A 72,089-nucleotide genomic window follows, 5' to 3' on the forward strand; every position below is an offset into this window, starting at 1 on the left:
AATGTGAAGATTTACTCTACAATAGGCTATGCATACAGGGCAACAAGTGAAATCATGAAATTACATAATTAATGCACACCTTAAGCAAGTGCACAAATACAAGGCGTTGGTATGAAGGTTTATAATGCCTTCAGTGTAAAGCTGTCATGGGAAAAAAATAGGGGATTCCACACTGATCTTTGAAAAATGCAACTTTCTTGGCATTAATTCTAACCATCTTACCAATCACATTGATTCACTGAGGAACAAGTGTGCAGGGGCTTCCATATGTCCTATGGCTTTTCTGATGAGGCTACTGGATGATTAAAACAGCCCGCCAAATAGCATTAAGGTTAACAATGGCAGCCACACAGTTCTCTCATGACTGCTTGTCAGTGTTCATTTCTTATTACTCTCTAAAGTACTGCTTGAAAAATTTATATAAATTATTTTTACAAGTGCTGATGCATGTTTTCAGTGTTCTTGTTTTCAGGAAAAAATACAACATTGCGTGACTCCCTGTTTTATACAAAATGCCCTAACGCAAAAATGCCTTTCAAAATATTTGTCAGCTTTCAGGTATGCCCATGGTAAAGAATGACTATGGTTAAAAATATGTATTCTGATAAGTGTATACAGGTAAAACATGTAACACTATTATGTACAGTAATTCTTTTTTTTTTCTTTTAACATTTTTAAAATATTTTATATCTGCATGTAGACAAAACCATCCCTCAAAAGTGACAGTGACAGGGTTTGTGACAAATTATAACACTGGCAGGGGTCACCATTCATTCAAATGGGTTAAAGTGACTCTGGTGTGAACCATTAACCATGAAAGGCTTCTGCAAATAAAGATTAACAATACTTGCCTGCACAGTTATTCCTATATCTCTTGAAGTGCTACGGTAGTCCAATATTCTTCAGCACATGTATGGGGGCCAGGTAAGAAAATTTCTTCTTCTTTTGCAGGGGACTTTTTGAAGTTTTCTTTGGTTGCTGACAGAACACTTAAAATTTTCTGTTAAAGAGAATAAATAAAATAATACGCTGTTGCTTAACCACTTGCCTACCGGGCACTTTTACCCTCTTCCTGCCCAGGCCAGTTTTCAGCTTTCAGTGACAATTGAGCAGTCATGCAACACTGTACCCAAACTAAGCTTTTATAATTTTTTTTAAACAAATTGAGCTTTCTTTTGGTGGTATTTAGTCACCACTGGGGTTTTTATTTTTTACTAAAAAGATAACGGAATAAATTTTGGCCAAGATTTATGATGAAATATTATTTATGTGCAAAATTTTGTAAGGAAAACAGTTTTTTTCAAAATTTTTGGACATTTTCATTTACATAGCAAAAAAAATAAAAATCCCAGTGGTGAATAAATACCACCAAAATAAATCTTTATATGTCTCAAAAAAATGCTAAAATATTCATATGTATACAGTGTTGCATATCCGCGCAATTGTCATTCAAAGTGTGATAGCACTGAAAGCTGAAAATTGGCCTGGACAGGAAGGGTGTAAAAGTGTCCATGCTTGAAGTGGCTAAACAAACAAGCATGTGTCAGGGACAGGCTTATTTAAATAAACGTGTGTGTTAGAGATAGGCTCATTTCAGTTAAAATTTTCCATCAAGCTTTCTATACCCCATGCTGGCTTCATGGTCTCAGTTTCGTGATCGTGATTTTTTCCACGTTTTATAATTTGTCACTACTGAAACTACATCATCAGTAACATTAATGTGGTCACCCAGATCTCTTTTACCTCCTTGCCTAAAATTTGCTTATTAGGTCTTGTCCAAGACCTAGTTCCTACTATAGCTGAAAGGACACTTTTCAGTCTAATGCTGTTTTATGCCAAGAAGGCCATAACTATGCATTTGAAAAAGTAATCTTCTCCATCTATTTAATTTTGGAGGCAACTAATGAACTTCAATTCACCTCTGTATCAAGACACCTACTTCAACAGGAGCTGCCCCAAGAAGTTCACTAAAGTCTGAATGAGATGGCAGTTGGGATAATCAAAGGAACATATGCCTTTTCCTCCTTTTTGCTCTTATTGGGGACTTGACCAGGAATGGGCTAGATGTCTTACCCCTGAATGAATCTGTCCTTTTAATTATGTGAACCACACACACTTTGTTGAAATTTGTTAGTTTTCTTTTCTATGGGGTTGATATACTAAAACTACATGCTGACAAAACTAAAACTGCAAAATCTAGTGCAGCTCTGCATAGAAACCAATAAGCTTCCAGGTTTTGTTGTCAAAGCTTATTTGAACAAGCTGAAGTTAGAAGCTAATTGGTTACCATGCACAGCTGCACTAGATTTTGTACTCTCCAGTTTTAGTAAATCAAACCCTGTGTCTTGTCAGGTAATTAGGTGACATGCTTCTACGTGGGTTAAGCCACTTGGTCTATGTATACCTTCTTCTTAAATTCTAATAAAAACGGATTTATTAAAAAAAACGAAAGACAGTAAACTTTAATTTGTGTCTACTAACAGCAGTCTTTGATCTTGCACTCACATAAGGCAGTATACTCCTCACTGCACTATTGAAGAGGAACTGCAGTCTGGCAGAAGAACAAGGTACACCCCGTTCATGGAGTCCAGATAGCAGTACCTGGTCGCCTTGAGCATACAGGGTAAGAAGTATACTACCTGCCCTGCATAATTTGTTCTCTGACCAAGAAGAAGGAAAAGGCATTGTTCCTAGATGAAAAGGACGCAAAAGTGTGTCCAAAATTATCAACTATGCACAAAGGGGAAATCATTAGGGAGCAGAGAAGTGATTTAAAAAAAAAAGCCAAAGGGTGAGATTTACTAAAACTGGAGCACTCAAAATCTGATGCAGTTGTGCATAGTAGCCAGTCAGCTTCTAACTTTAGCTTGTTCATTTAAGCTTTGACAATAAAACGTAGAAGCTGATTGGTTTCTATATAGAGTTGTACTAGATTTTGCACTCTTCAGATTTAGTAAATCTCTCCCAAGGTGTTCTAATCTAAAGCAACTAACAGCAGTCATCTTTAACCACTTTCCGACTGGGCTATAGCCAAAAGACAGCTACAGCATGGTTTGCTGGTTCTGGGAGGTGTCTATTCATGTCTTCTCAGAACCCCACCCCCTGTGCACCCCTGGGGATTGCTTTGTGATTGCTGTGTCCTTCAGACAGGTAAATGGCCAATGACAGTTGCCCTTTACCAAGTGATCAGCTGTGTCCAAGCATGAGGAGAGTGTAAATAGACTTGGCAGTTATCGGCAGTCTTCTTCTCACACGCTGTGACAGCGTGAGGAGAAGAGAAACAGTAACCAGCGATTCTCACTGGAACATCTACACTAATAATCAGTGATCTAGAAATCTGGGATATTGTAGTGTTCCCCTACAACAGATATGTACTGATTAGACAACAGTTTGACCCTCTAGTCATGGGACAATTAAGGACTTTTGATACATTAGCTATTGTGGGTGCTTGGCCCCCAGGGTGCACTCCTTGATTGTGGGGATGAACATGGAATCTCCTCATAATATACAATGGTGAATAGGCACCCCATGCTGCAGCCAGTTTACCAGCATATGGTCCATTAACAGAAAGCAGAGGTGTTGGGAAAATGATGGCAGCTGGAGAAGACAGAGAACGTTCTATGATTGGGAGAAGAAAGTTGACCTGGGACCATCCAATTCCTTATATTGCAATGGAAGCTGATATCTGAATGGTGAAAAGGACTCTAGGATTGAATTAGTCTCTGAAATAATACCAACCAGAACACTGCGGAAGTGGACCCTGACTTCCCTGTAAAGGTACTGGACTGAATATTACTTGGGCAAGTGAACCCAGCTACCCCCCCCCCCCTTCTCCCCCACCTTGTCACTATCTGTTTTAGGAAGGGGTAGCTGAATATGAGATTCCTGCAAAGGACTACTTAGGTGTTGTCAGAATTGAAGGACATACTCCAAGTCCACCTCCTGAGATGGCAAGAGTTTTGCAGCTTATAAATGATTTGACTTTCTTCCCTTTCACCTCAGGTGGAAGGAAATAAAATTGCTCAATTCCCCCATCAACACAGTCAGTGTTGATGGGGAAATATCTCCTGCAATGCTATTGTATTTGCATGGGGAGCCTTTCCAGCAGCCAGAACATAATGATTACTGCTAACAGCTATAGCCACCGGCAGTAATCATATGTAAAAAATCTGACAGGCTGGTTTACTTAAAGCCTGCCCATACATGGATTGAATCTTGGCTGGTTCCTGCTGAACTGGCTAAAATTCGATTCATGTATGGCTGGCTATTCTCCAAGAATGAGGTGAGTGTGGGGTGTGCAAAGAGTACCAATTCTCATATATGTAAGCAGGAAAAAAACAACAAACCATTCAATGAAATGTCTTGTTGAATTCCATTAGACAATCTGAGTGAGTGAGCAGCTAGCTGAACTAAAGAGAACAGGAGTCATCAGAGAGTCCATGCAATTCTCCTTTAGTGGTGGTCCAAAAGAAGAATTACTCCTTTCAAATGTGCATTAACTACTGCACACTTAATCAGAAGTCCATCCTAGACTAGTACACCACCCCAAGAACTATGCACTACAGTGTCTGTCTGAGGCTAAATGTTTCGGTATACTGGACTTGAGGAATGGGCTTTCTCTACCTCTTCACCTCATCCAATTGCATGGATTCCATAGGTTTGGCACATACATACTTACATTGGTCTAAGATGGACCACTGCAACTATAAAAAATGTAAAATTTGCCATACTAGGAATTCATATTTAATCCTGCATGCAATAACAAGCATCTTTGTTACACATTTACACTTATTATTGATTGCATGGTTCCCAACTCTGTAGAATAGTTATTACCAGAGATGCTTGAACATGTCTGGTGAAAACTGTGATGGGTATGGACAGTGTTTATGTCTTGCCTGCCAAGTCATAAAAATAATAATTTATCTAAAGTCTATAGATGTGAATGATGGAGATATGTTTTCTCTACATCTACCACATTGATTGACACTTCAGAAAGCAAAAAATGACTTTGTGCCTCAAAGAATTCTGGGACGTGGCTTTGGTAAATACTATTTATTTTGCACTATTTGTTCATACTCTAGGAGGACTCTCTGCAAAGTTCAGCATTTGTCAGAAGATCTAATGATTTCAGCATGTACAAAACAAAACCAATTTCAAAGCAGTGGAGAAATTTAACACTAATCATGCAGGAACCATCAATATGTTGCCTACAAAACACATTTGAAAACAGTGTGCAGTTTATTGACTTATCTGTGTGTGAGATTATAAACACCTACTCATCTCTAGAAATAAACATGCTAGGTTTTATGCACATTTTTAGTACACAGAAACTTTTAAACCTTAGCAATCATTGGATTAACTAAAATAGGACATTGTGACAATTGTATAACTATATTATTATTATTATTTTTATTATTATTATTATTATTATTATTATTATTCAGGATTTATATAATGACAACAGTTAGCATTGTGCTTTACAGAGCAAGGAAGACAGTACAGTTATAATAAAATCAATATAAGAGGGTTAGGAGAGCCCTGTTCATGAAAGCTCACAAACTTTATTTTATGTATGCAAAGAAAAAAAAATCTTTTTTAAAAGGCAATTTTTAATGCCTCTGAATACAGCTCTATTTTAGCCAATGTGTCCATGCACATTGTGGCATTTAGATTTAAAAAAGTGCCTCCACAGGAGGCTAGTGCCAGAAACCCTAGTCCTGATTCTCCTGAAAACCCGTCACACACCTGCACCATAAGTGTCCTGGTTGTCTAGAACACCTGGTCCTAGTATTGGAGATTTCCTCCCTCCTAAATCTCTATGAAATCTCCAGGTTCCAGGTCACAAACTGGGTTTTGCTAACCATTGAGGAAACTGAAAAAACTGTTTCTTCCAAATGGAAAAAGCACCCTGGAGCCCCTGAACCTGCCTAGTTGAGAATCCTGGGTCCTTTTCACAATGCTGTAGCGCCCACTAGGTGGGGCTAGGGTATGGTAAATTTATTTTCATCTTATGGTAGTGAATGAGCCTGAATTTATTGTGTTTTCAATGTGAGGTCAGGCTGGGTGATTCAGCAAGTTGAGACTTTATTCCCTCCACCTGGTTTAGGAGGCTAATGGAAGCGAAAGGGTAGAGAGTGACCTTAGTCTGCATATTCATGAGAGTCTGACTAATCCCAGGCTAAAAGGCCCTGGTAGTGTGGTAGACCAGCCCATAAATATGAGAAAGCCATGCTAGCAGGGAGTTCAGAGTCATGTGGAGGATGGATTGAGAAAGGTACTGGTGTGGAGCCTGGGAGGGGGGCCCTGGAGAAGGTGGGTCTACCTACAGGCTAGGAGCTTAAAAGAGGGACCTGCACTGTTCTACAGTCCAATAGGAAGGACAGCCTGTCAGCAGGGGAAGAAGCCAGCCCAGTGTAAGGTTTGAAAGCAGTTTCACCCTTAAAGCTACAGGAACAAAACAGTGTGAGTACCTCTACACCCCCTAGGCCTACATGGGAGAGGGAAGTTTGGTGTCATACCCAACTATTTCTCCTTGGGACAGAATACTTATGTGTCTCAGAATCCCTTGCCCTGGGATACTTTTCATGACAGCCAGGTGGATGAGCAGATTTTCATCTGGGATCTGAAGAGGTTCATCTAAGGGGACTGTGTGCTTATAGACAAAAGCCACTCCAGAGTACAAAAAGTACAAGATCTATTTTTGTTTCGCTTTTTGTACATAGGAAATTTTGTCCTCCAAGTTGTTTCAGTTCCACTGGGCATCCCATATACCCCTAGACCCTATCCAAGTTGTTTAACCCTTGATAAATCAAGCAAAACCATGGACTGATCACTGACTTTGGATGCAAGAGTGGGAAATGCATGTTGCCTGGCTATGTAGGAAAATAGGGGGACCCAAAACCAACAGCTCTCAAGAGGTAATGTAACTTGAGCTGTAGGTAGAGTCCTATTGAGCAAGGGTTGCCCAATAACTTGAAAATTATTTCAAGGGGATTTTAGGTGTTAAAAAGTTTGAGTTAGACAAGTCAATTTAATAGAGACAGCAGTGTAACCACTTCCTGACCGCACTGTAGTCAAAAGACAGCTATGGCACAGCTTTCCAGTTCTGGGAGGACGCCCATGGATGTCCCCCAACGTGCATGCCTCCCGAGGGTCCCCACTGGGGCTCGCACTGGGTGCATTCTGTGACTGCTGCATCCTTTGGACACAGCTGATCACAGATCATGGCAAAGGGCCAATCACAGCAGCCCTTCACAATGTGATCAGCTGTGTCCAATCACAGCTGGTTACATGTAAACAGACATGGTCGTTATCAGTCTTCTTTTCCTCACACTGTATCTGTTTAAGGAAAGGAGAGCCCATAACTGGCCAGTCTGACAGAGCAGACGGAGTACATTGTTTACATGATAATCAAGGCACTGAGTGCCCTGATTATCATTGCAGCCCCATCAGTGCAGATTATCAGTGCAGGTTACAGTGCTCATCAGTGCAGCTTCATCAGTGTCCATCAGTGAAGAAGATAAACTTTTTTGCAACATTTTATAATAGAAAGTAATAAAACATTTTTTTCAAACTTTTCAGTCTTTTTTTGTTTGTTTAGCAAATGATAAAAACCCAGTGGTGATTAAATACCACCAAAAGAAGGCTCTAGCTTTCAAAAAAAAATGCTACACATTTCATATGGGTACAGTGTTGCATGACAGCGCAACTGTTATTCAAAGTGTGACGGTGCTGAAATCTGAAAACTGGCCTAGGCAGGATGGGGGTGAATGTAACTACAGGTGAAAAAAAATCCAGACATCGAAGCTAACTGCACAGAATACAATTACACAAACCTGCACAGAATACAATTACACAACTTTAAGGTATTTCTAAATCCCCCCAAAAAAAGTTTAAATGTATTTAAGTAATTAAAAAGTCATCTTCCCTCCACACTTTAGTTTATCATGTAAAGCGTTATTAAACCCAAAACCAAATACTGTATGTGATTTATTGCAACTTATCAATCATTTAGATGGATGGCTGCATTAGTTTTCTTCTTTTAGGCTTTTATCCCTCTGTTTTCATCTGGTGATCTGGTAACATATATCTGTATTAGAGTGTTCCCACTCTGGATGAAGCAGCACAGAGGGCACATTTGGACAGAAGTAAGGGAGTGTTAGATATACTAACAGATTTAGGTACAGTAACAAATTGAAGCAATCATTCAGCTCACACAGCAGTTACACAAGCAGTAACAGCAGTACTTTTTCTTTTGAGATAAAGGTTTTACATACATAAATAAAAGCTGATCATTGTATGCACCCCTGTCAGTGGTAAATGGTTTGTCCTTAACTGTTACTTCTGCAAGACAGCTTATTCTACTGAGAAAAAACAGATGTAATATTTAAATCACCAGGTGAAAATAAAGGAGAGAAAGCTTAAAAAAGTAGATTAATGCAGTTACCACATCTAAGAATTGGTAAACTTCAATATATTAAATTATTATTTACGGTTTAATGCTGCTTTAACTGAATCACCGGACTTGGAAAATCAATATTTAAGTGACAATTATCTTAGTCGACTGATTTGGCTGATGACAAGGGTGGGGGGGGGGAATTTTAGGCATATGGACACAATACAGATAAAATATTGCAGTTAACCAGTCCTTAGATGTGATGGCTTTGTTAGTTTTAATTTTTTTAAGAACAATTTCAGCATATACAGAAAATAACTGTTGATCTTGTCAGGATTACAGTGTTCTTGTCACTTCTTGCAAACTGAAAGCAAAAATTATTTTATCTTTCTTTTCAACTACTAATCCCATCAATCCACCATGTAATAGAAAAGAACAAAGTAAGACATGTTTGAAGTGCAGCCTGTGTGACCATCCATAGATATAGATACAGTGGAGAATTGTGCGTAGTGAAGAGACAGTGGTTTGATTGCAAGATTGTGAAAGTGAACATAGAGGGGAAATAGCATGAAAGAAGAAAAGTAATGAAGCCACCAAGAACTGGTAAGCTGCAATATAAAACAAATGTTTTTTGGACTTTAGATACACTTTAAAGCTGAACTCCAGAAAAATATTTGCATTGAATACTTACATTCAGGGTTTTTTTCTGCCGGAAAGTCTTGAAAATCTGTTCCTCCTCCGCCGGGGAGCAGAACTTTTTATTTTTTTTCAGTCTGTTTAATGTTGCAGTCCCGCTGGCAGCATAAGCCGACACAGCTCCTATAGTTCCGGCTGCAGCTTTAAGAAAGCACAAGGCTGATATCTGCTGAACTCTTTCTCTCCCTGTAGCAAACCGGATGTTCCTTTCTTGGCGCCAGTGGCAGCTATGAGGATGAGCTGCCATGTGATATCCTATCCTGTTCTGAGACTCCTGACTGCACATTGCTTGATGAAACTATGTACATTGCTTTTAGTAATTGTTTATTTGTCAGTGTTGCTGCTGGATGCATATAGGGGCTGTCTGGCTGCCTGTTACTGCAGCTGCCAGGATATGGGGATGTCTAATAATGCTGCCTGGATATGGGGGATGTCTCTTGCTGGATATGGGGGATGTCTCTTGCTGGATATAGGGACTCTCTCTTGCTGGATATAGGGACTCTCTCTTGCTGGATATGGGGCTGTCTCTTGCTGGATATGGGGCTGTCTATTATTGCTGCATGGATATGGGGCTGTCTCTTGCTGGATATTAGGGACTCTCTCTTGCTTGATATGGGTCCAGGCGTCTGACTGGTCGAGCCGCGATGATGTCACTTCCGCACATGCACACAGGAGTGCCGGGCACATCACGGAGCTCTGAAGGAATGCTGTTCCTTCAGAGCTCATGCGCCGGTGATGTCACCGGCTGCTGCTATCTGAAATATCTCCTAACTGCTGCACATTTAGGTCATAATCATTTTACCTACTGGTAAGCTTTATTATAAGCTTACCTGTAGGTAAAGATAAACAGAGAGCATGTACTATCATTTTAAAGAATGCCTTGTATTCATTGAAAAAATACAAGGCATTTTATGAATCTCCTTGAATGAGTGATCCCCTGTGGTCAGTATGTAGTGAGTCAGGCACTCACGTAGAACCTTAACACAATTTTGAAGATTGTGGCTCTCACCGTAGTAGCGTTGACTACTACAGTAATTTCAAGATTCCTCAGCAGTCGTCAGGGATGAGTAATACAAACAGGGAAATGGTTCCAGGCTTACTCACTAGATGATTGTATGGTAGGTAGTTCAAGCACTGTACCCTAAGGAGTCGGGAACCACTCTACTGATTTCTCCACATGGGGTCCGATCAGGTCCACCTGTCAATTTTTCAGGAGGACCTGATCTGACCCTCCATTCACCCGCCTACCTCCAATCCAATCTGCTAAAAAGAAGGAAAGGGAATCTGGTTTCCTGTGTCTAAACGGATTGGATCAGTGGAGTCCATTTACTCCCGGCCACCCAAAGATCAGAGCGGGTTCTGTGTATGTCCGTTCTGCATAAACTGAGTGGGCACAGACCTGTCCACCTGCTCTGATCAGTGGACAGATGCCCTGCTGATCTTACAAAGTTTGCCCTTTGTGGAAAGGGATAATAAGTTATGATGAATACAGCACATCTTGGTTCTTTGGAGGCACTGTTCATGTTGCAGCCAAGCATATGTTGAAGCAATTCAGTGTGCATCAATGTCCTCCCTGCCTTGTACGAGTACTTCCCTCTAACTTGTGTAAAACCCATTTCCCATGCTACACCTTTAGGGCAGCAGGGACCTATCACAGTTCAGTGCCAGGTTTCTTCCTATGCATAACACTTCAAAAGAATACATTTAGAAATGAGTTCTTCTTACACACTACATACCATTCTTCTATTTCGAGGAAGAATATGGAAACTTTGTATGAGCACAGTGAAGATACTGCAGGCCTACTACCACATGATAATGATGTAATTGGCCAAATACTACATATGATGTCATTGGCCAGTGCTTAAAGCTCTTAAGATTTGATGCCCTATAAGCTTTTGATAGGTAATGCTGGCCTTCTTAACCCATAGTGGAACTGCTAAAACTATGGACAACTCATAAAATCTCTTTCTTTTGCCAAATTCTAAGTGTCACTATAGCCAGAGGCTAGGACAGGTGACATAAAAGCAGACAAACCTGTACAGTATGAACAGCTAAAGGAGGGGTGACCTCCAAACTCAATCATCATGGTCATGAATACAAACAGAAAAAAAACAAAAGACATTTAAGGGTGATTCTCTTAGTTTGTAAATGAAGTCAGGACATAGTAAATTCCTGGGCAACACAGCAAGCAGTCCTGGAACCATATACTGTAGATCATAATAGGGCAGGAAGTGAGCAAGATAGGAGGGAAAGGGAGGGTAGGGACTTGGAAACATTAGGGGCAGCCGTCAAAGCCGGCCCACACTAACCAGGGGAAGAGTAGGAAAGGCATCCACCAACCAGGGTTCCCAAATCTTTAGGAAATTGGTATGGGAATCGTGCGGTATAATGGTCATTTGTTTGTTGAGCATTAAGGCTGTCAACCAGTCTCTCACACTCTGGAAGGGAACTGTGGGTTTCTTCCAGGTTTGGGCAATTATCCTCTCAGCTGATATGAACAAGTAGGACACCAATTTCTGTTTGCGAGCAAATAAGCCCAGAATAGGGCAATGCCGTAGTATTATATTTACCGTCTTTCCATATATTCAAATGGAACAGAGTCTGAAAGAGGCCAAACACCCGAGACCAGAAAGCCACCAGGCATGTAAAACATCACTGCAATGGCCACATCCCTGAAAACAGCGGTCGGTGGGAGTTGGGTTAGCATGGGCAATACAGGCAGGAACCCAATACCACTGTAGAAGCATTTTATATCAGCGACTGCATGGAGTGAGAGGCACAATAGGTGAGCTCAAGGAACACCCATAGGGGAACGTCTGAGGAGACATGGAGTGAAAGTGTTACTAACCCACAACAGTAAAATCAGTCTGTATATGCAGTAAAGCATGCTTGTTATGCTCACTGTAGAACCTAAGGGGTTAATCCTCCACACTGTGTAAAAATGATGTTTAATCCTTTCTTCTCTGATCCTCCCCTTCTTCCAGTGTCTCCGAAATATCTCCTGATAGAACAGAGGCTCGGGGGCAAGCAGCACATGCTCAGTTTGGTGTGTATTGCACAGGGCCAATCAGCACTCTCTAGACAGAGCTCGGGGGTCTTGCATCTTCCTACAGGAGAATGAAAACTCCTCCTACAAGCTGTAACCAGCACTTTGCTGGACACTGATAGAAATCACAAGACTGCTCTAACTGCTGATGAGAAAAGGTATTTAGCCATTTACATTTATTAAAATAAATGCATTTCAATGTTCTGTGTACTGTGGGAGACCAGATATAGTGAATGCAGGGTCCTGGGTTTAGTAACACTTTAAGATAACTGGGAAATTTGAGCTGCTAAATTTTTTAAAATAGTGGGAAACCCCAACCCCCCCACAATCTATGTGTGAAAAGAGTGTCCCTGGGAAACCTGGGGTGCTTGCTGGCCCAGATAAAGCACAAGATCCTAGTCTGGATTAAAGTGTTACTAAACCCACAACAGTAAAATCAGTCTGTATATGCAGTAAAGCATGCTTGTTATACTTGCTGTGGAACCTAAGGGGTTAATCCTCTGCATTGTGTAAAAAGGCCATTTGATCCTGTTTTCTCTGCCCCTCCTCTTGTTCAGATGTCCACCTGATAAGAGAGACAGAACCTGTAGCCACATGCACTTGCTCAGTTTAGTGTGTGTTGCTAGAGAAGTTTTTTTTTCTTGGGAGAGTGCATGTGATCAGCACAGGGCCAATCAGCACTGTCCAGACAGAGGGTCAAGAGTTTTGCATCCTCCTAGAGCAGAAAGAAAACTCCTCCTACAAGCTTTAACCAGTGCTCTGCTGAAGTCACAAGGCTGCTCTAATTGCTGTTGAGAAAAGATACTTGGCAGTTTAAATTTACTAAACTAATTGCATCTCCATGTTCTGTGTTCTGTGGGAGACCTGATAGAGTGAATGCAGGGCCCTAGGTTTAGAAACACTTTAACTGGAGGAAATGGGGGGGGGGTACTCGGACAGGTAGAGTGTGAAAATAATACAAAAGCTTAAAGTGATTCTAAAAGGTCGATTTTTTTTTTTTTTTTTTTTTGTAAAATAACACACATATCTATCTTTACCTGCTGTGTGCAGTGGTTTTGCACAGAGAAGCCTGGATCCTCCACTTCTCAGGTCCCCCACAGGCTCTCCTGGCTCCTCCAGCCTTTCGGGTGCCCCCACAGCAAGCAGCTTGCTATGGAGGCACCTGCTGCTCCATGTGTCCATTCACACATGGAGCCGAGGCTCGGCCCCACCCCCTCTCTCTTCTCATTGGCTGACCAGCTATGATTGATGGCAGTGGGAGCCAATGGCTCCCACTTGCTGTCTCAGCCAATGAGGAGACAAAGACCCGGAACAGCCAAGGCTGTCATTTACATCGCTGGATCGTGAGGCACAGGTAAGTATTAGGGGGGCTGGGGACACTGCTGCACATAGGTTTTTTACCTTCATGCATAGAATGCATGAAGGTGAAAACCACTTTAAATAGGACTGTCATCTTTGTTGAGTTGATGAGGGCAGACAATAAACAAAGCAGTAGTAATAAGCAGCAAATAAAGAAAAATAGGCAGGGGTCAGGCAGATGTCAAGGTATTTGATAGAGGAAGAAGCCCATTGGAAGGGAAAGTGGGACTTCACATTAGCAAACAGAGAGGGGTCCAGGGTGACATTTAAAGCTATTGTCTTGTCCTAATTGACAGGGAAGCCTGATATGGATAAGAAGCACGTCAGTAGCCTTTACAGGTTGGGGAGAGTGGTAAGGGAGTTTGTCAAAGTCAGAAGGGTGTCATCCACGAACAAGCCCAGTTTAAAGTCATGGCCCACATAGGAAAGTTTGGTTACATTCTTGTCCAAAGTGCTATCGCTAGGGGTTCAAGCACTAAGATAAATAGGGATGGGGACAGGGGGCAACCCTGCCTCCTGCCCAGAGGCGGACTGACCATTTGGAAACTTGGGCACTGCCCGAGGGCCGGGGTCAGTAGGAGGCCCCATGAGATGCCCCTGGTACCTTTTTCATAGGCTTTTGTGAGTTTGGGCAAGGACACAGAAGCCCCATGATCCCCTATTGCCCAGGAGCCCCATGAGTTGTCAGTCCGCCCCTGCTCCTGCCCCTGTATGTGGAGAAAAGGCTTTGAGAAGAAGCCAGCATATTTAACTGAGGCTGTCGGCACTGAGTATAGAGCCTTGATCCTGGCCAAAAGGGCCTCTCCAAAGCCCCAGTGAGAGAGCACAAATTTTAGGTACTTCCAGGATAGGGAGTCAAACACTTTATTGATATTCAAAGAGAGAGAAAACCAGGAATTTTCTGGTGGTGTAGGAGATGGATCAAATGAACAACTTTACAAACATTATCACTGGCCTGCCTTCCCAGGAAAAAGCTCACCTACAAACCTGGTCCCTATGGATTAAGCATCACAAGTATTTGTTAATATGTTTGCTCAGGATTTTTCCCAAGAGCTTCAGGTCATCATTCAGGAGGGAGATAGGCCAGAAGGCATGAAGTTCAAATGCCTCCTTTGGCTGTTTAGGGATCATAGAAATGGGCATGCGGAGAAGGTAGTGACCCATGTTTCAAGGCATTGAAATAGTTGGCTAAGTGGAGAGCTAGAAGGGCAAAAACAAAAAAGTTCTTATAATGAAAACCAGAAAACCCATCAGGGCCCGGGGCCAAGAAGGGGTGCAGGGACTTCATCGCCTGAAGAACTTCAGTCTCTGAAATGTCGACATTGAGAGTTTCGTGAGTTGCGTTCGGGAGCATAGGGAAATTCAAGTCAAGAAAGAACTGATCGACCTGAGCCAGAGGGAACAGGCCTGGTTTGGCATAGAGTGAGGAGAGGAACTCCTCAAAGCCAGAAAAGATCTGCAGGGGATTGGACCTGAAACCTCCCATACGTATCCGTAGCCAAATAGGCTTATATGGCTTTCCCACTGAGTTGAGTTTCCTGGCCAACATGGGCACCGGTTTATTCGCAAATATATAGTACTTGCGTTTGGTCCACCATAAAACCTTCTCATCCTTGTAGGTGCAAAGGCAGTCCAGTTCAGTTCCAAGAGTGTCACGGGCTCTCCTGTGCACTGCAGTGGGACATGCTTTCCAAAGGGTATCTGTGTCCACCAGAGTGTAGTTTGATGATTCGGCATTCCCTTTCTCATTTTCGGGAAGAGGCAAGCTGAATAATCTGGTCACGAATCGCCTCCCAAAAGGACACGGCTGATGTGACTGAGCCCACATTATCATCAAACAACGTTTGTATGGAGGACTGAATGTGCTGACAGGTATCCTGGGTGGTCAAGAGAGATTTGTTAATCTACCAATGGAAAGGGCGTATAATGAGCCCTGAGAGGGTGACAAGAAATACCAGTGGGTTATGGTCAGACCAGGGCAAGGAAGGGATTGTGATCCTGTGGACTTGGGGAAGTTGGCGTACCAGCATGAATACATGGTCAATTCTACAAACACTATCATGGGGATCAGAGTAATAGGTGAAGTCACGGGTTGTGGGGTAGAGTTTCCTCTAAGTGTCAACCAGACCAAAGGTCTGTAGCAGGGAGAGCATGGTAGCCTCTTGTGCTGAGTCATGAGACAGGGTATATCGTCTATCCAGGGTGGAGTTAAGTGTGATGTTGGAATCACCTATAAGGAGGAGCAAACCCTTCTACTGTTGGGAATCCACCTTGCATAGGTGGGAAAAGAACTTATGCTGGAATCTGTTGGGGGCATAGTAGAAGACAATAGTGACTTCCTGGTCCCAAAGAGTGCCTTATAAAAGTGTACTTACCTGCTGGTAGGGTCAGTAATCTCACGACTCAAGTGAAGGGGAGACTGTGCCGGAATGCTCCCAGGACAGCTCTATGTTTTTCAGTGGCCGAGGCAGTGTAAAATGTGGGATAATGTGGGGAGAGAAACAGTGGTGCAGAGTATTGGGCAAACCTGGTCTCCTACAAACAATAGCAACTTGATATTTAAAGTGATAGAAAACCCTAGACTGCTTAATAGTTCCAGCCATAGTTAAAGCCATGAATATTTTGTGAGTGAATTTTCAGCAGGGAAGTAGCCATGGGTGAAAAAGAATTGAATTCTCAGCAGAAAAAAAAGGGGAGGGTGGTGCTGGAATGGAGGGATTGGAGAGGGAAGGGAATTGGAAGGAAGATGGAGACCGTCCCAAACACACACCCATATTGATACAAAAATAACAAAAAATGAGAATGCCTATTAAATATTGCATAGTACTGGGTCACAGGACCACACCCTATGTGGGACGGGGTGTCCAGAACCCCCAGGGAAAACAGAATCCATGCCTCTGCACTGAGAAGTTAGTAGATGATCCAGACAGCCTATAACAACAGCAGAACCAAATACATCAGAACATGCATGTAAAACATATATAACATATAAAGGGGGGCCTTTGTTTGTGGGACACAGCTCAACCGATACCGGCAAAAAATATATATTTAATTGATATCTTCCATATTCAGATTTCTTTCTCAGGCCATCAATTCCTACAGAAACACCCTTTGCACATACAGTACCTTCCCTTATAATAATTTTGCTCAATTTAGCCATAAATGTGATGAGGTGGCCAGAAGAAACAAACTGAGAATGAAGTTATCACAGCTTGTGAATGTTGAGGCTTGGTGCTGACCCCTTTATATTGCTGTCCCAGGCAAAGGGCCACTCATGCAGTTATGATAGATAGGAGCCTTGCATGTTTATAAAGCAACAAAGTCCACAACATCTGTGCTCACTAATTCTTCTTTTACTATCCAATTAGCACTAAGCAGTTGTGAAGGTAGCAAAAGAGCACGTGGAAATGAAGACAGTTGGGTCCCTTTTCTCTGTGAGATTTAATAGCTTCCCTTCATTCTTCGCCTCTCTCAAGTTACTGAAAGAAGGTAATTTTTTTCTTCCTGACCATTTAGTAATGCTCATTAAAGACTAGAAGGAACAAACAATGCTCGCCCTCTGAGACTACCATTCAAAGCCTCTCTGCATCTCTCTGTTCTAATACTTGAGACAAATTAATTATTCCTTAGTGAAAAGTATACAATACCTACTCTTCATTTTCACCGGTTGATGGGACTGATTGTGTACTGCTGAATGGCGATCAATGCTAAAGGGAAACACAACAAATATGTATTTTCAGTACAAGTAATTGCAACTGATACCATTTTATTTTGGATCACAAATACACTCTAATACAAGCTGCATACCAGCCTTTCTAGCATAAGGAGACAGCAGTGTTTTTTGTGCATGGACCTGAGTTATCTTAAACCCAGGCTACTGATGGTTAAAAAAGAGCCCATATCCCCATCTCCATTCTCCAAGAATTGGGAAGGAATTAATGTGTGTGCTCTAGAAAACAATACACTGCAGAGTGGATATTTCTGAAGATATTGTTAGCAGTATACATATTTCAACATCAGCATCATCACTTTTCGAGTTAAATTTCCCTTTTCCCTTTTTTGTTCTTTATTATTTGTTTTGTTTAAGAGGTCCTGACATTTCATAGATCCCTTGACACCCTTCAGCTGCCGGTAGAGATGCAGACTAATGGATGATATTTCAGGACAGCACCTGAAGAGGTAGTCTTTCAGCAAAGGGGTTAATGCTTCAGCTAGTCTTGTGGCTCTGGTCTAGAATCCCAGAACATTGAGAGGGTCCAGCTCACACTTTCATCTCTCTTAATGAATCCAAGCTCAGTTATTTACCAATGCTAGATTGCTCTTGACACCACCTTTCCCTTGCACTTTAAAGAGTCCCAGGGGAGATCCACTGCCAACTCCAACTGGACAGAGGATACATTTGTAAACCATTTTATCCCTCAATTACCAAGTAAGACGTATGGAAAAGATTTGCACTCCCTAAGATTTTGCTAAGCAATTAGGCCTTAGAAGCCGGGGATGCAGCGACAAGAGTCAAACATACATTGGTTAACGCAGCAATTAAATAGTTTGCTACATATATTCCTATATATTTTATGTTCTGGAAAATGCTAGAACCATATTAGATGATTTATTATCTGTGTGCAAATTAGCTGTGCTATTTTTTTTTTAAACACACAAAACAGACGAACAAGAAAAACCGAATGTACAATTGCTAGACAGAGTACTCAAAAGAGGGTGTTTCAGACAGATGTTCATTAACATGGAAAATAAAGAATGTGTAATTGCCATCCATTATTAAGGAATAATAATTAACATGGAGTAATAAATAGTACCAAAGTCAAAATATAATGCATTCTTTTTTATTTTTTAATGTATTTTTACATTATATGTTATATGAAACTGTGAGTTAACATTCTCAGACTGCATAGTTGAAGGTAGAAGATGATGTATTATAAAATTACGTTTTTACCAGGAGATAGAGTCATAACTTTTCTTGTGCCTGATACCAGATTGTCACTGTAGAATAATGAGTCACATCAGAAATAATTTCAGCATGGGATATTCTCAAGACATAAATTGCAAAATCAAAATGACATCTTAGGTGGAAATTGATCAATCAGTGTCTTTTGGTCCGTAAAAGAGTTCTTACTTTAAAGTAAACCTGTTATGCACTTATATCTTAAAGTATGTGTAAACCCTAGGGGGTGGATTTACTAAACGCAAATAGACTGTGGGGTTGATTAACTAAAGGCAGATAGACCTTGCACTTTGCAAAAGGCAGTTGCAGTCTGAAGTGCAGCAGCTCCAGAGCTTAGTAAATAAGGTACAGCTTCACTTTGCAAAGAATACCCAATCACATGCAAGGAAAATTTTTGCTTTCACGTGATTGGATGATGGAAGTCAGCAAAGCATCTACTCATATCCTAAGCTCTGAAGCAACTGCTCTTGCAGAGTGCAACTACACTTTGCAAAGTGCACAGTCTATTTGCCTTTAGTAAATCAACCCCTATATCTATGTAGCACCCCGAAGAAGTCACTAGTGAATTTTGGGTTCTCTGTTCTGTGCCTCAACTCAACAACAATCTCAGCCCCTCTTACAAATCTGTTGAATAAAGATCACTGCAAGCACGATTAACAACACAAGTGCAAAATACCTTTAACCTGGCTTTGGATTACACCCAGTAAATACTTTTTTTGTAGGTAAACACACTTAATCTATGGATACAGGTCAGAACAGATGACAATTTGAATGTAAATGAGCAGACAGCTGGTAAATTATGACACACTCTGCTATACACAGTAGTAACTATGCCAAAAAATGACTAAGAACATTCCATATATTACTAACAAATTTAGCAACAAAAGCAGCAATAGACAATGTCAATAACAATTAGTTCAAGGGGAGTGATACTGCCACCCCTATGGTTTAGAGTACACTCTAAGGGATTGCTGGTGTATAGTCCACTGTCTCCTAAGAGGTGCCTCTTTAACGTAGCATAGAAAGAAAGGGCAAAGGTCTTGGGCAGCAACTGTTAAGGGCGAACCTTAGTCAAAACGCTGTTGGCTGGCTCACCATTGGGGCCTTTTAAACATTGGCTCGCTTATGAAGTTTCCAAGGACTTCAGGCAGTATTAGAGCTATAGGCTATCTGGTTATGTAGTTCCTTAAGGCTTAGTCTGTATTGGTGTTAGCAAATAGTGACCACAAGGCCCTCTTACCAGACCGAGAGACACTATAGCAGTGATCCTCCTGATCAGATGTCGCTGACTACCGGTTACCCATGATGATGTGGATGAGTGGCCCAGCCAGTCTGTATCCTGGCGAGGATCCCTTCCTACACGAGTCACAGTACTGTACCGCTTGGCAAAGTAAAGGATGCTCCAGTGGCCTAGTCTCGCTCTTTCCTTGAGATGGTGGTCGACAGCGAGGCTCTCTCTCTGCTCTCCCAGGCTGTACTCCATTCTTCCAGAGAATTTGCCCGGCAAAGTTCTGCTCCTTAAACGCACCAGCATATACTTGACAAAAAATACCAACACCAAAAATAAATTAAATAAACTGAAATTCCAGTACTGAGTAGACTAACACTTACATTTGAACTTCAGGCAGAAAAAAATAAACACAAATGAATGCAGTTCTGTATAAATTAATAAAAATAATAAATGTTTATTTAAATGCTATCTACGTAAGTACTTTAATTTGAATTAATTTCAGCCTCTTGTAATCACATGTGCAGCAGCATTCTAGGACTAGGAAAGGGAGGGGCAGGATTTTGGGCCAATCAGGTGTTCTGCATTTACATGTACTGGCAAAAGATGTCCTCATCCTTCACTATCTAATCACAGCTGGGAGTGTGGAGGTGACCTAGTTGTATTAAAGTATATGTGAACCCAGGGGCGGACTGACAACTCATGGGGTCCCCGGGCAATAGGGGATCATGGGTGTCCTTGCCCAAACTCAAATAAGCCTATGAAAAAGGTACCAGGGGCATCTCATGGGGGCCCCTACTGACCCAGGCCCTTGGGTGGTGCCCGAGTTTTCAAATGGTCAGTCCGCCCCTGTGTGAACCTTTACCTTGTAAAAAAATCCATTCAGTTTAGGGTCAGTTCACACCAGAATGTGATGCGGGAAACCCGTGTTCCACGAGCCTTTCCCGCACCGCATTCAAAACACACTACATCAAACACAGGTCACAAACGCAGTGTGTTTGCCTGCACCAGATCGCATGGTACAGAAGTACCATGCAATCTGGTCACAGCGTGACCACACTGTACTCAAATCACAGAGGAATAGCACAGGAGCGCACGCACGTTCCTGTGAGATTCCTTTTGTAAACCGGCTATAAAATAGAGATGAAAGGCAAAACATGGCAACACAAGTCTGATCATTGGAGAACAGGCAGACTGTTCTCCCAGCACAGCCAAAAAAACTGATGATGATGGGATGGATGTGCTTTCATGCCTAGAGTGGTCCGTTTGAAATAGGAAAGCAGGGGGACTGGCAAGATCAACAAGTATTTCACACAAAGGAAGAAATGCAAAAGATAACACAAGTACATGGTACAACAGGCACATATCAAGAATATGAAATGTCGAGATAACATATTCTTAAAGCATAAATAAACACAAGAACAAATATTTTATATATATATTCATTTTACCAGTCCTAATTTATGATTACTGTGTTAGATTTTCCTTTTTCTCTGGCTTGTTTAATTTATTTTCCCCTGGTAATCCTGTCAATAACACATTACCTCTTCCAGAGTGACATTTTTCACTCAATGTCTAGTATCAATGGAGGAGCAGCGTTATTGCTTTCAAACAGGATGTTTAATAGGGCTACAGAACACCTCCCCCTCTCCACTTCTCTATAGCATATGGGAGAGGTGTTCTGTAGTCCTAACACACGTCCTAATAACATTGTTAAAGTCAAAGAACACAGGACAGCACTGGATTTCTTGCAGGATCAAAAGGTATTTTTATTTTTTTTCTAAACTTATTTGACCAATATATCTAAACACTTTTAATGGAATATTTTAGACAAAAAGAACAGAACAGAAAACTGTATGATTGTAGTGTTTACATACATTGACCTGCAACACAGAAAAGTCATGTTTCCTTAAAGTGTTATTAAACCCTTCAAGCAAAAAAAAAAATATTGCAGCAGACATCGGCTTTTACATTGTTTGCTGGGTGCATTTCATTTGAATCTCCTCACTCCATCTTTGATTTTTCGGGTGGTTACTTTGTCTTGCTGGGTCCAATGTAGCCCCATCATAGCCACCCTCATGTGTGCCCTCCTGGCCAGGATTAAAGTCTGACGGGGCACACATGTTTTGTGTACATGCTGCAAGATGATGGGACATGTATAGTCCACTACCTCCAACTCGAAGTATGAGGAAACCGCACTGAGCGATCTGGAATGAGTGGCTTTTCATACTACATGGTGTACATATTTGGCACATATATCCATGAAATACATTATTGGGGATTCTTGCATTGGTGAATCTGAAATGATACGTGGAAAAAAGGGAGGGGTTAATATTACTTGGTGTAGGTAAACGGCCACAGTATTGAAAAAATTGGGGGCATCAAGGAGGCTTTTGCCATAAAGTGTACATATGCACAGCCTGCATTTCTTTTGATTTATATTTATTACTGAGGTGATGAGGTATACCTTTTATGCTAGCAGCTTGGTAACATTATATCTGGGTTGTAATACTGTATAAGGTTGGACCTGTATCTTTTTGCGCTCGTTCATTCACATTTATCTTATATGCACAGCCTAGTTGCCCATTATGGTACACTTCCCCGCAAAGCAATCCCATTCAGCACTGCAATCTCCATGATTCTTTCATTCTGTGCATGATTTCCTGGTGCTTTCATCTTTACCCAGTCTTTTTCCAGGTTTAGAGTTCTCAGCCTTCTTGATTGCCCTTGGCAAGATGATGTAACTCTTGTGCATTCTGAGTTTTCTGTCATTAAAACCCTACCTGTCATTGTTTTTTTTAAATGAGTTTACTTCCATTTTAATTTATATGGAATGACTATATAATATTGTAGCCACCTGACATAAGCAGAGGTTATTGGCCATATGTAGTTCTGCCAGATGATAATTTGCTCAGGCTAATCTTTAGCATCTCCCCAAAAGTTGGTGTTGCTGCTGTTCCAGGCTTGCTATCAGTAGGTGTCACTGACACCTTAGTAGACAGGGTAGTTTCAGTAATGCTGGTTATGAATATTTTTGCCCTCCCCCCAGCCATCCACTAGAAGATTAATTGTGGTTCATGTTGGGGGAGGATATAAATGAGGCTAACCTGATGAGCTCTCTTCTCCATGGGTTTCAGCCAGTGAGGTGCTGGCTAGTATGGAAGACAGTATTGGCCCTAGTACTGAATCCTGAAGCTTTCTTGCCTGACCAAGGGGATACAGCACCCAAGGTGAAGAGCCAAGGAAAGATGTTTTTGCTTAAGGGGGATGAGTCAGAGGAACCTGGCACTCCCTTATAGAGGAAGCATGGAGGCATCCATTGCCTCTCTGTGGAGTTCCAGAGACAGTGCTGCTGGTTTTTGCTTGATGGTTTTTTTTTTGCAATACAACATGGTCCCTTTTTGTTTTTATGCACTGTGACAGCACAAGTGGGATTGAAGTCTAGAAAAATGCCGCTGGAGGTATCTGGAGCCTTCTCTCCCTGTGAGCCTGGAGCAATAAAAGTCAAGAAAGTGATTAGTCCCCAAGGCTTTTTCAATCCTCCAATTCAGCCATAGATTCAACCTGTAGTAATGTCAGCCCTCCTCAGTCTTGGGGGATCCTCAACAATCAATAGTCAGAAGGTTCTCAAGATTGTACTTCACCTATGTAGTGAGCCACATGTAATTACTTATCCATTTTGTAAATATACAAAAAAAAGGGCTACTCAGTATTCACTCCAAACAGAAGAGTAGATAGTAGATGTTAGCAGCAAGCTCTTTACTATTTTCTAAAAGTGAATATATCTTGATGCAAACCTTATGTTTCAATCTCCTTTCCCTCTATTGTAATGCTTTTTTTCCTGTCTAAGAGGATGGTAACAATGCATTTTTTTTCCTGCAATATACAAAAGCACTCTAGTCATTTGCTTTTAGTAATACAATAAATGCACTATGTGTTATCTTGGCACTGGAGTTAAACTAAAAAAATAAAAAAAAATCTTTCTCTGTTGAATCCTGCAACTGGTAATAAGCCACCGTTATTCTTCCATCTTGGGAAATAGTAGAACAATGACTTACTGTGCTCAAATAGACTGACAGCTATTTATCAAAGACAATTTAAGCAATATATGATTTATGTCTGAGATTATATGTAGGGACGCTAATGTGTTTAGGTATTGAACATATCCAATCTAAATTTCAACTATTATGTAGGCTGTCAGTGCCAACTATTCTTAGGGATTCTACATTCTGCAAATAGGAAAGAGCTAAACGCAACTTAAAGAAATTAATTTGCTGCATACAGGCGTTATGAGAGGTGACTGTCATATCGTTATGGTCTCATTACATAGGTTAAGATAAATCTTCTGTTAAATCACATCAAATAAGGGAAGAAGGTTTTGCTCAGGGGACCTTCAGCCCCATAACTCTGTCTTCAGACGGTTGCAGACTTATGTTTATAAATGTTGTGTATTTTACAGGCTGTTCTAGGCACACAACCATGTACATACAAAATAGATACATGTATATAAGGTAGGATTCTGTTTTATCCTTTAACACATACAGTATATATCCTTAAAGGGTAATTTTATCTTTTTTATCCTGAATGATTATTAAAAAATTTTAGTTTGCCTTTCAACACTGAACACTGTCTTAAGACCTATTTACACTACTGGCAGCCCTTCCCGGCCCTCTGAAATATGATCCACAGTGGATCACTTGTTAGAGGGCAGTTGATAGGTTGTTGAGAGGCACTATTCTGTTTCTTTACCTCCTGGTTTTTTACCCTGAAAAGCCCGAACAACACCCAGACGCATTCAGTCCCATTTATTTGAATGATTCGCATTCAGTGGCGGGACTGCCCACTAAACATGATGGGGTATAATTTTTGCTATAGCCATGAAGCAGAGCATTGCACCTTAGCATGTGTACAAGCCCCTCCAGCCATTGTGTTGGGTTAATGGGGGTAGTAAATCCATCATAATAATATAGTACACCCTGATTCCTTCAAATGTCTTCTCCAGCATCTTTAAAACATAATAAACTCTAATATGAGAATTGTGATGATTTCTTCTATGGTGTGGGTGGCCAGTGCTCCCATCTTTAAGTTGGTCTATCACTATAATGGACAGTTTTATTAGCCAATAGACAAGTGCATGTAGCTCCCCTTGCTGTGGATTGTTGAGCCAGTTTCTGCACTGAAGTCTACAGTTCAATGTTCACCACTTTTTCAGGTTCCCACTCATCTTGGCCCTTAGGCCATGTCGAGAAATACGCATTCACATACTTGGGTCCAGCATCTCCAGCTCCAGTGGTTCCATACATAGTCCCACTGAACACCAAAGGCCAATACAACATGGGGGTCCATTCTGCCAGGCATGTGTGCCCAAGGGAACCTACCTTACCACTGCCAAGCAAATAGACCATCTTCCACTGGAGCACCATTCTTACCAGAACCAGTTTTAATGTCTATATGTCAGGGATCGCCGCGGCGCTGGTCCCGGCGCAGGCGCAGTGCGCCGCCCTGCACGGGGATACGGGCACTAGGTCCAGGCCGGCCGCGGCGACGAACTCACGCATGCGCACTAGGAGACACGGGTGCGTGCCGGGCACCAATGACAGCGCAGGGCGCGGTATTTAAATCGCCCTGAGCTGTCACTGGTTGCCGTTTGGTCTTTCCTGTTCCCTGATCTGTGTGTACCTGTGTTTTTGATAAGTTGCTGACCCGGATTGCTCCTGACATTGCTGTACTCTCCTACCCTGACCCTTGGCTTGCCTGACCTCTCTCCTGGATGCCCCCTGTTGGTTCTGATCTACTGTTGCTAACCTGGCGTGTGACCCGACTATTCTCTGCCCGCTGTTTTGTGTTTTGTACCTCGCAGACCCCACGACTCCCGACCCGGCTCGTTTGGCCCTGCACCTGCTCAGCCATCCATCCATCCTGTCGGGATAGCCCGACCTCCTCATATCAGGCTCTTACTCTGCGGGAGCCCTCGGCGGATACCTCTACCATTGGTGGGTGTGCCCAGTAGTCGCGACCTGGTCTCGGTGCGCTCCAAGTCCATCCCCACCATCAGGGGCCCTGGTGAACAAGTGCTCCGGGACTTAGATTCCGTGCTCTGGAAGCACCTGACCAGTGGATTGCTAGAGGTACCACCGGGCGGTCCCTTGCACTATATTTCCTCAAGTATTGGATGCACTGCTATTTTCTTAGAAAGAATAGGAGACCAGTCCAGCACTCACAATGGCAGAATACATCTTTCACTTGCAGCTGCTAGTAGAGTCTCACCAAGCCAAACTCTGCTTCCTTGTGCTGACAGTCCTCACTGAACATATCACAGAGGCACAGTTTGTTTAAAATGTATACTGACTTTCTTTGCACCATTTTACACAATTAGAATAATTTGCATCCATAGATTTCTTCCAATTATATGATCAAGAACTCAATGCACATTATAGTTTGAGCGTAGCTTGTCCCACTATCTGATGTTACAGGAAGGATGCTGCATGACTCACGAAACTAACTTGCATTATTGTCTTCTATAATTCCAAACAAGTCTCGGCACCCTGATATCTTTCCTATCTAGGGGACCGGCTGTGTTCCAGCTGTCCCCCAAAAGGGAAAAGCAAGTGTACACTTTTTGCATCCTACATATTGCATCCACTCCCTAAAAGTCTTCCCTTAAATACCGTGCATGTAAATCACTTGAGTGGCAGGGACCAATTAAGGGGGAATTATCCTGCCATTGGAAAGATAATCTCTTGCTTCCTGTTAAATGTACAGGACAGGAGTTGAAGGGAAATCTCCCTATTGAACTACAAATTGCATTAAAAAAAATATGTTGTCTGGCACAGTGAAGTCCAGGGAAGCCCTCGTAATACAAGCAAACAGTTGGAGGGATCCAAAGCCCATGGACCACAGGATACCCCAGTGAAACTGGAGTATTTTGGTAGCAATCAAAGAGGTGCTTCCTACAGTAGCTGGTTCTTCTGGAGAGGCTGCGTGCTATTAGGCTTCAGTCCAACTGCCCATGCACCGGTTCTGGCAGAGGAAGATCTCTCACCTGGCTGTAAACCACTTGTCCAGCTACCTCTGCTTTATCAGGTGTAACTTCTCTGAGCTGCTGTGGGAGGGAAGCTGAGGAATTTGTACTCTCTGTGCATGTCCAAGAACACAGGGAGTTGTGGGAAAATGAATTAAAGGGGTCAGTGCCTGAGCATACTGAGTACATTGGTACTTTTCTGCAACAATAGGAAAATTTAACTGTACCCCTAAACTGGTTATGTGATGCTTGAAAATGCTGTTTAACTACTGGATGAATGCAGAGGCCAATAAATCACGCCAAGATGACATGAACTAAACATAGTTTTTTTGTAGTTTGCTTTCACAGAAATGTTTATATCCAAGAAGATCTGAACTGAGAAACAAGCAGAAGCTGCTGTTTCTGACCACCATCTAAAAATGTTGGTTGCCAAGTTGCCTTTGGCCTCAGTGCTCTCTGAGATACTGGGAACCAAAAAATATGCAACCAATGAGTTAATCTCCATGTTACTATGGCAATTACATAAAGCAAGAAGGAAAAAAATAAAAATCCCCTAAAGAGGAAAGTTGAAAAAACAATTTGCCAAAAATTTCCAAAAATGTAACTATTGCACTACTTATAACATTATACTACCATAAAAATAATCAAAATAGACTTTTTTATTAGACACACAAAATATCCTAAAATCAGTTAAAACAGAATCGCTGAATGGGTCCATTTTGTTGTTAAAAACACCATAAAATGTCTAGGTCCAAATTACATATACAAATATCATTCCACTCTACTTTTCTGTGTAAAGCCACCATGGGATCTAAAACTAACCCATCCTCAACCAGGTTTGAGCTTGAAGTGAACAGTTTTTGGAAGCTTTTTCCCTGTAAATCCCCGCACTTAGTTTATGCATCAATCATCCAGAAGTTATATATCTGGCCATACTCACTGCTGAGTATGTTAAATTGTGGGCAGCTTGAGTTAGATTGCCATCCAATTTTATTGTGTATAGCCAACTCAAATTGGCTTAGGCCTATTAGGTTCATGCTGTTATGCTGCAGTAATACGCACGTTATCAGGCACATTACTGCAACATTCAAAAATTCACATTATGCATGTTGGTGCTTGGAAAATTTTAAGCGTGCCAACTCAAATAAACCTTTTTGTTAAAAAATCAACATGATTTTTATTAGAAGTTTAGAAGAAAAAAAATTGCGCATAACAGTTTCTGGCTGATATGATTTTTATGTGTTAAAAAAATTATTTTAAACTTCAATATGTGACCAATAAAATTGGTATTGATTTTTTTGTAACAAAGTTGTTTTGTTCTAAATTGGCAAGCCTACAAATTCCTATTTCCTTGTTTCTTGAAATTGGGTATGCAGCGTAGTGGGTGTTGGCTTTGCACACATTTATCACTTCATATATAATCAAAAGAGAGAATGTTGGTGTTCTGTTGTGCCATTCATGTGGCACATCAACACACCTTACTTGCATCACACCACAACTGACCATAATGCAGTTACGTGTGTTGTGGTGCACCCCATTACAAAAAATAATGCATGCACCTTTTCTGGTAAATTATGGTGCATTGGGCAGCATATTCATATGAATGGGTTGTCTTGCGCAACATATGACATTGCAACAGGGTTAATCCAGTCTTAATCTGCCACAATAATGGGTATAGATACAGGCGCCAGATAGTCCTGCAGTGCGTATATCTACAAAATTGTGGCTCTCTGTAAACGGTAACCTATGACCACATGCTTAGTAAACACTGCCCGTAATACCTCTTTAAATAACACCAGATTTCTTGTACTAAAAACCCTGAAACATCTCCCTCATTAGCGCTAGTATTAAAGTGTTTTAATTGCTGTGGAATTAATTTGCATACAGTGTATCTTATTGTGGCTATTTGCATTCAATAAGAAATGCAAATAATTTTGCACAAGGTGGCATCAGGGAAATGTTGAAAGTTGAAGAGTAGCATATCTCATTTCATAACCAATACAATGACATTATATTTCAAACTGCTTGTTTTTTTTTCAAATTTAATGTTCTTTATACATAATCCTTAAACCATCATAAATTTAATTAATCCCAAATGATCATGTGGAAATGGTTTCAGGTGTGTGTGCAAGTGTAAACTGATTTTATATACATAAGGGTCTATTTATAAGGCAGTGAATGTAACTTTCACCAAATATTCTTTGGTGGTGAATTAATTACTGTCATTTAAAATGCATGCACCTAGAAGGTTCACATACAGTGAATTTTTTCTAAATGTCATATGCCCTGCTTTATAATTATGTCCCTATAGTGCTGTTGATTAAAATTGATATGCATTTTATGGGTAAGTGAGTTTTTGTTGCCTGGTAATTTTGGGTGGTGGTGAGTGGGAGGTTAGGCTTTTGATACCGAAAAACAAGTTTATAAATTACATCTGTACCTTTTAAAGTACAACTACACTTTATTTAACCAAATCCCAGCCTGCCCTCTCTATCACTCCAAATTAATTATGAGCAAGACCTACTATGTTTTTTCATCTCAGAATATTGGTGCAGGCATAAAGCCTGCACCACTCTTTGTTAATTTGCTCCTATGAGTTTATAAACCCCCTGGTGCCTTCCATGTGACCTGCATGTGGTTCACCAACTCTTTCTGTGCAGCTCATCATATGCTTGGCACTTTGTGGGATGCTGGATGCCTACACTCTCTACTAAGTGATTGCTACTCCTTACAGAGGGCCTGTTACCTACTGAAAGTATAGTGGTTGTTTCTTCCCCCACTGCATGGAAAAGAAGATCAGAATTCAGGCAGACAGTAAGCAAAGGCACGTACTTCAAATAACAGCCAGCTGCGTAATACTTCTGGGACAGAGACATCAAGGGAATTAGTAAGTAGTTACCTTTAACTGAATTAAGGTGCATCTATTGGAACAATAATAAAAAAAAAGGTGCACCAGGATTACCATAAAAATGATTGCTCAGGTAATGACCAACAAGATGGAAGACCTGCTTTTTGGATGACATTTGAAGAGTCCCATCATGTATAAGTTTCTGTACCACTTAGGCAGGACTTGCGGTTCCCTGTTTATTTTTGAGTGAGGTTCATCTACAGTAGATGCTGCTCCAGTATTTCTACACCCCCTTCCCAGACAGAGGACAGCATACAGTATTACAGAAGTAGGTGTTGTCTACCATGTTGTCACCAAGTTGATGAGGACAAGGGCCTATTCCCAACTACCCTGGCTCAGTGGTTGTGGGGGTCTGCAGATTGAGAGCTTATTGGAATCTTGAAATCCCCTTTAAGATAGGGTGGTAGGGTGGCCCCCCAGGTACCTTGAATCACTCATGTGAATGAGTAAGGGGTACATAGTAGGAAGCTCTACTGTATAGTTCTGCTAAAGTGTCCATGCTTGATATATACAATACTCGGTTTTACTCTCAAATGGCCATACCATCCATCCTTCCTGTTGAATACCTGAGAAGATGTTGATCAGACAAAAAAGTAAAGATACCTATACACTAGATATAAAGTGTATTTTGCCTCAAGTGACCTTTGCTGATAACTGGCTTGTGCAAGGCTACATTTTGGTAAACTTGACTGGTCCTCTTTAAGTAAACACCGACTTTCCATACAGAACTCAGGTACTGTATCGTCTACATCGATGCAAAGTTATCAAACAGAACATTTCACTGGGCTCACTATAAATGAGGGATATCCAGTGAACTCAGAAAATGACACTTTCTAATGTATTGGTTTAATTACAGGCTTCAGAGCCAAAGATATGAATATCATGATAGAAAGGTTATTCACAGGCAAAGTCATATGCTAGAAGGGTACTTCAGAATAATTGCTTTAATAGAAAGATAATTATATATGTATAACATTCTCATTTTTTCATCTAATCCTTTACAGTCTTGTAAGATAGTTTGTTTTCCCGGCAGACATGGCATTTCTGTTATGTGTTAAGAAGAAAAACAGTGTATGGGAATTGCAGGGAGGGGAAGGATTGGAGTCTGCTCAGACCAATTGGATCAAAGCTCGTTTTTCAATACTGATTATATAAAGCAGAAAATGTTTATTAATATTGTTATTAATAGCCTTTGTGCTGGAAGAGGTTTTAGTGGTAGATGACCTAATCACACATACATGTCTACAGTAGACTTTAGATTTTTCTTTTGGGTTCTGCTACTGAATTTCAACTAACTTCAAGTGCAGGTTAACCATTAAAAATTACAAATTACAGTCTGTACTGTAAAGCAAGGTATAACATCATCATGAAGTAGCACAGCAAGAGTGGAACATATCAAGGCTTATTTTATACGGCACAGAGCTGTAGGAAAGAGTACGTAACCTATAGCAAACAATGGGCAATCATATGCCTATACAGCTGAACGAATGAAATGTGAAATGTGATCAGCTGTGTTTTACTGTTGCTTGTACATTATCTTTCCTGCTTGTGCTGACTTATTAAATAACCACCATCGTGAATGGCTGTAATATAGTAAAGTCCTATAAAAAACAAGAAAAGATCTCTTCCTTGTCTGGGATAACACTCTGCTAAAACTTTGCGTATTAGTACTGCTTGGACCTTGAAGAAGGTGGCACACTCCAAAAGCTTGTCCAGAAAAATTGAATGTTAGTGCAAATAAAAAAAAAGAGTGTTACGAACAGTGCTCAATTGTTCTGGAATTACCTGAATTAAAGTGGTTCTAAAGGCAGAAGGTTTTTTACTTTACAGGATACGGTAAGTTCACCTTTATACAAAAAATAATAAATACACATTTTTTTGCAGGTAAAAAATGTGCATTTATTATTTATTGCTGCAGGAGCCTGTAAACCATTGCACCAGCGGTCAATAGATCGCTGGTGACATAAAGATCTCCAGCAGATCTGTCAGTATATCTGCTTGCCCGTGCAGGATGTACGGGCAAGCAGATATACTGACAGGAAGACTCCATGAACTACCACGGCGCTCCACAGTGCTGTGGTAGTTCATTGAGAACTACAAAATGACAGTTGCTAAGGCTAATCGGGACTTGTAGTTTCTCATTCACAGAGGGAGGCTGGCGAGGGTGGAGAAGCTAGCAAGGGGGAGAAAATCCCTGCTAGCTGTCAAAGCGGGAGATTGGGGGATCATGGACAGTTCTGATCATAACATGTGACATGTTACACCCTGAATATGGGTGTAATATGTTATGAAAGGTGAACCTATCCTTTAATACCCAGACTCGATCCAGTGATGTGCATGAGAGCTGCGGTTCTCCTGTGTCTCTCTCTCCTCATTGTCTCACACAGCATCAGGAGCCATTGGCTCCTGCTGCTGTCAATCACAGCCAGTGAGCCAATGAGGTGAGAGTGGGGGGAGGGGCTGAGCCGCACTCTGTGGACCGCGGCTAGGGGACAAGCCTGCTCAAGTTCTCCCATAGCAAGATGCTTGATATTGGGGGCACTTGGCAGGGGGAAGGTTAATTACAGCCTTTAGAAGTACTTTAATTGAAGGCAAGCACTAAAATTCAACTGGTTGAAATCAGAGACTACTACTAGAGATTTCTGATGCCAAAGAGTTCACACATTCCTGCGTAAAGACGTAAAACCGAACAGCAGGACCTGTTGAGAAAGCTGGCAACTGCTTTATTTACCTTAGTTACGCTTGTTCCTTACAGTGCACTCCTGAAATTTTTGGCTCAGTTATCCTTATTTACACAATGTGGCATAGTTTCTATGCATTGCCCTCCTCCCCTTATTTTGCACTTTTTCACCAGTGGTACTATTGATGTAGATTCCAACTACTGCAAGTTAAGGCTTCTTGTCTTTTTGTCTTAGTTTAGATGTCCCTTTACAGAAAGAAAAAAGTAGTTTATATGAGGACTTCTACTGTGATGGACATACCTAATAGATGGAGCAAACAGTTTTCAGTAAGTAGAAAGATAACTGTTAGAAAAGAAGCTAGTTTGCTGAAGAGTCTTAAACTTCCCTATACCCTAAGGCACCCCACACTTAAAGAGACAATGCCTGTTTATCCATTCAGATCATGACAGACTTATATGGCAGTGCTCAAGCTTGAATAGCAAATCACCAGGTCCCAACACTGTCACATGGAAGGCTCGTGAAATCATCTCCCTAAATTCTGATACCAACGGACTTCTGAGCTTAAGCTGACCATACACAACTCAAATTTCGGTCAATTTCTGCTGAATCAGCTGCAATCTGCGCTATGGTTGACCCTGTCAGCAACACCACAACTTGTCCAATTTTGGTTGGTCAAAGGAACCAGATGTTAAATTTTTGACTGAACAGTGACTGCATGCAATCAGATGCAGTAAACTTTGGGGCATTGGACGGCAGCAGGCATTGCAGTTGCCTGAATACAATAGTTAGTGTGGGAGATTACTCCATCCACTCTGCTTAGTGTGGATGCATGGAAGATTTCTCTTGTTCAGCCAGATTATATATATATATATATACACACACACTGTATATCGGGCGGACTGACCATTTGGAAACTCGGGCACTGTCTGAGGGCCCTTGGTGAGTAGGGGGCCCCATGAGATGCCCCTGGTACCTTTTTCATAGGCTTTTTTGTGTTTGGGCAAGGACATAGGGGCCCCATGATCCCCTATTGCCCGGAGGCCCCATGAGTTGTCAGTCCGCCCCTGCTGTATATAAATATTTACAGCCTGCATATGCTTATTTATATATAATTTATGCTGTATTTGTATATCATTGTGTTGGGCACCTTTAATTATTGTCTAATACATGTAGGGGGTTAATGTATTTTGTGACATGGTTTCCTCTACATGTGTGCCTGTTTTTAGGGCTTATGTACATGGGAAGAGTTTGGAGCAGAAGTTGCATAGTGAGTACCAATGTATCATGTAATTTGCTTTTCTGACTACATGCCCCTCCAACGCGACCCGTTCTTTGGAGCATCCTTGCACATGGACTTTGTTGTATGGACTTCTTATGCTAAGAGTAAGAGCAGCACCATTAGAGACACTGCAGCAAATCTATGCATTATTACTTCATGCACAGCCAATGGTACGCAATGAATAGCCATGTATGGTATGCACTGAAATGTCTGTTTCAACTGTAAATCATCAACCAATTCAGTAAATGGAGTTCTCTTTCTGAAGAGAAGTTGTCTGTGTCTTTTACTGGGGAATGAAGATCAATGGTTTGATAATATGTAGTCATGGTGTATCACATAGAACTGGGAATGAAACTGCAGTGAACCCTGTGGGTTATGAAAAAAAATGTATTGTACATCAACAAACATAAACTAGTCAACCATTAAGGCTATGTACAGTTTTGGTGTTAGAGTACCAGAAGGAGAAGCTGACAGTGGAAGTGGTGATAGGGGTTGGTGATGGGGGTCCTTAGGATAGAGGGAGCAACGTGGATAGAGAAAAGGAGCAACTGAGATTGAGATGAGAGGAAGAGTGAGGGAACAGCTTAGTACTTGATATTGGAGCCTACTGCAGTACAGGGCCTGCCTAGAGGTCTAGCCTGGTGTCATGGAGTGTAAGGCCTTGCGAAGTGAAGTATGGTGGTTTTCCTGTATGCCCAAGGGTGGAATATAGCTAAAGGTGCACATCTAAAATGTAAGACAGCCTGGTAGAGTTAATTGCTCTGTAATACTTTCTCAGAATGCTTCGGAGTCACTTGTCAGGACAGGTAAAAACAGACCATGGCACTGGCTGGAGAAGGAGGAAAAAGATGCAATCCTTTTGTGAGGGTGTGCTATTTTTTTACTGTAACTGTATTAGGGTCTCTGGCCTGAAAGGGATAACACACTCAGAATATATGCCCATTAAGGACTGATGTAATGTGGAGTGTGTCTCAGGTGCCCCTAGGTGGCGATATTCCCGTGTTCCATCTCCTAACAAGCACACTATATTTTACCCTTTATACATATCACTGTTAAAACAGTTCGTATTACACATGTATTGTGTAAGTAGTGAGTGTAGTACACATGTATTGTGTTTTATGGTTGCAGTATTTGCCAGTGTGAGCGGTGGTACATACAGATTCAAGTGACCTCAGCACTGATCAGTAGCAAAGCACACAGCTCACTCTTCCTCCCATCTCAACCTCAGTTGCTCTTTTTCTCTCTCCACTTTTCTCCTTCTTCTCTAGCTGCACAGGCCTAGCTTCCTCACCTTACTGCCCTGGCCTCCTCCCTCTTCCCTTCATCCACTGCTTTTCCTCCTCTTGGTCCCTCCTTTCCAGCGTTAAAGGCTGCCCTGAATCAGTTCCCCGATTTCTTTTGCCTGTATCCGCATGGTCACCTTTGCCCATTTGCCTGAATTAAACGATGAGCAGCACCGAAAAGTAGGGAGAGGCCACTCAATGAATAATATGGAATGCAGAATGATAAAGATGGAAGCACTTTTAGGTGGCTTCAATAGGGCACAGAACAATAAAACATCTAGAAAGGTGGTTCTCATCCTTATCAGGACCAGGGCCTAGCAAATTCTTCCAAAATATTTCACGCCAAAACAGTTTTAAAAAATGTTTTTTTTAACAAAAGTATATATGGATGGACTTTGTCTTTTTTTCAGCCATACTAACTATGTAACTAGGTATAGGAATGCCAAATGTTGATCTTGGTGGTCAGTATGAGGAAGAACACTCTGGCATAAGTGGTCAGTAGGAGACATAGATGTCCTGACGTGTGTCAGTGGGAGGGGAAATATATTGTTTTGAAGGTCTTTGAAGAGCATTAGGGGATCTGGATGGGGCTGGAAGGCTTTAGATGGGACTGGGTGTAACGGTAGGGGACATTGAGGTTCTGGAAGGGGTTAAGGGACACTGCAACAAACACTGGTGCAGGTTGGGAGTGCTGTGGAGGGTTCTGTGGCAGGCTGTGGGAGGTTGAGGTCACTGTGGGAAGTTTTGGCGCACTGCGGGGGGCAAAAAGCTCTCAGTAAACCTGAGGGCACTGTGGGAGGTTGAAGGGAACTTCAGGCCACTGTGGAGAGTTGTAGGGGCAACATGGGAGCTACAGAATTCTGTCGGAGGTTCTAAAGCTGACTGGAGCTCTAAGGTGCTGGGGGGCACATAGACGATTGAGGGCAAAATGCAGCAGATATTGTACATCCCATTCCCCTACCTACTTCAAATCTGCTATCAGTAAACATACCTGCTGGAAAGCCAAACATCTTCCTTTCCCTGGTCTAGTGATGGGTCCCGTGAAGTTCGGGTGTCCATGCTGATGGCAGGACTGCTGCTGTTCTGCATCAAGAGAGACATTGATCTACCATTCCTCCTCATGATGCCTAATGCTGACACACTTAGTAATCCAACACAGGGTATTGTCTGCCACTCTGCAGCCCTGACAACAGGAATGGTTGCTATGCATCCCTTCTTCCCCCATGAAAACTATAACAATAATTTTAACATAAACAATGTCTAAAACAAGGACAGGTAGCATGAGAGCTGCCAGAGTATTCAGCACACTATTAAGGGCCATTGCTGTGGATATAAGTTGTCAGGAATGCAGATCACCCATTCACTTTCTGGTTTGCTGACAGATGTAAACGCAACATTCGAATGATTGCTATTAACCTCTGGAATAGGGAGAACTTTGCAGAGGACTGACTTGTCCTCTACACTGGACCTCTGGCAGCCATCTTGGGGAGCCTGTATCTGATTGGAGTGTGTACCACTGGAGGTTGGGAAAAGACCTTGTTGCCCAGCTTGCAATTGGATTGGGGCAATTTTTCACCCTGCTTCACCAGCACAGCACCCTATCAGGGAGTTGTTGTGTAAGCCTAGGGGACCAGTTTAAATGAGCAATCCTTTAGCATACTGCCACATGTATGTTTTGCAGAATTGAAGTCTTGCTTTGAAACTATACAAATGCTTTATTGTCCATTCATATACTCTGGGATAACAACCACTTTTCTGTATTGTTTGCTATTCTTTACATAAACAAGAAAATTCCTTAAAGATGTTGTTTCACCTGGTCCCTTTAAATTACCAACACACAGTTGCCCCATCCACATTTTGGCATAGTTGGCAGGATGATGGAACCGTTAATCTGAGTGGTGTGGATAGACGTATGGCCACAATACCTTACTTTAATTCTAAATTTTAACAGCACACATATTCCCCTGGCAAATTGGGCAGGATAATTGAAGAACACCACATGTTTACTGCAGATCCTCTCAGGAGCGTCTAGTGCTCCTGCTTCATCACAGCTACTGGTCTAATTCCAGCATCCTGGTTTTGGCTGTGATACATTCTCCCTGTCTGTCTGTCTACCTGCAAGGTGATTAATGTGGCCAGTCTCTGTGTGGAGACCAAACCTGATTTAAACCAGCCAAGCCTGCAGTCTCATGCTTGTGATAGTGTGTGTAATACGTGCTCAAGCTCCCTGTCTGTCTGTCCTGCTCTGCTGTTTGGATTCCCCTGTTTATGACCTTGGATCAGATATCGACTATTCTCTGAACTCTTTCTGCATTTTGATTACAGATTGTACCCTGACTACTCGGAATCTTTCCTGCCTTGTACCTGGACTGTCATTGAACCACTCTGCCTGTCTGCCAACCGTAAGTACTTGTATGTTGTGCTCAGTTCACGCCTGTCTCAGCATGGTAGCCAGGCACTATAGCATTGTGTATAAACCCTGGGGGCAACTGAGTACTGGTAGGCCTGCTTGCCTTATGGGAGAGGGAGCTGCTATAGGTGAAGAACACAGAAGCCAGCTGTAGTGTCTGATCACCTGCATTAGGGGTAAGGTTGACAGATCCCCATGGCATATCTTCCTGGTTTAGGCATCAATCCTTGGAAGGTAGGGCTGGCCAGTGTTAGTTAACAGGAAACAAAGACTATACAACAGTTCATGGTGATCATACAAGAGATATGGAACCGCTTGGAAGTTAAAGATGGACCTGACTGTGCAGTCATACTGTATTTAATAACACAAAAAAAATAATTTGCGCTAGTAAATATAAAATTATCTCCCTAAATCAAATATATAAATGGTGCAAAAAAAATATATATAAAAAATGTTCAAAAACAAAAAGTCCACACTTTAAAAAAAATATATAAATAAAAGTGACAATACCACCACCAAAAATATGAATAAACTCACCAGAGCTAAAAAAATGTTTTTAAATCATGTATTGCTCTGGGAACAGTAGTATTAATAAATGATAAGTCATTCATAGATGTATCTTCAAGGAATAGTATTCTGCAGAGCCCAGATCCACATAGACCAATTTCAGATGGAGCAAATTGCTTTTAAATCAATTATCATCAAGGAAATCCACTTCTCAAGAAAGCCACCTTTAAACGTATCCAAGGAGGGAAATGCCAGACACTCGGAAGAAACAGAAGAACTTCATGGTGCAGTATTATTAAAACAACATCTTTATTTAGTACTCATTGCACTTAGCTCAAAGGGTGTCCCAGCCGACACCAGCATCAACAGCAATCACAGCAAAACAGACCCAGCTACTCGGCACATGCACAGTAGCTCATGGGAAACGTAATGACGTCACATCGATCAAGCTCCGCCCTACGCGTTTCGTCATCGACGTCCTCATATATTTTTTTGTGCACTTTTTTTGTGTCACATATTTCAAAGTGTGGACTTTTTGTTTTTGAACATTTTTTATATATTTTTTTTTTTGCACCATTTATATATTTGATTTAGGGAGATAATTTTATATTTACTAGCGCAAATTATTTTTTTTGTGTTATTTGTTACACCTTATTGATTTATGGTGATTTTTTGCAGCTGGTATATTATAATAAGTGATTTATAGATATATATATAGATATATTTCTTCCTTTTTCCATAGGCGCCATTATATATATTTTTTCTATTTATACTGTATTTAATCCTGATTATATAATATTTGATCATTTTGTTTCTGTGGTCCAGTCTGGGCTCTGAAAAAGAACCCTGAAGGACAGAATGAGAGCTAAAAACATGATAATATCCCCTGCCACTGGAAATATCAAGAAGCAGATGGCTACAGTCATGCAAGGACTCCTGCACACCTCACTCAGAAGCAACTCCTATTGGAGGGACCCTGGCTCAGACCAAAGGTACTGGCAGTGTGGGTTTCTTTGACATGTTGCCAGAAACTGTGGTCAAAGGGGGTCTAGGCTTGATTCATGCCTGCCTGATAAATACATGTTAGGTTGCTATGCTAGACTATACCTTTTATAAGTATTACCAGCAGTTTTCAACTCTGGATTCCTAGGGGCTTAACATAAAAGCTGACAATAATCAATCTATTCCAGTGGTAGGAATCAGTTGGATGACCTCTCAGGTGTTTGACCTGTCAGATTGATGAGTGAATCAGGGTTATGGTGACTCAAGATTCTGCCTCTCAAGAAGTCCTGGTGGTATTAGGCATGAATGTTCTGTTGGAGCTAGATATTGAACAGCTACCTAAGAAAGCTTCTACTCAAATAAACCCCCTGTGAGCTGGCTGGAATGGTGTCAGTTACAAAGACTTGTAAAAGCTTGTTGCTTCCACCAGAGAACAACAAAGTGAAATGCAGGTTGGTAGTGACTTGGATCTTGTAGTGCAATAAGAAAAGTCTGAGACTACTGCATTCATACTTTAGCAATTTGTAGCTTGACGTTTGAGGCTCCAAGCTCCAAAAATGCTCAAGCTTAAAAAATCATTTGTTCTCTATAGAGCCTGTTTCCAAGATCAGGTGTGAACAGGCACAATTAGAGAACAATAGAATTTTAAGTTTGAGCATTTTTGGAGCTTTGAGCTTTAAGCTACAAATCACTCAAGTGTGAATGCAGCCTTAGTTCTGCTGTTATTGGAACAACTCTCTCTGTTTGTGCAGGAGATGAAACCAGAACAATTGACACAATTTCAGCAATACGTTTTGAAACCTTGCATTTACCAAAGGACCTTAGGAGTACCTCTCTTCTAGATCACTCTATTAGAATGCGAGAAACTGCCCCTATTTGAGAAAGGTACTAGAATGAATATTCCCCCAGCTCTCTGTCAAAAGGTCTAAGATCTGCTGCAGAATATGCTGTAACGGGACATTGGTCAACAGCTGGAGGAGTACAAGGTTTTTACCTCATGGGTAGACACTTGGGGGATGCACATTGCAACAGCTAACCTAGGAAATCAGTATAAAAAAATCACTCCTGAGATACACACTTCAAAGGAATGGGCTGAAATGCAGTACAAGGACCCTACTGTCTCTCATTTCCTTAGATACTGATCTACACTTATGATGCTCTTGGTCACATGAACCAGCAGAGAATGGTTAAAGTAATCACATACCCCATTCTTTGTGGATAACATAGGGTCCTATGCAACTTCCAAATTCCACTAAGGAGGCTCAGTTCAGAGAACACCAGGGATTCAAAGTTAGGGCCTTGAACCAAAAGAATTAGATTTTAACACCTGTACGGTTGAACCAAATGTTTCCAAAAGAGTTTGGTTGTGGTAACAGCTGTCAGATCTTTAGTGGGCACCACAATAGCAAATTTTGAAAAGTGCTTGAGAAACAGTAGAACATAACGTTGCTCTGGGGAGATCACAGCCACTGTAAGAAAGTCCAAGGTAAGTAATTCAAAAAGTTTACAACGACTCATGTGTTACACTTAAACACTCATACGGTGCAGCGCTAAAACAACATCTATACAATTAAATATTTAAAACAAAATATGATTAAATTAGTATAAAGATCCTACAGGGATCTATCATAAAGTGCCATATAGTGTAGATAGTGAAACAAAACAACTTGGTCCTAAAATTGGACCCTTATATATAGTGGAAAAACAACAAACTTTTCAATCCCAAAAATGGGATAATACTCATACACCAAATGTGTAAATAATGGATCCAATGTAGTCATATGTAGCATGAAATATTTCAGGCATCTTCCTCACATTGGGCTGTAGTCAATTGAGTGACTCCATAGCACCCTGCTAGGCAAAGGAGTCACTCAATTGACTACAGCCCAATGTGAGGAAGATGCCTGAAATATTTCATGTACATTCATTCTGTAGGGATCTTGCCAAAAACGAACGTTGCTAGGCTATTTTCTCTCCAAGTCAGATGTTATAAATCATAAGCATAGAGAGAATCAGGAAAATAGAGAATTATGGCCAATAGATGGAGCTGATGCTCATGGTAAATAAGTTTTATTTCCTTTGCTCTAGAGATCATAAAGCAGTATTTTCCTAATTCATGCTATTCTTAAGAAAAGCACCTGAGTGGGAAAATAGCATAGTTATATTAAATGTTTCCAGCACTCACACAGAATGAATGTATAATCTGTTTTGCAAGACAAATAGTTCCGCTAATGTTTTTATAAATACACCCACAGCGATCAAAGGGTTAACTGTGTGCTGGGAATGTTTTATTAGGGGGAGGGGTGTGTTCTTCACTGTAAACATACTGATTGGAATGGCTGTACTGTGCACAGCCATCCTGAGCAGTGTGCTTGAGCTGACAGGGAGGAAGATTGTTTGTAAACAAAACAATCTTCATCCCCATCGGAGATGCTCAGTAATCACCGGGTGCTGGCGGGTAATTACCGGGGGGGACCTGGTGATTGGCATCCACGGCTGCGAATGGTGTCGCAGGTAGGGCGCACGTCCCTACCCAGAAATGCAAAATGACGTATATATACATGATTCTGCGCACAGGTGCCACCCTGTAGCAGTATATCTGCTATAGGGCAGTCCTTAAGTGGTTAATAAATTAAAGCAGTTGTAAAGGCTCAATGTTTTTTACCTTCATGCATTCTATGCATGAAGGTAAAAAACCTTCAGTGTGCAGCAGTGCCCCCAGCCCCCTCAATACTTACCTGAGCCTCATCGAGATCCATCGATGTGCCTCGGCTGTCCCTGGTCTCTGCCTCCTCATTGTCTGGGACAGCAAGCAGGAGCCATTGGTTCCTGTTGCTGTCAATCATAACCAGTCAGCCAATGAGGAGAGGGGGGCAGGGCCAAGCCACGACTCTGTGTGTGAATAGACACACAGAGCAGCAGGTGCCCCCATAGCAAGTTGCTTGCTGTGGGGGCACGCAACGGACAGGAGGAGCCAGGATAACCTGCGGGAGGGCCCAAGAAGAGGAGGATCCTGACTGCCCTGCAAAACCACTGTATAGACATGTTTGTTATTTTACAAAAAAAAAAAAACCTTTAAAATCACTTTTTAAAAACGTACATTTCATTGCTCTCAGTCTCTTCCAAGTCCCTTTTTTTAATTGCTGATGTGATCTGTCTTCCTGTTAGTGGGTGACTACATTCATTTTGCATGGTCCCCCTGTATGTAGGAACATAGCCACCCTATTTTGCTTGCTCCCTAGATAGATTATGGACTATGGGATTTACAGTGTGTTTAGAGCAGTGCATAAGACTGCAACAAACTTGCACTGCTCGTTCCAAACAAACATAATTGTGAGGGAAAAGGAGGGGTTCAGTAGCTCAAGCAGGATGTTACAAGGACACAAAAAACACAGTAAGAAATGATTACATGAAAAATGGATTACAAGGCCATTTAAGTGATATTAAACTCAAAACCAGAAATGTATTATGTTGCAGCGTACCAATCATTAGATGTGGTGGCTGCATTCATTTTGTTAGGCTTTTTTCCCTCTGTTTTTACCAGGGGATCTGACCAGCAACACACCTCCTGTATTAGAGTTCCCCCACTCTGGATGAAGGAGCACAGGAGGCACCTTTGGACAGCAGCATTGTCAGTCTGGGGGGAGGGAAGTGTTAGATTAACTAGCAGATTTAGATACACTATTTATTTATTTTTTTATTTCAGGTACTTATATAGCGCCGTCAATTTACACAGTGCTTTACGTATATATTGTACATTCATATCAGTCCCTAACCCTCAAGGGGTGTACAATCTAAGGTCCCCAATTCACATTCATACATACACATACTAGGGCCAATTTAGACAGGATCCAATTCTCTGGAGTGTGGGAGGAAACCGGTAACCCACGCAGGCACAGGGAGAACATGCAAACTCCAGGCAGGCGGTGCCGTGGTTGGGATTCGAACCAATAATAGCAATTTAAGGCCAAGCTCCAGTTCGCACTCCAGTTACAGCAACATTTTTTTTCTTTTGAGATAAAGGTTTTACATAAAAACTGTAAATAAAAGCTGATCATTGTAAGCACCCCTGCCAGTGGTAAATGGTTTGTCTCAACCCTTTTAAGTGATACATTTGCAGGACAGTTTGTTCTGTTGAAAAACAGCAGACCTACTGGTTAGATCACCCAGTGAAAATAAAGGAAAGAAAGCCTAAAAAAGAAAACAAATGCAGCCATCACATCTAAGAATTGGTAAGCTGCAATATAATTATTATTTATTATGGGCAGGGGTGGACTGACAACTCATGGGGCCCCCGGGCAATAGGGGATCATGGGGCCCCTGTGTCCTTGCCCAAACTCAAAAAAGCCTATGAAAAAGGTACCAGGGGCATCTCATGGGGCCCCCTACTGACCCCGGGCCCTCAGGCAGTGCCCGAGTTTCCAAATGGTCAGTCTGCCCCTGATTATAGGTACTTGTATAGCGCCGTCAATTTACGCAGCACTTTACACATATATATATTGTACATTCACATCAGTCCCTAACCCTCAAGGGGCGTACAATCTAAAGTACCTAACTTACATTCATACATACTAGGGCCAATTTAGACAGGATCCAATGAACCTACCAGCATGTCTTTGGAGTGTGGGAGGAAACCGGAGTACCCAGAGGAAACCCACGCAGGTACAGGGAGATCATGCAAACTCCAGGCAAGTGGTGCTGTGGCTGGGATTTGAACCAATGACCTGAGTACTGCCAGGTGGAATTGCTAACCATTTAGCCACTGTGCTGCTCCAAATGTTTACTTTTGGGTTTCATATCACTTTAAGCAGTGCATGTGTATGGAATACTTTTGGAGAATAAGAACATCATTAGTGCCAATTTCATAACTGTCCAAGCATTTGGACTAAACAGAACATTTGCAGGGAGACATAGTTGACAAATAATTTTGAATGCAATTTAGTAGAGCGAACCTTCATGCAGAATTAGTTATATAAATTGACCAACAGATGGCACTCTTGTAAAAGGACACCGAGAGTGACAAAACCCATCTCACCTCCTTAAGTAGCTCATTCTTCTTGTTACTAATGTAATCAAAAAGATATAAATATTCCATTTGTCTGTTCTACCTGTATGTTTAATGTGCGTCTTATATTTATGTCTCATTTAAACCGCATCCATTTTTCCTTTTATTATTTAGATAAGGACATTTTCCATTTTCTACGTGAACAGATCTCCCCAAAGCCTCATCACATTAATGCTCTTAGGGTGCCAGGGCTGAGCTATTAATTAGACGTAATGTGACTGGCCGCAGGAGCGGGCATTTAGTTAGGGAAACTGTTGCACTGGGACAGATTTAAGGCCCCAGGAAAGGACAGTGACTATTAAGCCTGCTAAGGCACTGACTGTTCGTTAGATTCAATTTGTCAAGAGAAAACAAGTGGTTGCATAAAATGTAATACAGCGCCTTTATTGTATCTATGTAGATGTATGCCTCCAGGATAAACTTGGTCTCCTCAATAGTCGTACATGTATCCTTCATTAAAATCTAATTACTGAGGATTTGGTGCCACCCCTCAGGGAGTTTAAGGGTCACCATTTGCTCTTCTATCATTCCATGGGGACAGCATTTGTGCAGAGATAAACACAGATATGATTGAGCTATGCAACTAAATGAAACAAATGGGATACTATATTGTCATCCCCAATTTCTTACAATAGCCATAGAAATGTATACAGTACATTTTTTTTTTGCTTTGTTATACTTTGCATATCTTATTATGTGACCTTTGCAATTTAGGAAGGACGTCATCACAATGCACATGTTGTTGTTATTATTATTATTATTATTCAGGATTTACATAGAGCCAAGTGTTTGCACAACGCTTTATAAAATGAAGGTAGACAGTTACAATACAGTTTGGTACAAGAGGAAACAGAGGGCCCTACCCATTAGAGCTTACAATCTATATTTGTATTTAACCGCTGCCTTACAGCAGAAATACTGCTACAGGGCGGCAGGGGTGAGCAAAATCATGTGTATATATATATATATATGTGATTTCGCATTTCTGGGTAGGGCCCGCGCCACCATTTGCAGCCTCAGCTGTCAATCACCGGGTCCTGGCCAGTGATTACCCGCTGGCACCCGGTAATCACCGAGTATTACCGACGGAGGAGAGAACTGTATGTAAACAATACAGTTCTCTCCCCTGTCAGCTCCAGCACACTGCTTTGTATGGCTCTGCATAACAGAGCCATACAAAGCAGTGTGCTTACAGTGGAAAGCACAGACACAGCCTCATAGTAAAACACACACAGCACACAGCTAACCCTTTGATCACCCCAGATGTTAACCCCTTCCTGCCCAGTGTCATTAGTACAGTGTCAGTTCTTTTTATTAGCACTGATCACTGTATTGGTGTCACCAAGTCAGTTCCCCCCCAGTGTCAGAATGCCCACCACAGTCCCGCTATAAGTCACTGATTGCTGCCATTACTAGTAAAAAAAAACAAAAAAACAAAACATTCCAGTATATATACACAGCCATATAAGTGCTATAACTTTCACGTAAACCATTTAATTTACACGTATTGGTATTTTTTTTTAGCAAAGACATGTAGCAGAATACATTTTGCCCTAAATGTATGATGAAATTAGATTTTTTAAATTTTTTTTATTGGACATGTTTAATAACAAAAAGTCCCAAAATATTGTTTTTTTTTTTCTCAAAATTGTCATTCATTTTTTGTTTATAGCTAAAAAAAAAATGCAAGGCGATCAAATGCCACTGAAAGAAAGCTCTATTTGTGCGAAAAAAAGGATGTAAATTTAATTTGGGTGCAGCGTTGCATGACCGCGCAATTGTCAGTTAAAGTAATGCAGCGCCATAACGCAAAAAAATGCCTGGTCAGGAAGGGGGGTAAATCCTCTGGAGGGCAAGTGGTTAAAGCAAGGAGCTGCAGTTTTAGGCTCCCAGTCTAGCAGGTTGTATCTAAATAAAAACCCAACTCCACCCAAAAATAGCAATTTAGAAGTATAAGGTTGCTGGAAAATTGCAGCACTTCCTGGTTTGTATGCACTGAAATTCTAGGTGGAATTGGCCTTTAACATTTATCATTTATTTAATATCTTCTTGTAGAATGCACATAGAATGAAAAACAATTTTTAATGACTATGAAACTGGTTTAGAAGCCCAATTAGATCTATGTGTGAGTGTAGAGGTGTTTTTTAATGTAAGGTTAAAGGGTAAGTTCACCTTTTCATGAAAAATTAAGAAGTTAATTAAATCCATATATCCTGGATATCCTCCAGACCCTGTTGCAATTAGCAGCCATGATGTTCTGTGCAGCCAATGTTGTGATCTGTACACTATACACTGCAATGTACAGCACTGGAGCGAGCATCCATCATAATACTCAAAATGGCAAGTGCTCATTGGTCAGCGCAATCACAAGACCATGCTGACTTGGGGATAGCTGCAATGTATTCCTATGCAGTTGGGTGGGTCATGTTTGGAGAGCTGTACTGATGTGGAATGTGATGGAGTAAATCAATTTTGCTGCTGTCTTTGCAGCTTGGAGGGGGGGTAAAAACACAGCTAAACCATCTGTTTTTGTTCCCCAACTGAAAGTGTACACTAAGCCCTAAATGGAACCCTAGTACTTACTAAGCCTAAAACTGCTCTCACCCCCTTTTTAACTCCTATACTATCTACCCGCTTATACTTACCTATTCTTGGAGCTCTCCAGTCTGGTCATGTGATCTCTTCAGTGGCTGGCTTCAGGGGAGAGGAGAGAGCACTGACAATGGATGGAACGCCTGGGGGGTGACGTCACCTATAGATTTACTATGGGACATGCATTGTCGTCTGTCCCTCCACTCCCCTAGGAGCCAATCATGTGACCAGAGTGCCCTGAGAATAGATAAGTATAGGCACCTTCCTTCTACAGGGTAGTTAGTATAGGTGTTAGAAGGGGGGTGGGAGCAGTTGTAAGCTTAGTTAGCACTACCCTGGACTCCCATTTTAATATATTTAGGACTCATTTACATTTGGTTAGGGAAGGTAAAACATACAGTTGAACCATGTTTTTAGCACCTCCCAACCACTCCCCTTTAAGCTGCTAGGGCAGTGGATGGGGTGTACCCGTCACAATATTCAGGCAGTACTTAGAGACGGTGGTGTGGGTCTTTTGTGGTTAAAATAGGTGGTGAAGAGGAGACATAATGCCTTCTCACTGCCTGTCAAATGTCATCTGAAAAGTGATTCACTGTGGGTCGCTCTTCAGAGGGCAAAGCTAGTGTAAATTAGCCTTTAATTTGCCATGTGTTACCCTTTATTGAGCTAGAATGATAGATGATTGATACATTGTAATCTTCATTATAGATTGTTCCTGCTTTGACATATTAGAAAACAGATTGCATTACAAAGTTTTCATTGCGGGATGAATACTTCACTGATCCAGTTAGGTTTTATATCCAATGAGTCATGGTCATCCTGATTCATCATGGACACAGCTTGCTAGAAGAAATAATATATTGTAGATGACTCTGGTATCAACTGCGTTGGAGGATAATACATATTGATGCCTCATGCATCATTCTATGGGGTTCTGTGAGGAAAGAAGGAAGGTGAATAAACATGAAACTGAACAGAACCATCTTAAAGTGAATCTATCACATGTACAAGAAGACAAGATCAGTGTTGTAAAGCAAGTGGAGACGTTTCAAAAATCGCTTTTACTTTGTGCTGCCACGGCTGGGTAATCAGAAATGGAAAATGATGAGTTTTGGCACTTTAACATAAAATGTATGACACTTTTGTAGAAAGTAATCTATCAGTTGCGTTGAACAGAAATGGTGCAGCCCTGGAAATATATTGTATATATAAAATAATAAACATAAGTGGCTATAAAAATAAACCTAATACTCATATATAACCAATATCTCTATGACTAAGCCCTGCGACCTGGCCGAAACGCATCAAATTGTATGACTTGGGAGGAGCCTAGCCTGAGGCCATATCCATCTACTAATCTAGTACATAGGCTGCTAGTCACATGTCTCCGAGTCACACTTTGACAGGATCTTAATTTCATACCACAAAATAATAACAATAGTGAAACCCCATACAGACATCCTCCAAATGTCCCGATAATTGCTTAAAAAATGTCACAAATCGTTCATTTTAACCTCCCTAGCAGTCTGATTATGTCCATATTTCTGTGCTCAAAGCGGTACATTTTTTTTGCATGGAAATATGTATTTTTTTTATTGTAGGCCTGTAATTTTTAGGAATAACTCACTGAAATCTGTCCGAGCAAGAGTCTAGTAAACATCCCAGGTAGGATAAAATTTGAAACACGAAATCATAAATTATAATTTAATAAATAATCATAAAAAAAATATAATAATAATAAATTTAATTCAATAATATAATCAAACCAAAAACACTGCAATTTGAAATATAGCACCAAGTTCGCACATCGCTGAGCAAAGTTACAAAATCGTTTTCAGTATCTGATGACGAATTTCCCCACGAATCATTATCACTCAATTCTGCAAGTGGTTCTAATTTACTATCGCTGTTCTCTAGCTGGTCTAAAAGCGCTATAACTTTCACGTAAACCAATTAATTTACACGTATTGGGATTTTTTTTTTAGCAAGACATGTAGCAGAATACATTTTGCCCTAAATTTATGATGAAATTTAATTTTTTTTATCGGACATGTTTAATAACAAAAAGTTCCAAAATATTGTTTTTTTTTTTTCTCAAAATTGTCATTCTTTTTTTGTTTATAGCTAAAAAAAATAATGCACAGGCAATCAAATGCCACTGAAAGAAAGCTCTATTTGTGCGAAAAAAAGGATGTAAATTTAATTTGGGTGCAGCGTTGCATGACCGCGCAATTGTCAGTTAAAGTAATGCAGCGCCATAACGCAAAAAAATGCCTGGTCAGGAAGGGGGGTAAATCCTCTGGAGGGCAAGTGGTTAAAGCAAGGAGCTGCAGTTTAAGTTCCCAGTCTGGCAGGTTGTATCTAAATAAAAACCCAACTCCACCCAAAAATAGCAATTTAGAAGTGTAATCTTAATTTCATACCACAAAGTAATAACAATAGTGAAACCCCATACAGACATCCTCCAAATGTCCCGATAATTGCTTAAAAAATGTCACAAATGGTTCCTTTTAACCTCCCTAGCGGTCCGATTATGTCCATATTTTTTTTTCTCAAAGCGGTACATTTTTTTGCATGGAAATATGGATTTTTTTTATTGTAGGCCTGTAATTTTTAGGAATAACTCACTGAAATCTGTCCGAGCAAGAGTCTATTAAACATCCCGGGTAGGATAAAATTTGAAACACGAAATCATAAATTATAATTTAATAAATAATCATAAAAAAATAATATAATAATAATAAATTTAATTTAATAATATAATCAAACCAAAAACACTGAAATTTGAAATATAGCACCAAGTTCGCACATCGCTGAGCAAAGTCGCAAAATCGTTTTCAGTGTCTGATGACGAATTTCCCCACGAATCATTATCACTAGAGATGAGCGAATCGAACCTGGCGAAGTGGAATTCGTTTCGAATTTCAGGAAAAATTCGATTCGCATCGAATCCGAATTTTAGCAAACTTCGGGTGCACGAATCGAATTTTTCCCGATCAGCCGGCAAAAGTGTCACTGCAGAGAGCTCCGCTATTTCTGACAGTTCTGACAGTTCATTTACAGCGGTTGAAACATTGTATCTATTTGTTTCCATTTAGGATACAGATGTTTTTATTCGGAAATAAATAGATACAATGTTTCAACCGCTGTAAATGTGAAGGAACTGTCAGAGAACTGTCAGAAATAGCAGAGCTCTCTGCAGATACACTTTTTGCTGTACTGGAATACTTCTTTTCATTCTTCTTCTTCTTTTCATTCTTCTTCTTCTTTTCATTCTTCTTTTCATTCTTCTTCTTCTTTTCATTCTTCTTTTCATTCTTCTTCTTCTTCTTCTTTTCATTCTTCTTCTTCTTCTTTTCATTCTTCTTCTTCTTCTTTTCATTCTTCTTCTTTTCATTCTTCTTCTTCTTCTTTTCATTCTTCTTTTCATTCTTCTTCTTCTTCTTTTCATTCTTCTTCTTCTTCTTTTCATTCTTCTTCTTTTCATTCTTCTTTTCATTCTTCTTCTTCTTCTTTTCATTCTTCTTTTCATTCTTCTTCTTCTTCTTTTCATTCTTCTTTTCATTCTTCTTCTTCTTCTTTTCATTCTTCTTTTCATTCTTCTTCTTCTTTTCATTCTTCTTCTTTTCATTCTTCTTTTCATTCTTCTTCTTCTTCTTTTCATTCTTCTTCTTCTTCTTTTCATTCTTCTTTTCATTCTTCTTCTTCTTCTTCGTCGTGCCCCGTGACTGCCCAAATGAGTGAAGTGTGCGGTGATTCTAAGATCGACGGCACTCATCTGCATGTCATACTGACTGTCAGTATTATTTCTCTTCCCCAGCAGACTCCAAGGGCATTTAAATTAAAGGTACAGTGTTCTGCACTAATATAAAGGCTCTCTGAAGCCTAGAAACCCTTTTAATAAGTTAAATTCGCAGCGAATAAATTCGCATCGAATCGAATTTCTCCCGCAAATTCAGCGAATCAGCCGAATCGAATTTTTGAATAATTCGCTCATCTCTAATTACACTGTTCAACAGGTAAAAAGTTTTGGGCATAAAATTAGCTAATCTTACATAATTTTGGGGTGCTGAAAACGAAAATGACCCTAAAAAATGTTGATTGGCTCTAGTTTCCATGATATATTCACCCATCTAATGACGTAAGCCATTCAAAATTATGATGCAACTTCAGCCGCATATTGCGCAATTGATACTGGTGACCAATAGAAAATTGCATGTATACTGAGATGATGCAATATTAGCCTTTAATTGCATCACTTCACTGCTTAAAAGCTGCAGTTATCTGTAGCTGATTGTAGTTCGACAGCGTCTTTACATTTCGTTTTATGCTTATATAGGCTACTCAGTAATGCCTCGAACTTGTGTGAATAAAGCAGATAATTTCTGCTATATCTGCGGTGAAATAACTTTTATCTCACAAAAAAGGAGGATAACAGGAATGATTAAGAAAGCCTACAACTTGTATTTTGGCTGCAAGATAGGAGACCAGGACAAGAGCTGGGCACCACATATATGCTGCAATTCTTGTGGGACGGCACTGGAGCAATGGTTGAATGGAAAAAAGGCATCTATGCCTTTCGCTGTGCCAATGATTTGGAGAGTCTCTAAAAATGTCTCTAAAAATTCTCTAAAAACATGTCTCTAAAAATTCATTTTCTACATTCGCATCTGGATTTTTTCCCACCAAACTGTGGAGCAGTGAGTATTGAACACGGAGAGCGCTTCCATCAAGACATTGCAGCTATGGAAAGAAGATATCAAGGTAAATGGAGCCCATCAATGCTTGCTGACTATTGCTGGACAGTTGTAAGAGATAGCCCTTTCCTCGAATACAAGAGAAAAGCCAAGAGAAGCAAAACCGACACAAACTGAAGACAAAACTAGTGAGAATCCTAAGTATTAAAATGATTCAACTTAGCTTATGGCTATAATTTTTCTTGGTAACCCTATGCAATATATTATGCCATTTAGGCTTTGTTATGTAGTCAATATCACTTGCTTTATATTTGTGGAAAGACATCTATCTATATAATTATTGTGCATTATGTAGTCATTATGCCTATAGTAGAAAACTTTCCGTTTACAGAAAAACTAGAGCCAATTGACAAATTTCATTGTTATATTTGAATTCAGAATGTGAAATTCATTAAGAAATGGATCCTTTTGTTTCCAAAACTGGCAAAAAATAAAAATTTGTTGAACAGTGTTATCACTCAATTCTGCAAGTGGTTCTAATTTACTATCGCTGTTCTCTAGCTGGTCTAAAACCGCTTTTGACCTAAAGGGACGCTTTTTGGACGCCATGGACGTTTCTCATTTTCTAGGCAGAAAGAACAGTAAAAATGCAGGCAGGGCACAGGACAAAGCACTCGGGACAAAATGTATGTGAAATGCTTTGATACAGTCATGTTTTACTATGTGATTTTAGAGAATGTCACTTTTTGTAATTTTCAAATTTCCCGCCGTTCCGTGCCCCGTACGTCCCGACGCTCGCAGGGGACGGAACCCAAGTGACAGATGCCGGCATCCGCCGGATTGCATTGCCGGGGACACTGCAGGAGGGACATTGCGGGAGTGCAGGACAAGGTAAGTGATCGAGGGATCACGGAGCAGCGCCGCATGGTAAGCCCGAGTGTAGCTCGGGGTTACCGCTTGTGGTACTGAAACTTTACCCCGAGCTACACTTGGGAATACCGCCAGAGAGGCTACTTCATTTCTCCAAGCTGCACTCATCCAGCTGGTTGGTGGGAGCCACTCTATTGCTACTGGTCTCCAAGCCTGACCCCTGACAGTACCAAAGACACTCGCTGCTACCTGGTCCTGGATTGTCCAGTGTGATGATGTCACCAACAGCTCCATCCTACATGTTCATCAGAGGCCTGCACAAGGATCATTAGATTTGGAAATTTTTCACTTAAGGGATTGGAGAAGTGTACTGAAAGGAACTGTTTGTGACATTTAGAGCATGCTTTTAATGGGTTTCCACTACTGTTATTGTCTGGTGATATAAAATTAGGATATATTTATGGTATTTGTACATTTTTAATGTTGAAATTTATTGATTGTATACAGTATGTTATATATGAGTGTTTATTTTTGTATTCTCTTATTTTTACAATTTTATTTACTATTTTTCTATTTTTTTTACTATTTTATATTAACTTTAGATTAACAGTTAACTTTAGACCTTCTTTGATCTTCCCAGAGCTATATGTTGGCTGAGTCCTTGCCATTTTGACTATTCTTCTATCCATTTGAATGGTAGTTTTTCCACTTTCTTCCACGTCTTTCAGGTTTTGGTTGCCATTTTAAAGCATTTGCAATCATTTTAGCTGAGCAGCCTATCAGTTTCTGCACTTCTTTATAAATCTTCCCCTCTCCAATCAACTTTTTAATATATATTTCCAGCACAGCACCATATCTGCTCATATTAGCCTTTTTGGTTATATTATACAGGGGGGAAGTAGTGTGGATTTGTTTTGATTGAATATATCAGCTGCAGATTTAAGGGTTTCTGGTATGGCATCATTAAACATTGTTCTGCCTATATAAGTACATTAGTATACCCAAGTTAACCAATCTATAAAACCTAAGAGGACAATTAGATGAGCATGTTCAATCTGATTTTTATTAACATTTGCACCATCAAAACTATTTGAGTCTGTGGCCACCCTTCCATTAAATCCTACTGATGATAGCATTGCCTGCCTATAGCAGAATAGAGGAACTTCCTGCTGTATCATGGGAATCTAACTTTTTTCCTGGCTCAGACCTATTCACTTAGACTACAGGGAGCAAATTCTTAGAAGATTTGGGCTCCATGAAGGTTGAATTACATTACCAGTGATTAAACACATGGCTCAAAATCTTAGGTCTGCAGTAAATATCTTTCAATCCTGTAAGGTTATTTTTTTATGTTTACATTTTTACACAGTGGTGATGTGGGCTTTTTTAAATAGCGCTCTCAATAGTTTAGTAAATACTCTGCTTTAACTGATTGATTGCACACATACCTTACAGGCTTACAGTCTTGTCTACTCCAATATTCCAAAAGAATATTGATTGGCTGCAGGACTCATTTTCCCCATATACAGTTGTGTTCAAAATAATAGCAGTGTGATGAAAAAAGTGAATAAAGCTCAAAATCCTTCTAATAGCTTTTATTTCCATACACACAAATGCATTGGGAACAATACACATTCTATTCCAAATCAAAACATGAGGAAAAATATATCAAATTTGTGTTGTTCCTCTAAATAAATTGAAGAAAAGTGAATATTAGACTGTTCAAAATAATAGCAGTGTCTGTATTCTTCTTTACAAACTCAAACATTCACTATATACACTGAAAAATGTTTGAAGATTTTGCTTTCCTTTGAATCACTTAATATTTAGTTGTATAAGCACTGTTTCTGAGAACTGCTGTACATCTGTGTTGCATGGAGTCAACCAATGTCTGGCACCTGTGAACAGGTATTCCAGCCCAGGATGACTGGACTACATTCCACAGTTCTTCTCTATTTCTTCTTTTGCCTCAGAAACTGCATTTTTTATGTCACCCCACAAGTTTTCTATTGGATTAAGATCCGGGGATTGGGCTGGCCAACTCCATAACATCAATCTTGTTGGCCTGGAACCAAGATGTTGCACGTTTACTGGTGTGTTTGGGGTCATTGTCTTGCTGGAACACCCACTTCAAGGGCATTTCCTTTTCAGCATAAGGCAGCATGACCTCTTTAAGTATTCTGATGTATTCAAACTGATCCATGATCCCTGGTATGCGATAAATAGACCCAACACCGTAGTATGAGAAACATCCCCATATCATGATGCTTGCACAACCATGCTTCACTGTCTTCACAGTGTACTGTGGCTTGAATTCAGTGTTTGGGGGTCGTCTGACAAACTGGCCACTAGACCCAAAAAGAACAATCTTACTTTCATCAGTCCACAAAATGTTGCGCCATTTCTCTTTAGACCAGTCAATGTGCTCTTTGGCAAATTGTAACCTCCTCAGCACATGTTTTTTTTTTCAACAGTGGGACTTTGCGGGGGCTTCTTGCAGATAGCTTGGCTTCACATAGGCGTCTTCTAATTGTAACAGTACTCACAGGTAACTTTAGACCTTCTTTGATCTTCCTGGAGCTAGTTGTTGGATGAGTCCTTGCCATTTTGGCTATTCTTCTATCCATTTGAATGGTAGTTTTTCACTTTCTTCCACGTCTTTCAGGTTTTGGTTGCCATTTTTAAGCATTTGCGATCATTTTAGCTGAGCAGCCTGTAAGTTCCTGCACTTCTTTATATGTTTTCCCCTCTCCAATCAACTTTTTAATCAAGGTACGCTGTTCTTCTGAACAATGTCTGGAACGACCCATTTTCCTCAGAATTTCAAAGAGAAATGCACTGTAACCAGAATATACAACATTTGCTGCCTCCTTTCTTAAAAAAGGGCAATAATTGCCACCTGTTTTTCAAAGAATGAATGACCTCACTATTAGAACTCCACACTGCTATTATTTTGAACATGCCCCTTTCAATTAGTGATTCAATTACACAGAATCAGCAGCATGCATGTCATGACTGTTGGGTCTGTTGGATTTCTATTACTCTACTACACCTGCTAGTAAATTATTTGCCATGTAGAAATATCATTTCTACCAAAAACAGTGATTGATCAGGTTAGTGATGTCTGACTGCTATTATTTTGAACACAACTGTACATGGCATCAATAAGATAATTTATTCACACAATTATGATGAATTTATAAAAACAAATGAGGACTTTCGGTTGTGTTTTTTTTCCTCAAACTATTATTTGTTTTTCTTTAATTAAAGTTATTTGAATTTTTCCAATTTTTTTTTACTTAGAAAACTACATAAAAAAGCTTTGTCCTGCAGCTCATTAACTAAAGTCATCCAAGAACATTTTTGGCAATTAAGAGGTCCATCCTTACTCTATAGCCAGGTTTTTCAACCAGGGTTCCTCCAAAGGTTGCTAGGGTCTCCTTGAGCAGTGAGCATTTTTGACTCTCACATAAGTTCCCCTAGACACCAATGATCTTTTTAGCTATCTGTGAGGGGGGGGGGGGGTAATTCTTCCCAATGACTATCAGACTAATATATCATGAGTTGGAGACATAATAATTTTTATTAGGGGTTCCCTGAGGCCAGAATGTTATTTCAAGGGTTCCTGAGTGCTGAAAAGGTTGAGAAAGGCTGTCTATTGTCTTCTTGCTTTCTTTTACTTTGTTAGTTCAAATCAAACCAGCAATGACCAGACATCTCATGGAGCTACAGTATTTAGGATTTTTAAAATTGTAAGAAAAACTGCTATGTCACTTTCAGTCAAAACACTCGGTACTTTCAGGTACGGTGGAGCAAGTGACTCACTTCACATGACAGCACCGAGCCAACCAGTGATTTTACAAGGGGAGTCCATGCTGTGTGTAAGCTCCAACTCTATCTAACAAAGAACTTGTGATGGCAAAATGGAGCAGCAGCACTGTGAAAGGAAGGTACATATACATACAGTGAAGGAAATAAGTATTTGATCCCCTGCTGATTTTGAATGTTTGCCCACTCACAAAGAAATGATCAGTTTAAAAATCGAATGGTAGGTGTATTGTAACACTGAGAGACAGAATAGCAACAAAAAATTTAAAAGAAATGCATATCTAACAAACTATTCACCGATTTGCATGTTCATGAAGGAAATAAGTATTTGATCCCATTCACAAAACATGACTTAGTACTTGGTGGCAAATCCCTTGTTGGCAACCACAGAAATCAGACGTTTCCTGGGATTTTGGCCCACTCCTCTTGGCAGATCCTCTCCAAGTCATTAAGGTTTGGTGGCTGACGTTTGGCAACTCAAAATTTCAGCTCGTATTAAGGTCTGGAGACTGGCTAGGCCACTCCAGGACCTTAATGTGCTTCTTCTTGAGCCACTCCTTTGTTGCCTTGGCCATGTGTTTTGGGTCATTGTCATGCTGGAACACCCATCCACGACCCATTTTCAATGCCCTGGCTGGGGGAAGAAGGTTCTCCTGCAAGATTTGACGGTACTTTGCCCCATCCATCGTCCCTTTGATGCGGTGCAGTTGTCCTGTCCCCTTAGCATAAAAACACCCCCAAAGCAGAATGTTTCCACCACATGTTTGACAGTTGGGATAGTTAGGATAGTGTTCTTGGGGTCATAGGCAGCATTCCTCTTCCTCCAAACACGGCGAGTTGAGTTGATGCCAAAGAGCTTGATTTTGGTCTCATCTGGACCACAACACTTTTAACCAGTCCTCCTCTGCATCATTCAGATGTTCAGTGGCAAACTTCAGACGGGCCTGGACATGTGCTTTCTTGAGCAGAGGGACCTTGCGGGCACTGCAGGATTTCAATTCTTGTCGGCGTAGTGTGTTACCAATTTTTTTCTTGGTGACTGTGGTCCCAGCTGCCTGGAGATCATTGACAAGATCCTCACGTGTAGTTCTGGGATGATTTCTCACTGTTCTCATGATCATTGACACTCCACAAGGTGAGATCTTGCATGGTGCACCAGACCTAGGGAGACTGACAGTTGTTTTGTGTTTCTTCCATTTGCAAATTATTGCACCAACTGTTGTCACCTTCTCACCAAGCTGCTTGGCGATAGTTTGGTAGCCCAGTTCAGCCTTGTGTAGGTCTACAATCTTGTCCCTGACATCCTTGGACAGCTCTTTGGTCCTTGCCATTGTGGAAATTTTGGAATCTGATTGTTTGATTGCTCCTGTGGACAGGTGTCTTTTATACAGATAACAAAATGAGATTAGCAGCACTCCCTTTAAGAGACTGCTTCTAATCTCAGCTTGTTACCTGTATGAAAAACACCTGGTAGCCAGAAATCCTGCTGAATGATAGGAGATCAAATACGTATTTCCCTCATGAACTTGCAAATCAGTGCATAATTTGTTATACATGCATTTCTTTAGAATTTTTTGTTGCTATTCTCTCAGTGTTACAATACACCTACCATTCAATTTTTAGACTGATCATTTCTTTGTGAGTGGGCAAATATTCAAAATCAGTAGGGGATCAAATACTTATTTCCTTCACTGTATATGTCCGATCATAGCAAGTTATTCTTCCCCTGCTAGAAGACTGAGCATGGGCAGTTAGAATTTATTGTAATACAATACACTAGTGGAAAATGTTGGTAACAAAAAATGTTAGGTGGTTATCAGCGCAAGGAAATAACCCTATACACAGAAAGAAAGTAGTAAAAGTCACTTTTACATTTCAGCTCTGAAAGTAAATGCTTTAATGACTGGCTGTTTAAAGCGTTACATGGCCTTTGCCCTGTGGACGGTATTGTCATGGCCTACTAGGCTTCAACAGCATGGGGCTAATGATTGTGGTCAACATGTGAAGGATATAAATGTGATTCAAATGATGTTACATTAACATGACACATTAACATGTATGTCTTTATGCAAAATCAAATGTGCCCTGCTGGCACCTCTAGCTGCGTTTTTAAAGTGGGGAGAGAGAAGACTATGAGATGTAAAATGTAATCCCCAGCATAGCTCTTTCCTCTCTCTGACCTCTGCTTAGGCTATCATCAGCAGTTGCAGGTAGCTGTAGTCACCCCTGACTGTCATCTAATAATGCCAATTTGGAACAGCAAATTTATGTCTTTTTTAACCCTTGTACTAGATAGAAAGAGTCATCCTTTGACTTCTATATTTAAAGGGGGACCAACAAGAAGGAAATCAGCTTACTGTAAAATATGCAAAAGCTTCTATTTTTATAAATCTATACACATTGGGGAAATCTTTTATTTTTTAATCTACTTATACCTTATAAGGAAAAAGTCCAGGTTCTTTGTAACAATGATTGGTAACCAGAGACCATACGATCTAGGCTGTCTTGTCTGGGAGCTGTGGGGCAGCATTTTTTTTATTGGAAAGAAAGAGGCACTGTTCTTTCTCCAAATGATCATGTGATGTGTGATCACGTAAATTGTGGATTTTAAAGCATATTTAAAGCATATTTCCACTTTTGCAAACAAATTTGAGAAAGCCCCACTGTATGTTTGTTATGTGTTCCTGTTCACACAGCACACCTAGAAGACATTTTTAAAAATATTTCTTACTTTTAGATGTTTCTCGGTTGGAGGTATCAGCAAGGTTTTTATAACAAGGTTAGAGTGCACTTGTCCCAAGTGGTTCTCAAGTCAATTTTTTTTTACCTTAATGTATCCTTTGCATTAAAGTAAATAACTCCCCACTACCTACCCTATCCACCCCCATTCCTAAATACTTACCTGACCCCTTTTAAGCAGACCATAGGTTATTGCAATTTTTATTTCCTTCCACCATGGAAAATTGCTCAATTTCCCCATCCACACAGGCTATGATTAAGAGGGAATCTGTCCATTGTATTGTATTCTGCCTGCAGGAAGTCTTCCTGGCTGACAAAACACAATGATTACTGCTAATGGCCAAAGCTGCCAGCAGCAATCACATGTAAAAAGGTACCTATGTTAATTGATGGATTGACATGATGGATCGACTTGGGTACAACTAGCCTTCCCATAGATGGATCAGATCTCAGCTGATCCCTGCTGAACGCGTTGAGATTCAATCCACCTATGGCTGGATTTATCATTCCATTGCTGTCTCAGCTGCAGCACTGCTCCTCTCTCTCTGGCCTCACAGGAGACACTGAGAGCAGCAGGTGTCATAGGCTCCTGCTGCTATCAATCAAACTTCTGTGTGGAGGGTGTAGGGCATGGCTTACTCGCACTGTGTGTGTCTAGGAATGCGCACAGCCCGGCTTGGAAACAGGCATGCATTGGTGCCTCCATAGCATCTGGCTTGATAAGGAGGCACCTAGAAGCAGGAGTGGCAGGGGGTCGCCAAAGAGGGACCATTCTGAGCAATATTGTTTTGCAGAACAGGTAAGTATAATATCTGTTTAAGTAAAAAAAAAAAAATTTACCTTTAGCAAGACTTTAAGGCACTCTTCACACTGGCACTAAAAGCAGGCGGTTGAGGTGAGTTTTTAATGCAATTGATAATAGGGAGAGCACAAAATGCCATTCACATTATCAAAACATGAAGCATAAGTGTCGCGTTGCTTAGCTTCAAAACTGAAGCTTCGCGTTGAGTTTGAAGGACCCCCTTCCATTCAAGTCTATGGTAACATATTGCAAATGCAGCGGCATGTAGAGTGTTAATAACATTACAGTTATCTAAAAAAATAGGCATCTGTAGTCAGTTTTAACGCGCACAAAAAATGCACATAGGGTGTTTGGGTGAGAGTTTTTAACGTGCGTCATACGCACCTATTAAAGCTCATTAATGCTATATGAACATTTGTTAAGAGTTAGCATTTTGAGTCAAGTGTGAACAAGCCCTTACATATACTTCAAGAAGCCCAGCTGCTACATTTTAACCCTTTGTTAGATCAGTGTCCAAAAACAGCTACCACTGATAATGAAGATCTTCCTGCACAGTGCAGACAGGATTAATTACAGCAAACACTGGAGCTCAGCCCCCTCAAACAAAGAGAACTACCAAGAATTTTACCTTGCTAAAATGTCTAGAAATTGGCATCTAAAAAAGTAAGCTGCAATCTGTAAATATTTTAAATTATGCTACGTGAATGTAGACATGTAACAAATAAAAAGTAGGCGTTATCCCAAATTAGGCTGCAAAAGTGGAAATACACTTGAAGGACAGGTCCTCTTTCATGTACCTTTTTTGTTATGGGAACATTTCTTGACGTTATAAATTCCTCCGCCCTGTCATTTTAAAATAGTGACATTCAAGTATGCTTGTTTTAGAAAACACAATATATCTAGTAACAGAAAACCTCTGGGGCAAGAGTGACAGGGAAACTTACACCAAAAAAATATGTTTACTCCACTGAGTAGGCTACTCCACCCAATTGGTTTGAATATCTCTTTTAAGTAGATGTTTAGTGAGCTGTGTCAACTCAAACTTACAATATACACTGTCCTTCAAAGCAGCTGTGGTGGGTAATACTTCATGGGTTACTTATATATATCGCCTTGATGCATTTACATCAGGGATAAACACGTAATATCACCACAGGAGCTTTCACTAACATTTATGACTCGAAAAGCAGAAAAGAAAAAAAAGATTTTTTTTTTATTTTACTTTCTGCTTTTTTCCCTCTAAAATCAATAATCACTTAATGGCATGTTCCACCTGCAAAATGCGGCCTTCACCTCCATTAGCGAGCTACTTCTGCCAACAATTAATAACTGCTTGAACACAATATACCCAACATGACTTAGAATAACTGTTAAATTAATAACCTCAGGTCCTCAGAATGGATTGAAACATTGTAACAATTGCATTCATCCAGCATGTTTATTATTTCTGTAACTTAAGCTTTTTAAGGTTTTTATATGGCTTTATTATTGTATTACAAAGAACAAGACTCGCTTTTCTCTCTGAAGTATTGAAGAGATACTATAGAGCTCCTTTGTCATAATAATGATTATTTTATTATATTTGCACAGAGGTAAGCACGTTGTAGCATTATAAAAAAAAAAAAAAAAGTAGATGAAAAAAGTAACCTAGCTAAAAAACACAAAGTGCATTAATTTGAACATTTAGCTAAGTACCATGATTCTTACTAGCCAGCACCAAAAGGGAGCGCTCATCTCGCATCCTTGCCAAGAGCCAAATGCTCCCTGGACCCTGGTCTACTAATAATTTATTTTGCCAACATTGTTCTACTATGAGAATTTCTATAGTCCAGGAATCCTCTAGGAACAGCAGTGACTAAGGAGTCACAACCCCTAGTCACCATCTGTATGAGAAACCGCATCTGTCATTGAGACTTTCAGGCATCAAAGTAGTACTAGACCAGTTAAAGGACAACTCTACTTTTGTTGACCTTCTCATATCCCTAATTTCCCTATCTTTCCCCATCAGTGTAAACCACAATGTAAAATATTTCCTTTACCCCTGCTCCTGTAATATTCATTGTTCAGTTGGGTCTGTTGGTAGTCCATCATGAGTATGGGTCTGCCTTTAGAAGGTGTAAGGCCACATGGGCAAGTAAGCAGGCAGAAGGTCTTCCAAGACTTTTTTCATGAAGCCAGCAAAGTAAATAACTTACTTTCAGCCCTGCTCTAGAGATGTTAATTTTGCAGCCTTGGCCAACACTACACGGCCATCCCTAGTTCTGTAATCCTTTAGATCAGGGGTGGGTAACTGTGGCCCTCCAGCTGTTGGTGAACTACAAGTCCCATCATGCCTCTGCCTTTGGGAGTCATGCTTGTAACTGTCAGTTTTGCAATTCCTCATGGGACTTGTAGTTCTACAACAGCTGGAGGGCCACAGTTGCCCACCCCTGCTTTAGATGGCTATGTCCGCCATTATTGTGAATCATCCATAGAAATGAATATGCAATAGGCACAGGGCACAGAGGAGAAGCTTTAAATGGCAAATTCACTAAAAGTGAACTAGTGTGCACTACTGTGATGTCATGATTATGGAGGACGTATTGGCAGACCTTTAGAGCAGAGTAAAGATAGATTAAGGTACAATAGGAAGGATAACTGCTTTTGTACCCCCCTCCACCATCTCTTTGATTTGCCTGCCTGATTTTGTCTATACTGTCATGGCTCACTCCATCACAGACCAACTATCTACAAGTACATCCTCCCTTGCGAAATGAAGGCAGGGGCACAGCTATCACCAATTTCACCATCTTCTGATTTACTGCAGGATAATGAAGATTGTCCCTGGTCAATTTTGGCACATCGGAAATCGGAAAAGTTTGAGGATTTGGTCAATGGCTTCCTAACCAGGGCTTTCTAACTGCCATTTTTCTGTTATATGTTAGGTTTGAGTGGCCCGTGATAAGTCCAAATATTCATTAGGCTTCATTTACTAAAACTGGAGAGTCCAAAATCTTTGACTGTTCTGCATAGAAACCAATCAGCTTCGTGTTTTTTTCTACAAAGCTAAATTGAACAAGCTGGAGTTAGAAGCTGAATGGTTACCATGCAAAGCTGCCCCAGATTTTGCATTCTCCAGTTTTAGTAAATCAACACTATGGTCTTCCTAAATGTTGTGAAGAGTGCCCAGTCCACCTACTTAAACCAGGCACAATGAGACTGTCCTGTTCTCCATTCTGAATGTATGTATTTCAAAGTAATAACTGAGCAGAATAAAAAGGATGATTTTACAACATTTGTGGTGGAATTGGCAACCTATGTCATTGGAATCTCCAGTGCCTTGTTGATTGTAACCCACGGAGTTCACTAGTGATTGAAATATGTAAGCTGCAAATGTTGACCGGCTTTTGAAAATATGTGTTGCATGACTGTCACACAACTCTGACTTTATTACTTTCTGAGTGTCAAAGAGAAAGAAAACCCTGACAGTGTTTTTTCAGCCTCCATTCTCTAGCCAAAAACGTTTTGGCTAGAGGTACACTTTAAGGGGCTCCCCTGTCTCTCTCATCTCCATCCTAAAGACAATTCTAGTGATACAGGATACAAATTGTTTTCTTGACCAGAAACTATTGCTGTATGTGTAACCAAACACTTCTGAACCACCTGTGCTTCTGAGCACCTCAGCAATTGCATAGTCTGCTATGTCGCAAGTTAAAGACCCCGTAGAAGTCTCAGATTGTGTTTCCAGCTGAATTGCCTGAAATTTGAGCCATTTAGTGGCTGTGCAAGCACCTTGATAAAAGCACCTTGATAAAAGTTGGTTTAAAAATCGTTTGAGTTGAGACAAAAATTATTTGCCAAATAGTGACAGCATCTAAAGCAAACCATAGATTATACATTTTTCTTTCCTTCTGCCACAGGTCGAAAGAAAGAAAATTGCTCAATTCCCTCATCAACACAGTCATTGTTGATGGGGGAATCCCTCCCATAGCGATTTTGTGTTATGCTGCTGGGGAACTTTCCCTCCTGGAAGATCTCAATGAGAACTGCCAGCTTCTATAGCCTCCGGCAGTGATAGCATGCAGAAGATCTGACAGGCTGTTTGTACTGAAGTCAATCGATGGATCAACCTCAGTACAACCAGTTTGACTAAATATGGATCGAATCTTGGGTGGTCCCTCCTGAACCAGCCGAGATTTGATCCATTTATGACCGGATTTATCAGATGCAACCACTGTTCGGCAGCCCCAGTGTAATCAGGCAGCCATGGGTACAACTGCCTGAATACAATTAACAGTCAAAGTCAGGGGCGGACTGACCATTTGGAAACTCGGGCACTGCTCGAGGGCCTGGGATTAGTAGGGGCCCCATGAGATGCCCCTGGTACCTTTTTCATAGGCTTGAGCTTGGGCAAGGACACGGGCCCCATGATCCCCTATTGCCCGGGGGCCCCATGAGTTGTCAGTCTGCCCCCGGTCAAAGTATAGATGTACAGAAAAAGGTTCCAAACCAAAAAGGTGCAAGAGTCTAAGATGCTGCTTTTGTAGCTCACTCACATAAAAGCTTTTACATGTGCTGCCATACCAGCCATGTTTTCTGATACAAGTGTGATCGATACAAATGTGCCAAGACATTTTGATATATGTACAGCTATTCCAGCCACGTTTCTACTCCAAATGGTGATATTTTGATACATATGTAGCTATTATTTCATTTTTCCTGGCACTAACAAACATTTGTAAGTCTTATTCTGCTTGCTTTATTGAGCGACATAGTTGTAAGGATATAATACAAACACAGCTTGCTTTATGGCAAGTGTTAATATATACTGAACACTTTTATTCATGGTTTATTATATAAACTTCTATTTGTATTTCATTGTTTATACACTCTTATTTTTATATACTATTTTCTAGTCACCGTGGACTTGTAAAATAGTGCATCCTTATTTTACATGCATACTGTATGTATTGATACCATTTATAAACCATTTTTCTAATTGTCTTATGTCTGTTTTGTAGCCCTGAAAAGGAGGGGAGGGGGATGTTATAGCCCCTGAAATGCATTAGAATTTTTATGTGATCGATGTATGATTAAAGCTGGCCATACACTGTAAGAATTTTCTCGTTAAGTACAGTAGGCTGAACAAAAGAAATCTATCAATTCATGGAAGAAGGAATCTCCCTTGCTGGCTATTGTATTTTGACAACTTGCACCTGCAATTTTTAGAAATCCCAAACTGTGGCAGCATCTGATTGGCTACAGTTGCTGTTTGGTTGACAATTTTCCGATTTAAGGATGTTGGGTGGGACGGTGCTGACAGGGTCATCAGGAACCGGATGAAATCCACCCCATGTATGGTCAGCTTTATTAAAAGTATCTTGAACTAGTTCACCTATTGCTTTGGCACCTTTTCTCGCACACCCATACTTTGCGTTGCTTCTGGAAACCCTTAAAAGGAGGCCTGTTTTGTTTGAGAGCTGCTTTACCAGAGCCACGGAGCTTCAAAAACTTCCTTGTGTTTGATCGATGTAATAAGCATTAAAATCTCAGTTTTTTAAATATGCCTTTGTGAATACAATAGCCAACAGCATATATTCCTATATCAATGCTGTTACTGTGGATGGGGGAATGGATTGATTTTCTGTTGTTCAGCCCAGCAATACAGAAATTGTGTTCTTGGCCAAACACTGTTGCTGTATGTGTAACCAGACAATTCAGATCTCCATGTGCTTCTGGACCCCATAGCAATTGCATAGTCTGCTATGACTGTAAATAAGCCCCCCCAGAGACAGATCACTTTTCAACCAATTCCTGTTGAATTGGCCAAAATTCAAGCAGTGGCGGGCCCAGCAAGCACCACCCAGCTTAATAAACCTCAAATTAAAAATCAAATAAGCTAGGTGGAGATTTATCGCCCAAACAGTGGCTGCATCCCAGATGATGTAGTCCCTGTTCGACAACCCCAGTGTTTTTAGGCAGCCACAGGGGCCATGGTTGGCTCCCTTATCTTCATCTTTATGGCAATTCCTCTAGTGATATAGAAAGCAAATTGTTTTGTTGTCCAACGCTATTGCTATGTGTATAACTAGAACCTTCGGACACCCCCAAACCCCCCCCACGCAATTGTCTATAGCGCACTTACACCAACACTGGAGAACAAAATTCTCTATTTCTGAACATCGGGGAGGAGTTTTTACTGTGTATTGCGCATTGACGGGAACAAGCCCTAAAATGCGTAAGCGTTAGTGCAATTAAAAATGTGCGTCTCGTTTGACTGTAATGTACTTCATAAGTGGAATGCTGCCATTTGCATTCTTTCATAGACTAGCAGACCTCACCATGAAGTATGTTGCACAGATATCCCAGATGACGAGTTGGTTTTAATTACAGCAAGGGTTAACTCCTATCGGTCTCTAACGATCTGCAGGCAGCTGCCTTTGATCTGTATAACACATGTCCTGGATTAAACATCACAACAGCACAGTGAAGCAGGGGTGAGCTAATTAGCTCCTCTGTAATTTCTTTAACCGCATATCTGCCAGAGGGCTAGCGAGGAAGGTTTCAGGGTTATATGATGACATGGCTCCACTATAAAGCCCAACTCCAGCTAAAACTACTTTGCTTGAATAGATTGGGGAAGAGTTAGATCGGAACTCTAGAATAAGCAAATGTGGTCTAAATACAAGAGGCTTGTGTATTCTTACTTGAATCTTGGTGTCCTTTGTGTAATGTTTGCAGATCTGTGCAGTAATCTAGGGGTCTCCAAACTTTTCAAACAAAGGGCTAGTATACGGTCCTTCAGACTTTAGGGGGGCCGGATTAGGGCCAGTGAGGATAGAAAATGTATTGGCCCTAGCATCAGTGAGAATAAACATGGCCTCAGGGTTGATGGTCAGTAGGAGGAGTAGTGCCTCATCATTGGTATTAGTGGGAAGTATAGTACACCATCATTGGTTCTTGTGAGAGGAAGAGTACACCATCATTGGTTCTTGTGGGAAGAATAGTACACCATCATTGGTTCTTGTGGGAAGAATAGTACACCATCATTGGTTCTTGTGGGAAGAATAGTACACCATCATTGGTTCTTGTGGGAGGAATAGTACACCATCGTTGGTTCTTGTGGGAGGAATAGTACACCATCGTTGGTTCTTGTGGGAGGAATAGTACACCGTCGTTGGTATTAGTGGGAAGAATAGTACACCGTCGTTGGTCCTTGTGGGAAGAATAGTACACCGTCATTGGTCCTTGTGGGAAGAATAGTACACCGTCGTTGGTCCTTGTGGGAAGAATAGTACACCGTCGTTGGTCCTTGTGGGAAGAATAGTACACCGTCGTTGGTCCTTGTGGGAAGAATAGTACACCATCGTTGGTCCTTGTGGGAAGAATAGTACACCGTCGTTGGTCCTTGTGGGAAGAATAGTACACCGTCGTTGGTCCTTGTGGGAAGAATAGTACACCGTCGTTGGTCCTTGTGGGAAGAATAGTACACCGTCGTTGGTCCTTGTGGGAGGAATAGTACACCGTCGTTGGTCCTTGTGGGAGGAATAGTACACCGTCGTTGGTCCTTGTGGGAGGAATAGTACACCGTCGTTGGTCCTTGTGGGAGGAATAGTACACCGTCGTTGGTCCTTGTGGGAGGAATAGTACACCGTCGTTGGTCCTTGTGGGAGGAATAGTACACCGTCGTTGGTCCTTGTGGGAGGAATAGTACACCGTCGTTGGTCCTTGTGGGAAGAATAGTACACCGTCGTTGGTCCTTGTGGGAAGAATAGTACACCGTCGTTGGTCCTTGTGGGAAGAATAGTACACCGTCGTTGGTCCTTGTGGGAAGAATAGTACACCGTCGTTGGTCCTTGTGGGAGGAATAGTACACCATCATTGGTTCTAGTGGAAAGAATAGTACACCATCTTTGGTTTCATTGGAAGAAGTGCTGTTCTATTGTTGGGCTCAGTGGGAGGAATAGCAGGATAAAGGGAAGCAAAGGGCCATATCCGGAGTTTGGAGACCCCTGCAGTAATCCAGTGTGAAATTTCCCTCTGTACAAGCAATTCCTGTAATAAAGACCAGTCACTGCTGCTCTCTCTCCTTGTGCAGGATGACTGGTCTTGTATAAGCTCCCTCCTGTAGTTTTCTGCAGGCAGCCTGTAGTGGGTGGAGCCTTTTACGCTCCTCCCACAGCTCTTATCTCTGCACAGGCTATGTACAGCACAGTGATGATGTCACTGCCACTTTTACATAGTAATATCTGGGTTTGTAAAATAATTTGGTGTACATAAAGTAGATTACATCTATCCTATGCGGCTATTGAGGATTTTGTTTCAATGAAAGTTTTTGCGCCTAGAGTTCAGCTTAAAAACCTATGTTGAGTTTTTATTGTTGTCTGTATCCCCATTGGGAACACAGACTGCAGAAAAAAAAAAATTTTCACTTTTTCCTACTCTCGAATCCTGAAATTTTTTTTAGATGAAGTTGGACATTGATGTACACCTGCCAAAAGAAAAATAGGACTGTTAGGCTAGGTTAACATCTCCGCGTTCCTGCGGGCCATGTTTTGCACGGGCATGAGAGTCCCCATTCATATGAATGGACTCCCGTGACACGCAGTCCCTGCACTTCTTCAGAAGACGCAGCCTGCACGGGAACCTCGGTTCCCAGTACGGCTGCGATTTCCAGTGCGGGCGGCATGCCATTACAATTAATGGCACCTGCCTGTGGGTCCACATTCCTCTGTGCGGGTGGTGCGGCTTCACGGATTTTAGTGCGGATCCGCAGCGGCACCACTCGCGCAGATGTGAACCAGGGGTAATTGTTGATCTCCTGAAAATGCTAATTTCCTGGCTGTTATGCTATCCCTCTGGCTTCAATAAGCCCTGAGTCACTGACCTAGGACTAGAATTCTGATCCACAGGACACCCAAATAATTCTGCCTTTGTGGTCATCATTGTAAATGTGTCTGGATTGCTTTCCTGGAGAGGAACATCCAAATAATGCAGATGGTGCTCCGCAATGCCCCGCTTCAATAACTAGTATCTGCCATTTTTTTATATGTTTAGGAGTGGTCAGGGATGCCAAGGACTGAAAACGTCTGCAAATCAGTCCTTGCTGCATATATTTTCAGCCAATGGCTCAAAATTAAATCAAAAGGATCAGCATGACAACCAGGCAGGGAGACAGCTCAGCAATAACAGCCTTCATGTATCATTCATAACACATTTCTTGTCATTTCAGATACTGCTGTGTGCTTAGGGCTGGATCTGTAGGTTTAGCAGCAGTACTAAAAGCAAAACTTTGTTTAATTTTGGATAGAGTAAGTCCTGGTTCACACCAATGCGGCTTGTCATGCGACTTGCCAGTTTGAAGTGGCATGACAAGTCACATCCCATGTCTTTCAATGGCCTCGTTCTAATCGCTGTGACTCCAAAGATTGCTGCACTATTTTTGTGTGACTTCACTGAGAGTTACATTGGCATGTATTATTGAGAGGCAGCAAGTCGCAATGAAGTCACACAGCACAGTCGGGCTGCAAAGTCACATGACTTTAGGGTTGCATTGGTGTGAACCAGGGCTAAGTGAGTTTCTTTGTCAGTTGCTTTGTTTTGGCCATCTGTGTCCCATAAAGAAGATTTCCCTTCACTTCCTGTCCCATAGCCAAGACATTAAGTGAGTGGAAATCCCTCCAAAGTGAGGGAATGCCAGAACTAGTGTTCCCAATGGAACATTTCCGCTCTGTTCCTGTTCTGGATTTTCTTTTACTTTCATTTTGGTGATAACAGTAAACTGGACAAAAAGAGGGGGTGAATCTCCCTTAGGCACAGGGTGAAAAGGTGGAGGGGGCAGGGCCAAGCCACGGCTCCATGTGTGAATGGACACACGGAGCAGTGAGTGTCCCCATAGCAAGCTGCTTGCTGTGGGGCATGCAACAGGAGGGAGGGGCCAGGGGACCCGAGAAGAGGGGAATCCAGGCTTCTCTATTCAAAACCACTACACACAGCAGGTAAGTATAGACATGTTTGTTATTTAAAAAAAAAATAATTAAGCTTTAGGGCCAGTTCACACTACATGCATTTCAGTTGCTTTTTTTCTGCATCCAAAACGCAAAGAAAGTAGGTTATATGGGCTCACATCAGTGCTTGCAGTTTCAGTGTGTTCCGGTTGCAGAAAAAACATGTAGAGCATGCTGCATTTTTTCTGCGCACAACTGCACTGGAACGCACCAAAACGCATTAAAACCACACCGGAATGCACCAAAAAATGCAGTTGAATGCACACGTCCCTATTTAAATTGACGAAAAAGACAGGGGAAAAAAATAAACTGGAATGCAGAAAAATGCACTGGAACGCATCAAAAACGCACCGGAACGTGCCAAAAAAGTGTATGCAAAAACGCAACCAGAGCGCATCTGGACAGCGTTTCTATGGTGTTAACCGGCCCTTAGAGTCGCTTTCAGTTTCGCAGAAACACACTACAGTCCATTTAACATGGTTTCCTATGGGTCATGTTCACATCTCCGCGTTTTCCACTGGTGCATGTTTTGGAAAGGGTCAGGGACTTTTTTCCTGCAGCAGGTTGTGTGTTTGGTTCCATGAACTTCCATGGAAATGCAGCAAAAAAGCAAAAAAACGCAGTACTTGTGTATTTGATGTGTTTCTACTGTGTGTTGGTTTCTTCTGCAAGACAACAGACACCTCCCAAACTGTATCAAAAACGCATTAAAAACATGTATCAAAAAAACAAAATGCACCGAGAAAATGCACCAACTGCAACCTGCATAGGTTTTAACGAGACAGAGAAAGGTCCACTTTAAGTGGATAGATTGGGAAGGATTAGAGCCGCTGGGGCTGTACTGGTGATAGAGGATCTGGTAGGCTTTTGCATTCATGGACAGGTGCAGTTGACTTCCTTCTGACCTGCGGCAAGTAGGTTTTGAACTTCTAAAGACAGGTATAGGATTGCAAAGCCCACCAGATGTGAACAAAAACCCATCAACACAGTCTTCTGAGAGAAGGTTATTACAGGGGGCTATGGTTTTACCGCCCCCATCATCCCCCTTCCTGGCCACCCACCTAAAGTCTGGAATACAGCAGGAGGAGGATCTTTACGTGTCGTGGCCACAATGCTTTTCATCATGACAAATGTAACCTGACATGTTGAGCTGACAGGCAGCACGGCATGTCAAACTGGCCAATGGGGCTGCACTGCATCTGTGAGCCAAAAGGGCTCTGATGACATCAGAGGGCATGTGACTGCTGGAGCGTGGGGGGGGGGGGGGAGAGGCTACAAGTGTCAGTCTTACATCCTGGAGGGAGCCCAAGGAAGGGGAGGAGCAGCATGAAAAAGTGACCATTTAACCCTTGCAGTGCAAAGCGCGTTCACCTTTAACCTCATATGGGCTGATGTAGTGTCATGTCATTTTGAACAGCACCCTAATGCACCAAACCAACAAACATGCATTGCAGTGCATTGGTTAGTTTAGCTGTTGAGTGCCATGACAATCCTTTTCAGCCATTGGGCAACCAGTAATGAGTTAGGCTACTTTCACACCGTTCCATAGCAAAAAAGCGCCAAAAATGCACATGCGTTTTTGCCGCGTTTGCTGTGCGCTTTGCAAAGGACATGTGACTCAAACCACATCAAAATCGTAACACTGATGCGGTTTTGCCATCTTTTCCATCCATTTCAGTGGGAAGGTGCATTTTTTTTTGCAGCACCAATAATGCAGCAAGCAGGATTTTACTAAATGCAGCGGACTTGCAACGGATCAGAGTTCCATAGGATTACATTATTATTATTATAATACAGTATTTATTAAGCGCCAATAGTTCACTCAGCGCTGTACATTACAAAGGGGGACAGAACATGTGACAGGACAATAACAATACAATACAAAACATGACGGAATTGAGGGCCCTACTCTTTCGTGCTTACAATCTAGGAGGGAGGGGATGGTGGCACAGGAGGAGATAGCTGTGGGGGATGGAGTGGTAGGAAGAGTGGAGGAGGTCGGCAAGTTAGCAGGGGGTGGGGTAGGCTTCCCTGAAGAGATGGGTTTTCAGGGTGCACCTAAAGGAGAGGAGAGTAGGTGATAATCTGATGGGTTGGGGCAGGGAGTTCCAGAGGATGGGTGACACCCTGGAGAAGTCCTGGAGGCGGGCATGGGAGGAGGAGACCAAGGAACTAGAGAGAAGGAGGTCTTGTGAGGAGCGGAGTGTGCGTGCTGGGTGGTACTTGGATATTAGGTCGGTGATGTAGTTCGGGGCACTATGGTGGACAGCTTTGTACGTCAGTGTTAGGATTTTGAATTTGATCCGTTGCGCAATCGGAAGCCAGTGGAGAGATTGGCAGAGGGGGGTGGCGGAAACGGAGCGGTTGGAAAGGTGAATGAGTCTGGCAGCCGTATTCAGGATGGACTGAAGCGGGGATAGCCAGCGGCGAGGCAGGCCAGTGAGGAGGGAGTTGCAGTAGTCGAGTCGTGATATGATGAGGGAGTGGATGAGCTGTTTAGTGGTTTCTGGGGTTAGGAACGCGCGTATTTAGGCGATGTTGCGGAGGTGGAGTCTGCACGAGTTTGTTAAAGATTGGACTTGGGGCTGGAAGGATAGGTTGCAGTCCAGAATGACACCAAGTACTCTGGCCTGCGGGGCGGGTTTGATGGTGGCGTTGTTGGACATGATGGAGAAGTCAATGGGGGGTGGTGTCCGGGCTGGGGGGAAGACAAGAAACTCGGTTTTGGAGAGGTT

General features: G+C 41.2%; 1 long non-coding RNA gene across 1 annotated transcript; it reads right to left on the minus strand.

Annotated features, from left to right (window-relative positions):
- Positions 1-806: 806 nt before the first annotated feature.
- On the minus strand, positions 807-35,992 carry LOC149469613 (uncharacterized). The gene is made up of 3 exons (XR_016311548.1): positions 35,848-35,992; positions 17,148-17,203; positions 807-1,000 (listed from the first exon to the last, which is right to left on the minus strand). It is a non-coding gene; the product is annotated as an uncharacterized LOC149469613 (long non-coding RNA).
- Positions 35,993-72,089: the final 36,097 nt, after the last annotated feature.

This window comes from Staurois parvus, unplaced genomic scaffold (assembly GCF_062004578.1).
Source record: "Staurois parvus isolate SC_StPar_1 unplaced genomic scaffold, SC_StPar_1.0 ptg000066l, whole genome shotgun sequence".
NCBI lineage: Eukaryota > Metazoa > Chordata > Amphibia > Anura > Ranidae > Staurois > Staurois parvus.